Source organism: Primulina eburnea, chromosome 15 (assembly GCF_022965805.1).
Source record: "Primulina eburnea isolate SZY01 chromosome 15, ASM2296580v1, whole genome shotgun sequence".
In the NCBI taxonomy this organism is placed as follows: Eukaryota; Viridiplantae; Streptophyta; class Magnoliopsida; order Lamiales; family Gesneriaceae; genus Primulina; species Primulina eburnea.
The window spans coordinates 34,796,149-34,858,157 of record NC_133115.1 but is presented as its reverse complement, the minus strand read 5'-3'; the positions used below and the strand labels follow the sequence as shown (position 1 = coordinate 34,858,157).

The following is a 62,009-nucleotide window of genomic DNA, read 5'->3' as shown; positions in this document are numbered from 1 at the left end:
ACAAGCTCGATTCAAACTCAAACTCAAACTCGAGCTCAATTCTATGCTTATCGAGCTCGAAAACGAGACGAGCTCAAGCCAAACTTGTTAAACATGTTAAACGAGCTATTAATGAATCAAGCTCAAGCTTGGCTGGATTAACATGCTAAACGAGCTTTTAACGAGCTGAGCTCGAGCCTGGCATCGAGCTCGAGCTCGAGCTCGAGCCTCAAACAATTTTAAACAAACCAAGCTCAAGCCTGATACTGTTTAGTTTGGTTTGGATCGTTTACATCCTTAATTTCTGGACAATGTTATATCAAACAATTTTAAACAAACCAAGCTCAAGCCTGATACTGTTTAGTTTGGTTTGGATCGTTTACATCCTTAATTTCTGGACAATGTTATAACTATGGAACCCATAGTCTATATATTTTGGTGTGCACTAAGTAAATTTCTAAGTTGATATATTATTCAAGAAACTATGTTAATAAGATAAGTCATACTGAACAAATCATATCCAACAAATTCATCTATAATAGACGTATTAATAAGATAAATAAAACTTTTAATAATTGATGAAAGATTCACCAATTTAAATAACTCGAGATATACCTTCTTTCTACCAGGAGACAACGTGTCAGATATTTAGTAGCGGAACTAGCATTTACAGCCATAAACAGTGGAATTGCACGTGGGATGAGCTGGCATGATGTTTTCACATGCAAAATTTCCAACCCTATCATTCCTTTTATTTATACTTTAAAGCTTGTAACAGTAAGGAGATATAAATTGTATGGTTTTGGGATGTTTGGAGTATCTTGAAGAATATCTGTCTAAAATATTTTATTTACGTATAAGAAAATTTTAAGGTTATAATATCAAAAACCATCAAATTAAAAAAAAAAATGGTGAATCTAAAAGTGTAATAGTGATTAAATGTCTCTCCTGTTAACCAACACGAGTAATGTAAGAGTATCCAGTAGATCTTTTGTGAGATGATCTCGTGAATCTTTATCTGTGAGACGGGTCGACCCTACCAATATTCACAATAAAAAGTAGAGTAGGTCTCATGTGAGACCGTCTCACGGATTTTAATCTGTGAGATATGTCAACTCTACTCATATTCACAATAAAAAATGATACTCTTAGCATAAAAAATAATACTTTTTCATGGACAACCCAAATAAGAGATCCGTCTCACGAATACGATCCGTGAGACCGTCTCACACAAGTTTTTGCCTAAAAAATAATACACTTATCATAAAAAAACAATATTTTTTCATAGATGACCAAAAAAGTATGTCTCCGTGAGACCGTCTCACAAATATTTTGCCGTAATGTAACTCGATGCTAATTTTAAATGTATATTGCTACTATCTGTCTACAAAATTATATTCTCAGTTAAATTCCTTTACTTTTTTTACGTCATACGTGAGAACAAAGAGAAACACTATTTATAGTATATCATTATCGACTTAGGGTAAAGAAACACATACAGAAAGAACGCCCGTCCAAGTTCTTCGAAATCAAGTTGAATTACTCTCAAAATCAAGTTGGTAGGAAAGAGTCGAAACCAACTAGATGTATTTTGATTCTTTTGAACAAATTGGGCAGAAGTTATATTAATTTATTGATGAAAACAAACAACGTTATTTCGGTCAAGAAGGCAAGAAACGGCGATGGTTGTCCACACAATTACTCCACCCTTTGCCTACAAGTTCAATTATTAGAACACCTCATAGTCTAATGTCCTCTTATAAAAAAATACAATTAATAAATGTGTATCAATGATGAACCACATGACATCCAAATCCCACATGGTTTCTTCCCAATCAGCAGCCAATTTGACAGCTTTTCGAAGATAACCATATATTTCTTTTTGTCAATTTATGTGGAAATAGATAGACACAACAAAACCATACCCAAAAAGGTTGAGAAATTTCAAGAAACGCACCTCTATTTATCTTCATCAAAAGGTATGGATCTTAAAGTTCATGAAAATCCAGAGCCCATCAAAGATTCTGATGAGAAGATAGAGCCCGAGGAGCTGTTGGATGAATTGTGGTTCTTTGGAAACTTGCTTCACTGTAATAACTCTAGGATGTTTCGAAGTTTTTCTGAACCTTGCACTTCGTCAAACCATTGCAGTAAAGAGATCTTTGGTGAAAAGTCGTACGAGGAAACCTATGAATCGATCAAGAAACTATCTGGGAACGGTGAATCCCTTGAGTTTAATCTGGTAAAGGCTCCATCTCTGCCAGCTTCCATGAAAGAAAGAATCAATGAAAGCTCTGCCGCAAAATGGGGTACAGATCCTGGAAGAAGCAAATCCAGCAGGAGAATTTTGTCGACGAATCTAAGTCGCGCCCCATCTCTGCCCACGAGTTTGAGAACCGACGAGTTTCAGGACGAAGAGGTTGAATTTTCTATGGGGAAACTGATCAGGCAAGCTTCTATGAAAAATTCGGACACTATGACACATGTAAAGGTATGTTTCATTTTTAAAGAAATTAATAATGATCGCTTATTGTGTAGTCTTTCTTTAATCAAACACTAAGGTCTTCAAAATTTACCTTGTTGCTACAATTTCGCAGGGCGTGTCACCAAGTTCTGGCATAAAAAGGCATCAACCAAGAAAGAAACCGGAGAGAGAGATCATAAAAATGGAGAGCTTAGAGGAGATTAGAACTCAACCAATAATGAAGCTGCTCAGGAAACAGAATAGTGCTAGTATTATGGGATCCAAAAAATGCAAGATTTTGGCTATGATATTAAGAAAAAAGACACATTGAATCATCACAAAATTAGCATAATTCCAGGCTTGCCAGAGAAACACCCGCTTTATCTTTCTGAGGCAAGGGGGACGCATAGTTCTGTTCCGCCGGTTCCCAAATGGGGTGGAAACAAATCAACAGAAGCCATGAAAGAACAGATCAAGTTCTGGGCCAGAGCTGTGGCATCTAATGTGCACCAGGAATGTTAGTGGAATTGATTCACAAAATAAGCGATTGATTGTCTTGGATATATGTAGAATTGATTTGGTTCTAAATTAGCATTCGATGTTTGAAAATAAAGATCATTCTCACAAAAAAGATCCATCTTTCTTGTCTACGTATATGCATTCTTTTGTGAACTTGTACAGTTATATGTCATATTCTGCATTATACTTCTGACATAAGGGATTACAGATTTGTGTGATTTCTTACATCATCGAACCGGCTGACATCCCATTTCGACCATCTCCGATCTATCTTGACGCTTCAATTTGTGTTAGATATGTCAGATCGGTCTCACGACAGAATTTAAGTGAATTCTTTGAAATTTTTTCATGTCAAATTAATAATTAGAAATTTTAGTGATATTTTAATATAAATATTTATTTATGAAATAAAATGAAAATTGTAATTATTTATAATTATTATTTATTTATGTTATTTATTTTTAATTTTGTTAGACGACCCCCTAACACGATCTTGAGTCGGGTTGAGATGGCTAGTCCTATGGAATGAGGGGCCAGCCCGCTCCATCATGGATTGGCCCGTTTGATAGCTGTGATCGTGATTCATAGCTACTTCTTCACTCATTTCTCTATCAAACTTCTCAAAGTACTCATTTATGGCAGGTGTGTTATACTGTGGCATCGGAGCTGAATTTGTATCAAGAAAGTGTAGCATCACCACCATGAATTAAAAGAGAGAGACCCAAAGAAATAGAAGAAGAGAGGAACAAACCCAAAGGATTTGATAAACAGAACAATATTTCTTGTTTTGATAGTTACAACAAGATAGTCTAGGTGTAAATGCAAAAGGCTACTCACAAACATTTAGTCTCGTCATTAAACCTGCTACCATTCAGATTGTTCTAACAAGTAGCCATATCGCAGGAATGACATGTTAAGCAAGTTGATGTTAACAATGATTTTCTAAATGATAATCTTACTGAAGTTGTTTACATGAAACAACCGTCGGGACTCGGGGTTCAAAATTATGGATCCAAACAAATTAGACCACACATGTGTTTACCAAGCCTTTATCAGCTTTTACCTTTCATCGTTTGCGCTCAGAGTGGAAAATCATCCCCTGTTAATCTTAATCTTGCGGGGGAGAGTTAAAAGAAAAAGAAAAAGTCAAAATTTTTATCAAGCCCAAAAAATTAGAAGAAGAGATGAACAAGTCCAAAGAAAAGCTCACATATAAATAAATAATTCAGATACAAATCCCATAAAAAAAAAATATCACATAGGGATTGGACGGAAAATGAGGAGAGAATGAAATTTCTGTGTTTTTCTAACTCCATGACAACAGAGCATAGAAACATCGGGATTGGACCGAAAGTCCAGAGCAGCAAATTGGTAGCAAAATTGAGTGATCTCAAACCAACAACCCAGAAATCACTTGCTTCTGTGACAGCAGTCTCCACAGCTGCAACATGAACCTGACAGTTTGGTATGGATATAAGAAAATTCGCATGTATAAAACTCCTCACTGTCTGAAAAAAAACAGGCAAAGGCCAAAATCAAGCAAGAAAGTAGAGCTGCATATTTGACGTAAATGATAGTCGGGTTCGTGTTTCCGTATATTTGATTGGTTACGAGATCGTTGCGGCTAGAGCTTCCGAACCATGTTCGTAATACAGAGCTTAAAGCAAGTGAGATTGAAGCCAAGGAAGTTGCTGCAGATACGCTTGCGCCAATTACGGCTACTGCTTGTCCTCTCTCGTTGGTGAATTTGCTGATCAAATTTGATCGCTTCCACCTTATATAATATATCTGTGAGCCGCGTTTGGTAGGCTAAACGTGGTGTTTCATTGTCCAAGAGTGATTTGTTTGGTCCTAAAACTTTTACTTTTTCTTTTGATATTTAATTATTATTTTTTTCCTCAGAGATTGATTAAGTAATTGCACTTATTCCTTTTTTCTAAACAAGTATAGAAAAATTATATATGAATTGCCTAAGAACATAGTCAGGAGTAAATCTTAAATTATATTCAAAATTAAAGTGGAATCTAAAACTTTGATATACTTTTTTTGAACCTTGGTCCCAAAAACAATTTCGAAACAATCCACAACGATAAGAACTCATGCGATGCTTCTGCTACTGCTTCCATCATGTGTTATGTGATGCAGCTAAGATGCATTAGCGACGGCGTTTTTTCCATTATCAATCTTGTTGGACAAATCATGGCTTTCTCCAACAGGAGCATACGGATGCAGAGGTGTCGTATTCCGATCAATAATAACCAACACCACCACCATAATCACCGAGCAGCAAAACATCGGTATGGGACCGAAGATCCATACCAGCAAATTGGTGGCTAAAAACAGTGATCTTATCCCAGCCAACCAATAGTTGCTCCCCTTTATCACCTCTTTTACCACGCAAGTCACCGGAATGTCGTTATTCGGCATGCTGATGAGGAAATTCGCATGAACAAAGTACTTTGCTGTTTGAACAAAACAGGCGAAGGCCACCAAGAAACAAGAAAGTAGAGATACGAACTTGATGAACACCGTGGACGAACTTGTACTTCCGTATACCAATATATTTGTGAAGATGCTTATGTTTTTCGTGGCAGAGCTCCCGATCCATGTTCCAATTAGGGAACTGAGTAATAGACAGACTGACGAAAGTGCTGTAGCTGCTGTTATGTTACTGCTGATCACTGATATTGCAGTCCCTCTGTCCTTCGCTTCCGCCTAATCAAAAGAAAAAATCGACATCATCAATCCACATTAAAAGTAAAAAAAAAAAAAAAAAAAAGCCCTTTAAAATTACAAGGAATCTCAGTCAAAACCAACAAGTCATTTATGGAGAATAAATAAAGGGTTTTTGATTTTTCTCACCAGGTACATTCTTTCAACCCAAGCTCTCTTAGTATGATTCTCGTATCCAATGTCTGTGGTGTGAGGACATTTCAGGTATCTGTAGAGAAGGGAGAGATGATAAGCAATCATGAGGAGAATCCCAAGCGGAACTAAGACAATATCCAGGTAATCCTCCTTCCAACCCTCCATTATTCCTTCAACTCCTGCAAAATTTTCCGATGGAGCAGCCAAATTCTGCGAAATCAGCTACCTTTGACTAACTATCAATCATCTTTGTTGTATTTCCTTGAACGTGCTTTTTAAAAAGAGTGTGCATTCGTACACCATATAATCGTGTGAACAGAAGAGGATTAATAATTCCTCTTGCCCCACTGGTCATTTGTTGTTTTTAGAGGGGCAAAGTAAGAAACACGTTTTCCATTTGGAATTAATTGCCCATCAAATTGAATTAAAGATAATTTTCATATTCAAAATTTTGAAACAGATATATGTTAAAACTACTAAATTTTAATGATTGACCTCAAATATCTAGTAAGTCCAGCATCTCTATGCTTATCATGTTTTGCTTGTAAGAAAAAAATACGACTTTGGTCATATAAGTTGATATAAGTTGATATGTTTTGGATTTTAATCGTGTGATTTGTCAAAGTTTGTTTTTAATATTATATCTTTTTTTTTTGTCCGAAGTCACTAAATCTAACGAATTTTTTGTTTATTTGACATGGATGTTTTCATGTGTAGTTCATATGACGATAATAAAACATAAATATATTAAAATATACATAATCAAAATGAAAAGGATTTTCTACCATTTTTTAAGTGTTGTGTGCCGTGCTAATTTATTTTTTCTCTTTATTTTTACTTAAATGAATATTATTGTATGTAACATGAGCTTTATTTACATGATATGAGTCATTTAAAAGAACTAAACATCAAATAAAAAATATTCAATGTATTAGTGGCTTGAATGCAAAAAAGATCCCAAATAAAATTTTGATAAGTTACATGATTAAAATTCAAAACAAACCAACTTACAAGATCAAAATACTAATTTTTTAAATACATCATTTATTATCATCCAAAAGATGAATTTGTTAGGGGTAATTTTTTATCTAATCCTGATCAACAATTTTTTTTTAAAAAAAAATGACCTCTTGTAGTATATTTTAAATACACTTAAGGAGGTCAAGATTATTATTAGACAGACTTGTACAAATCTTTTCACATCCCCTTCTAAGTTGAACTTTTTCTCCTCAAAGTTCAGGTTTTTTTCATCGAAGTATTAAATACATCGAAAAATAATGATGTGTTGTCATTAAAAAATTATGACATGACAGTGAAAATTGACGACGAAGAAAAAATATTAGAATTTTAAAAAAAGTGTAAGTTAATTTACCAAGATCATTGATTGACAAACAAACAATGACAAACATGCAATAAAAATGTAATTTTATTGATAATTTTTTACACGAATATTATCTTATATAAGATTTTTTTAACTTTTTCATCGAAGTGACATACGTCGGATAAGTTAATGTATCAAAATCACTTGTTAATTGATCGACAAAAAATGACAAACATGCAATAAAAATATAATTTTCTTGATAATCTTTTATATGGATATTATTCTATATAAGACTTTTCTTTAACTTTATTGCTGAATATTTGTGAATCGAAAACATTAGGACAGAGATGTGTGTAATCTTTAATCGGTGTCGAGCATATTTATTTATCCGTAAAATGCCCAAAATGGTACGACCCTATATGTAATCAAATTTTAGGAGTTGCCGTTGGGCAGTCGTTAGGCCCATTCTAGTGCTGGAAATGGAACGGCCTGAACTGATATGTGATACATGGGTTGGTCCATGAAAAGCCCGTTAAGAAACTATTGGGCCTGACCAGGACTTTACTTTTCACAACACACAGGCCTGCTCCGGGTACCAGCTTTGTCCGTTATAGTTGGCAAACCGGGGCTCCATCTAACATTTCTCAGCCACCCCCACGATGATGCTGATTTGACTGTATATATCTCTTTTTGAAAAATTAAAAATTTGAAATACCAATTGAATAATTGGTTTGTGTGTTTCCAACGTTGAACTTCACATGTTTTTACAACTTTTTCATACATTCAAACACATGTTACTGTCCATGCTATTAAAAATCATCACCAATAATTGTTATAGTTTTAAAAAGAACAGCCTGTCCTGTCAACATATACGGACACATTTGCAGTTTGCTGTTGTCTGATTTCTTCGACTTCCACTAGTCTGGATATTTTTTAATGCAATCAATGTAACCAAGAACGCACTTTATACATGCATGCATGCATGCTTGTCCTTCCAGTTTGCGAGTAGAAAATTTTAAAACAATGGTGTGGATCCTCTGTTGTGAGAGTAAACACAGCATATCATCTCAATTCATATGATAACATTTCAAATTCAGATGACTATATTATATGTTTGAGATGAGGGATAATTGAATCTCAAAATGGAGATTTTTCCATTTTAGACTATAAGCTACTGGCAAACTATATTTGAATAGTTACATCTCCAGATGAAATTGAGTTCAAGTCAACTTAAACAGCTATGTTCGAAGTCTAAAACCCATACGTAATTTACACACGACAGGGAACTAGTAAAAGCAACTAATTTGAACAAGAGCGTCACAAAAATACAGAGGTGAAATTACAATTACTGGTTCAAAGGCAGAAGAAGGGGAGTATATTGTCTAAACATAACAGTAATAAAAAACAAGCATCCTCGTGTTTTTATCATAGAACAACCTAAACATTTAACAAAATTTACAGACAAGAAAACATTGTTCTGAAGGAAAAACTACTGTGCACTATGCCTAAAAAGGTTCTTTTTGCGATTTGTTGCTAGCTCAGTTCAAAACCCGACCCGAGCAGCGCCGAGCGTGGCTCGACTGTGCGGCTCCAGCTTTCTGATTGCGTTTTTCCAGAAATGGGACTCGGGTAAGAGCTTGGCAGCTGCAGTACTCATGGGCTCTGACTTGCATCTAGTCAGCGCCAACGGCTCATAAGCAACAGCATTTACAAGTTCCTGCTCGATTATGTTGGCCCTAGACGCGGCCGCCGTGGCGGGCGGCAGGGAGCACGATGAACGCCGCGGCTGCTGGAGTTCGTGTTTCTCCTTTTGTGAATTGGGCTTAGGCTTCGAGTCAACGCTGAGCCTACTCTTAATTGGGCCTTGTTCGCCACCGCTGCCAACTTTGGCAGGTTTTGCCGGCGGTTTAAGTGGCCTTTCCGGAAGCCACCTGAGAAAATCAGTGCTGCAGACCCAGGTTTCCTTGGAAACCTCCATTGATAGCTTCGGTTCACACATCATTAACAGCAAGCAATCGGGTAGCACATGGCTTTCTTTTCCTTTCTTTGCATCTTGACTACCAACAAGAAATTCTCGATTTTCAGGGGATCCAATTCCTGTCACTGTGGGTGAAGTTGCTTCCTTTTGTTCTACGGTTCCATCTTTTCGAGAGCTTTTTTCCTCGCAATTCAGCTGGGTTTCCTCCTTATTTACATCGTAGCACTCTGTAAAACTGGGGTTCGATTCTTGTGTTTCCTCTCCATCTTTTTTCTCCATTGCAGCATCATGGTGGAGTGTTGGCATTTTGTTGCCCTCGCTTTCTTCTTCATCTGATCCATTCGACGAAGTTAAAAGGCGAAGTGAGGCATCTTCTGCTTCTTCCTCAAGTTGAACTGGATAATCTCCAAAATGTTCAGCATTTTCTTGATCTAAAAGAGCTTCAAATGAAGACATATTTGATTCAACCTCTTCCTCTTCCTCTTCTTCCTCTAATGTCATCTCCTTCGTGACCGCACTTTCTTGCTCTTGCTTTTCTTCCATTTCTTGGAGGCTAATAATTAGCAGTCCTTGACTTTTTTCCTCGACACAGACGGCTCCTATTTCCGATATCACTTCTGCTTGATTCAGGGTCTCTTGTTCATCTATATGCTCCACTGAAACATCTTCTTCCTCGCCTGTTTCAGCTTTATTTCCCCTAAAAATCTCATCTTTAACATCACATCCTCGCAAATTCTCCTGTTCTTCACTTTCTACACTAATTGTATCACCATTTTGTACCTCTTCAAATTCATCAACATCTTTACCAACTGGTTCATCATTTTTTCCCTCTTTAATATCCTCATATTCAACTTTATGAGCGGCCTTCGCATCCCAGCTGAACTTGTTGGCAAGAGAAGCCATCTTCATCGGATCGGATCTGCATCTCATCAATAAAAGAGCGTTCTTTGGGGGTATGCAAATGCTCACTCTTGCGGCCTCCTCTTCCCCCTCCAAACTCTGCCCCTTTACTTCGATCCTATCATTCTTCACCTCAATATCTTCAAAGACATGCCTTCTTGAACTCCTCATCGAATATCTCTCCGCCAAGATCTCTTCCTCATCTCCCCCGCCGACCACGAGCTCAATTTCCCTCCTCTTCCCTCCTTCACCATCATTCACAGACACCAGCCACCGAGTAAACACAGCTCCGCATCCATTTTCATTTTCACCTGGTCCACGCTCCTCTGATTTCTCCCTTTCACTTGTAGAAAAACACGAGCCTTTGCACGGGAAAAAACAACTGAATTCGGAACCGAACGACCTAAAACCTTCGCAAATCGATATTGGCAAATGAACCCATCTCTGGTTCCTGTGAGTCAAGCATTCCTGAGACTGCTGCTGCGTCTGAGCGTGAGCACTAGGATTCGAAAATCTTTGCTGACTGCTAGTTATATCCTCACCCTGGTACGCTCCAACGCCGCCTAGTTCAATTTTTCTGAAACTAAGATCGCCACCCCGCCTTTTGGAAAAACTCCGAGTTTGCTTAACTTTTTTCTTGGTCTTCACTCTCACCTGTCCAATGCAGGTAACCTTAGGTGAAGAGGGCTCTGGGTTTTCAAAGCTGCAGCCTCTTTTCTTGCCATAGAATGTAAAGAATGGAGAAGCTTGGCCACCCTTGAGGCTGCCATTGGTGCGTAGTCGGCGACTGAGGGAAGAAGTAAGGGAAACAGGACCACAGTCCCTAGTGGCGCGGCCAGGGCTGAGTATTGATTTGGAGAGTTTCATAGAAGATGAAGATGATGATAGCCGAGAAGCGAAGCAAATGAAGAGCTCGCTCGTAGAGGCAGCGGTGTTTGTGCTGCTGCTACCTATGCTTGAAGTGCGGAAATAATGGGGTATATCTAACTCCATCCCTGTTTCCTTGATTTCCGTGATTTTTACTGCTCTCTTTTACTGGTTGCTTGCCATGGATGGTGAACAAAGTTTTGATCGATGGTGGAGTAAAAATTTGGTGTAATGGGTGTCGTATAATCACTGTTGAGATGGTGAAAAAAGCTGTGATTTTTGTAGTGTGGGGGTTGCAGTGTACGCAAGCTGTTGCAGTATAGGGAAGAGAGAACGCTGTGTGTGTGTTCTTGGTTGTATCATTTGTGCTAGGGAGTTGGGGTCGCCATTTTTTTATTTATCCGCATTTAATTTGTCCTTTTTAAAAAACTATTAACAAATTTTATGGTATTTCCGCTGTAACGGTGTCGTTCAATATTCTTTCTAGAAAATAGAAGTTGTGTAATATATACTATTTAAATTATTCATTCGGTTCGGTTCAGTTCAGTTCCCGATCGAAACTGACAGCGACTGAAATATCTTATATATAATAATATAATGAAGTCGAACACAATTAGCAAATAATATAAAACAATTTATTCTAACATTATTATTTTACAAAAATAACATCGATTTTATACTAATTTTTAAAAACTTAACAACGGAATACACTTACCATTAAGGATGATAGTCGATGATGAAGTGAAACGAAGTTATAATCTGTAAATGACAAGCTGCCAAAACAACTTAATAGAAAACTCAATTTTACACAAGTTATTTTTCACAAAATCTCAGTTGGTTTGAACGTTATCTAAGTGAAATATTAGTCACAAAATTGAGCCGATGGAAATAAAAACAACAATCAGGTTGAATGAACCAGTTTTGGTATTTTGGTCATATATCTCAGTTTTGTTATTCAAATGGAACAATTCAATAAGCATTACAAATCTAATATAAAAATTTATAAATCGAATTCATAAGTCAAAGTCTAGATTGGAACAAAAGAAGCTGATAAACCATGACGACTTTGCTGGTTTTGCACAGAGTGAGAACAAGTTCTAGATTGCTAACAGCATAAGATGTCAAACATATCTTTCTCATATGAACATAGAATAGAGTGACTTTTGATTTCATGAAAAGCTAAGAAAAATAACTACAACTTTCACATTTATCACTTTATTCAAAAAGAGATAAATCAAGAGCTATAAGAAAGCAAAGCCAACAGGTCGACTTCTACTAGCTTGACAACAACTCATTTGGAACAGTTCGTGTCAAGCCAACAACTTAAGCTCATAACAAACCAGATCATATCAGATTATCAGATCAACACAGTTGCCTAATTGACACTCATAGCACACTCAACTGTAGGTCGCAACCTCGCAATCTATATAATATTTATCGTATTTTATGTCAAGACTACAAACACTATCTTTAATATCCTTACCTGAAGATTCATTTAACTGAACTTTGAAACTGAACTTTCATGTATAAGTGTAAGTGATTGTGTGTGATGATTTTTATAGTATGTATATATACGATATGTATTCTCACACTTGAGTTTGCTCTTATTCTAGCTAATTTCTTCATGTAGGATGCTCATGTTTTGAATCATCTTCCAACACGTGTATTTAATTTTCACTAGTTTGTACATATATAGCCTCCAATTGTGATGTATACGTTTGAACAAGAATATGACCGTTTAAAAAGATTTTCAACGAATTCTGACATTGCAATGATCAAATTCGTGTTTATGGCCATTTTTTAAAACTAAGTTATCAGATCGAACTAATCAAACTGTGTTGATATGATGGTCTAATTTGATTTGTCATATGCTTGAGTTGTTGGCTTTATATGAGATTATAAAAAAATATTTTAAATTTTTTATATTTTGAGAGGATCTTTTCACATAGGGGTGTGTAATCGGTCAGAACCGAACCGACCTTTTCGAAAACCGAACCGACCGATTTTTTTTTGGGAAAATCTAACCGACCGACTTTTGAAAAGAAAACCGAGGAAACCGAACCGATAAAAATTCGGTTATTTCGGTTTTCGACCGAAATAACCGATTTTTTATTAAATAAACTTTTTAAACATATTTACACAAAACTACAACTGAATTTAATACATGATTCAAATATACAGAGATAATCAATTCACCTAGCCTAAGTTTGATCAATTAAGAAAACGAAGCCAATAGTTGTGTTTATTCAATAGAATTGGGTTTCCAACTTTCCATCATGTAAAAAGCCCAGTAGAAATAAAAATGCATCCTATCTAATATATATATATATATATATATATATATATATATATATATATATATATATATATATATACCCCCTATTTTCACAAATGTAAGTAAAATAAATAGGTGCGTTGTTTTTGTGTTACAAATGTAATTTTGATTTTTTTTTAATTTATGGAAGTGTATCCATATAATTAAATAAGATGCGTCATATAATATTATAAAATGTATTATTGGCAAACTAGTCTATCTATGTGTTATTATGTCTTTGATCCATTCTCTATTGGGATCTGCAAGATGATACTCTTGAGCTATGTTCCATATGCTGATAATAATAATAAATTGGAAAATCAATTACTTTTGCCAAATTTTAATTTCAAATTTCTTTTTATTTTTCATTGTTTGGACTTTGGAGTGAAATGTAATTATGCTAATTTTCCTGTGTCACCCTCCAATTATAGGCTTGATAATATCTCTTCCATCAATGTTTTCTTGTTTAATTTTTATAAACAGTTAAAAATCATGTGCACGCACATAAATTTTTACGATTAATCGTTGTGATTTGAGATAGATCACACCAAAGATTTGTTACTATGATATATTAACTAATAAAATTAAATGATTTAAATGGAGTGTGAAATGTTTAGTATAGTCAGAATATATATTTTTAAAAATAATTTAAAAACCTTAAATTCCTAATATTTGTTGTTTTTTGGTTTTCTGAGCATAACATATATGTTGCTTGAAAACATAATAAATGGGAAATAAAGGGGGATGGATATTTAGTACGGTCCACTCCCCTTGGAATCTCAATTAAGAAGAAGTGTGATGGCATTTATGATATTAGTATCCGAAACCAGGGGCTTTGTTGAATCACGTCGCATGGAGACTAGGAAAGGTGTATTCAATCTAAATTTTTAATGATTTTTATGGAATTTTAAAATATAAAGTTATTAAATCTAAATTTTTAATGACTCTATATATGTTTAGTGGTATTCAACATGGATTTTGGTAGAGTTTTAAAAAGTCATGTGGTATTCAAACTTGACTTTTTAAAACTTTCCATAAGTCAAGAGGTATCCAAAAAAATCCATAGATTTTCAAGGATTCTTATTTTATTATTCATGTACAAACCTTGAAGCTTTATGTACAATTACAGAAAATCTAAAATATCTTTCCACCTATACCAAAGATTTTGATGGACTTTCTTTTTTGAAAAATACTCTATCTCTCTTCTATCTCAAGCCATCTCTAAGGTTTTTCACTCTCTTAAACAAATTTATTCTATTAAAAGGCATGATTGGTCACTCTTGAATTTATTATATTGCCAATATTTATGTGTAAAAATATTGTTCATTAATATGTTGAATTGACATAAAGAATTGAAATTTTGATTTCAATAAATTGGATAGTTCATTTGTCGTTTTTCACAAATTAAATTTATTTAACTTTTAAGTAAGTAAAATTCATTTACATTTTCATAAATAAATAAAAAATTTAAAATTGAATAGGTTATACAAGTCCAATAATTATTTAAAAGAAATTAATAAAAAAATAAATAACAATTATAAAAGTTTACAAAAGTTTACAAAAATCTACAAAAATCTTGAAAAAAAGTCTATAAAAGTCTCTGAAATATGTTTTACCATTCCATTAGATTCTATAAAAGTCAATCAAAATCCATCAACTCCACAAAAGTCCACCTTTTAAAAAAATCATTAAAAATTATTAAAAATTTAGATTGAATGCATCTCAAGAAGAGTCCACGATGCACGTGACCGCGTCCACTAATAGGCACGGTTAATGAGATCCTACCCATGTGGGCATTGTCTCCGTGAGAGGATGATGGCCAAGATTTTGCCAAACATACAATTTCAAAAAAAAAAAGTGGGTCCTACATATGCATGAACAAATCTTGACCATCCATCCTATCATGGGGGCAATTCCCGCATAGGTAGGATGAAATAAACCAATAGGCACGGCCAAATCATTAAAACCACCACGCGCTTTGTTATTTTATTAAGTGCTACGCGCTAGGACTGCCTACGTAAACCTAAGCCCACGGTACGCAGGTTGAGCAAAAGTCTTATATTACAGTATTTATATTTCAAATATATGTTCTCATTTTTACCGTTCAATATTGTTTTTTTTTGTTTGTTTATTACTAAGGTATTTCTATTAACTAAGTATTGAAAAATAATTAAATAAGAATGAAATAAAAAGTTTGTTCGTAAATTTTATTTTCTAATTATTTTGTATGAAATAAAAAAAAACTTATATTTACATACATTCAGTTACATTTAAATCTATTTAAAACAAATTGTCAATTATCAACATAACTTTTGTATGATTTGTTTTCATAACTTGTATAATGAATGATTATTGGCATACACTTCGCGTATGAAGATGAAATCTTAGCATAAAATATTATTTTACCTCCATTGGAGTTGCCATCCAGCCTTGAGGCCAAATCAGAATTTCTGCGCCGGTTGAGAGATTGTCGGGCCATACTTCAGGCTAATGTGAATTATTCACGCGCGGGAAGCCGATAGCTGTGTCGTAATTGAAATAGAGCCAAAGGCCAAGGTTAAGTTAAATCAGCGACACAAGGATTGTGCACTGGAAATGGACTTCCGGAGGTGTTATTTGTAAGGAGTTTTTTGTGTGACGATTTTACGGACTTTTATTAACGAGATGTTTCAATTTTACCAATATTTATAATAAAAATAATAATTTTATCGTAAAAAACAACATATTTAGATGAGCGATCCATATAGAATATATGTACCATAAAATTGACATGTGAGACCGTCTCACATGAATTTTGTGTTTGTCAACTGGTTGACACAGTTTCACCATGCTATAAATTACCCACATTGGTGTTGCTTATTGGATTAATTAATTGCCAAGGTTGAAGTAAAAAGCTATCAATTTAGCGGAAACATGGAATAAATAATAATTAAGATGCGTGGTCAAAGGTTACGTTGGAAATGGAGAATGGGAGGGTGGGTTTTGATCGATAGTTGCACTTGCACCATAAAATGAAACAACAAAAAGAACAGCCATTTGGGTTTGGACAAGAGCATATTTTCAATAATAAAAAAGCACTTTTTCCAGCAGAAGAAAAGATGAATGGGGGAAAGTTGGGTTTGTGTAGGGGTGAGCAAGATTTCGGTTAAACCGAAACCGACCGAACCGAGTCAATTTGGAAATTCGGTTCGGTTACTTCGGAAATTCGGTTTTCAAATTAAAAAAAATCGGTTATATCGGTTAATTCGGTTTGATTACGGTTTTCAAAATTTTGAAATCGGTTAACCGAATTAACCGATATAATAAATATTATTATTTAATATTTTTTTTATTTTTCAATTTTTATAAATATTTTAATTTTTAATTTTAAAATCGATATAGTATGTATTAATTGTGTTCAAATAAAACTTATACATTTGGAATGTGTGTGATTTTATGTTTTTATGCATTTGTGTAAGACAAAAACTTGTATGAGACGGTTTCACGGGTCGTAATTGTGAGACGGATCTCTTATTTGGGTCATCCATGAAAATGTATTACTTTTTATGTTAAGAGTATTACTTTTTTTTGTGAATATGAGTGAGGTTGACCCGTCTCACGGATTAAGATCCGTGAGACGGTCTCACATGAGACTCACTCTTTGTGTAAAGTGTAGTGTTAAAAAAAAATTACATATATAATTAAAGTTAAATCACAATTTTTTTTTTAAATTAATCGGTTAATTCGGTCACCGACCGAATTAACCGATTTTAATTCGGTTCTGTTTTTCATCGGTTATGAAAATTAATTCGGTCGGTTCGGTTATGACTAAATATTTCGATTCGGTTCGGTTATGGTTAATTCGGTTCGGTCGGTAACCGAATTAACCGAATACTCACCCTAGGTTTGTGATGGGATTTTGGAAAGTGATACTTGGGTTTTTTGGATTAGTTAGGTGGTGAGTCAATTGCACTCCCACATGCAAGTGATTAGGTGGTCCACATTCAGCAGTTGGGTCACTTTCATGTTTCATGTAGGATTTATGCCCATGATAAGTCCTATTAGAAGGATTGCAAATTAGAAAAAGAGCTATTACCAATCGGGCCTACGGAACCATCATTAAACTTTTTTCCAGTTTTATTTAAATAAATAATTTAAAGAATTCCACTGAGTTGTTTCTTTAAGAGGGACCTAAAAGTTTTAATTTAGCTTCGTTCATTCTCGGTTTCTTTCAGAGAATGTATAATTTGTAGGTTTCAATAGTTAGAAACAAATTTAATTCCACTCGTTTCCATAAGTTAAGATTTCCAAATCTACATCAAAGATCCGATGCTGCGATTTGGTCGCACTTCACTCGAAATGGAGTGAAGAAAAGAAACGTGTATGGATTTTGAAATTGAAGTATGCGAGACACAAAATTAGGGGGAATTCAAGTGGCAATATCAGGAAGACTCTCTGTTACATGGAGAGGCAAAAGATTTATAATATCATCCGATGTTCTAATCTAATTTTACGAGTTACGACTTCATTCGTCCGTGTGTTATCCCCAACTGAAAAAATCAATGTCCCAGAAGTGACTTTTCCCAACTACAGAACTACTTTATATAATTTCGTATCATCTCATCCATCATTCTCGAAAACCTTATAGTATTTATTAAGAAATTGGTTAAAAACCTACAACAATCAAAATTCCCAAAGAAAGCACGGATTGCCACCATAAAATGTACATCTTTTTAGTAACTATATATTACCATAAAAAATTCACGTGTCGAATACGGATGAACCCGAGCTAGTCAAATTCTAAAACTACTTTACCTGGAACGAGCCTCTTATCTTTGGCCTCGTGAGCTTCTCTCACCTGTTTCATTGAAAAGGTCTTGTCAACGGGTACTTTCAGTTTTCCCGCTTCAGATAGCCGACGAATTTCGCGCAAACCTTCAGGATCGGTCCTCATGTAATTCCACCAATATTCTGTACAAGACAATAATGATGAGTTGACATTTAAGCATCGTTACTGAATATTTAGGGGGGGCCGAACCAATTTTTGTGCTATCTGATCAAGACAAATGCATGAATAACCTTTTTGCTAATTTCAAAATACTAGAGCCTTCAGGCACGAAAAAGTTGCAAGGAAAACCAAATCAATATCCGTGGTGATAACCAAATAAAATACAATCAGTTTGCTTAACAATGCAAAAGGTCTAAGAAGTCAGCATACAAATAAGAAGAACGAGATTGAGGTAACATCTATTTGCACAATTCAAGACTAATTAATAGTTCCAGCGGAATCGCACGTTCGTGACTTCCATACAATAACAATCATCTCTTTGTAGTGTCAGCATATCCCGATCATTAGAAAAGCTTCTTATTTCATACTGATATAAAAATGCAGAGTCAAATTCATACTGTAACATCTATTTGCACAATTCAAGACAAAATTAGAAAATCGCACGTTCCGGGAGAAGACATGCAATGGTGCTTCTCTTTCAATTTTGGCATTCATGTAAATTTTAACCATGAATAGACTAGAAGGTCAATGCTCGGCTCACCGATTCCATGTGAATATCGATATTGGACTTGCTTCATCAACAATATTGCTGTTGACATAGGAAGGCCAACTGCTAGTCCATACCTATCAGTCAAGGATGCAGTCTCTCCCTGGTGAAGACAACCAAAACCATGCGTAATTGTATGTACCATGGAAATTATGGATCTAAGTTGCTTCTGGGAAAAAGCCACGTTGCCTCATCATATACCTGCAATGTCATGTAATGCCCCCCTCTCTTCAAAAGATTTATGCCAATTCTTTCTGTCTCAGTTACGCCAATGGTATCCAATACGGCATCAAAATAACCATTTATTGATGCTTCATAGTCCTGCAAATTTGACGCATGTAACAAGTTTACATATTAAAATATTTTAAAACGAGTAAAACTGAGGAATTATGACAGATTTAACCACATCATTACCTCAGTAGCATAGTCAACAGCTTGTTCGGCACCTGCTGCCAAGATACGAGCAATACATTCACCCCCACATGTGGTAGAAACATGACATCCAACAGCCACTGCAAGCTGAATTGCAGAAAATCCTACAGCTCCGCCTCCACCCACCACTAGCAATCTTTGTCTGTGACAATCCAGTTAACAGATCGAATTCAGAAAGTACAGATATACAAATGTAATTGGACACAGTTATTTTATTTCTTACAATCTAATGTCAAGGTACCCGCCCTCAATTGTGCACCCTAATTGTGCCCGCAATGGATCATTTTAAACTCCTCAAGATCATAAATTATCTCCTAGATGTCAATCGTAATAAACCTTATGATTTGTATAAGTATAATAATTGTTCTAAAAGGCGGCGTCTAGGCGCTTGGCGGTCGTCCACTGCCCTATTTTTAGAAATGCCCAACAAGAGGCGACAAAAGCAAGTCGACTGAATTTTGGTCGATGCAACTTTAGGAAAGTACTTGCAGACTGCAGCATTCTTTCAGGCTTTGAGCTAGTTTTTTGTTTGACTATACTTCACTAACAAAAATGCTATTTCCCAATTCCCATTACGCTTGAAATGTTGTACAAGCACATGAAGGAAAATTGACCCCAGCAATATAATTTAATCATCAGCTGTAAATACCCTTGCTTAATCCTTGCTGTACATCTCAGTGCACGCCAGGCAGTCAAGGCAGCAAAAGGGATGGCACTTGCTTCCTATTAAAGACAAATACATGTGTCATGCTCCAGTGTAACAGCATCTACTTGGGACGAAAAAAAAGACAGATAAATGGACTATCCGCTGCCAGAGAATTGCAAAATACAACTATAAGCAGAAACAAAAATGCAGGACATAAAAATCAGCGTTTAAAATAGCGCTCTATAGTGTATTCTGGAGTGCGAGTGCTACATACCGCTCGTTCCTTCGCGTTTTACACGAATAACACACGATATTGCACAAATAGCGTGTGCTATAGCCCTATTTGGGCCAAATATTAAAGGCCCACAAATTGGCAGATTTGAGCCAAAAATTAAATTTCAGAGCCGACTTCAGACTTCCCAAGCGAAGAACTCGGCCTCCAAGTATTCAAAGCCGAAGTTGGAACCCTAGATCCGATCCGGTTATTTAGATTGACTTATTTTGGCATGTAAAGATGAATTATTATGGTTTTATGACTGATTATCTCATTTATTTACTTAAGTATATTTCTATATTTTAAAATCAAATCATTAACATGTACGAATAGCTTACGCTGCGTAAATGTGCTTTTTAAAGCACTGATAAAAAAAATGCAATGTTTGGTCATCACTAATTAGTAAAGCTCAAAAAGGAAAGGACAACAGTGGTAGGTTGATTGTCCCACAAATCTGAAAAACAGAATTATATGCAGAAAAAGAAATGCAGGTATAACAAATTTGCATATTAGTAAAGCTCAAAAGAGAGAGACAATAGCTATAGGTTGATTGTCCCTGCATATAACTGTAGGCAACCTACCACATGTGAAATTGATTCTGGCTTCACGGTAAGTTGGTCTTCTGCAAGAATTGCATAGTCAGCATAAGTACCCCTCACTGCTGTAGGATGAAGAGCACCAAAAACTTCCTGTCCTACACTGAGTGAGTGTACAGAACTTCCCAAAGCTGCAACTTCACCACTAATATCACGTCCTAAGATTATTGGCAAAAGTGGTTCAAACAGCGAACGACCATAGCCTGATCTCATCTGTAAATAATCAAATTCTACATAATATCAATAATCAATCCTTTCAATCATTCTGATACAAAATTAGCTAGTTAGATAAACCAATTTCAAATAAGATCCAGATAGTTCACAGCTCCAAATACCCTATCTGTTGATTTTTCTCACGAGGGAGCTAAATTTATATTCCAAAACTACTGAAAAACAAATAACAACCAAATAATCACAAATACAAGCTTAGCAGTCCTTGCTATTTTCCTAAACATATAAAGTATAGAAATAGTTTAATTTTTCTACCAGATCATTGAACACATTTACATTAGCTTATATATCCTCTAGAAGAGGAAAACTTTTATTCCACGATCCTACATTTGATACTTGTCTACATAAATTACGAACGTTAATTCATTCATACCCAACCGCAAATCTAAAAATTCTATCGCAAAACAGTGAATAAAAATTCGGACTCAAAAATAAGAACGAGCCATAAATTTGGAAACTAACTCTGGTATCGAGCGGATTGACCGAGACGGCTCGAGTCCGAACGAGGACCTCATTAGGCTTGAGTTCAGGTAGATTCACATTTTCTCGGACCTCCAACACCTCTGGTCCACCGAAACGCGGCAATAGGACCGCTCTACAGCTCGCCATCACACTCCTACGTAACTCAAATGAATTGTGCGATCCATTTCGAATCGCCACTACGGTTCTACTCCGCAGCAACCACCGCATGAGTGATCATACAAATCGACTGGTATGCGGTCGCTACGAAATTAATAGCTAAATTTTGATATTTTAACCGCCAAAATCGAGATTGGAAACATTTTTTCCTTGAACAGAAGTTGGATGAAAGGATTTGCAAAATGGAGAGAGGTGCCGACGTGTATGTGATGTCATCCGCACAAGGGTTTAAGAACATCCATCTGTTGCACGATTTTTAAAAGCGTTTGCTTATTTCTGCTTCCCTTTTTTCTGATTCTGTATAATACATCATACATGGATAGAATTTAGGAGGTCTTAATTTAATTTAATTTTTACTAAATTTAGACATCAAAGTAAAATAAAAGAATATATATCGATGTATTTAAAATTATAATCGCAAAAAAACTATTTATCATTAAAATAGAAAAATTATTTATCATTAAAATAGACAGTTTGTAGGATTTCATTGATTAAATCCACATCATCAAATTTCAAGCATTTGAAACATTATAAAATAAATATAGTCAATAATAACGCTAATTCTCAATCCTTCAAATCATACACTGAACCACTAGTTTTTTTGTAGTTCTCTTTGCAAGAACAATTACAGTGAAAATTAAAACTCATCAAACAATTTCAAATTCGATTTTCATTTCGAAACTTCATCTTACCAAATAAATCTTACGTTGCCAAACTACGCTAAATATCAAACAACGATCATAAGTTTGAATCAACCAGGATTGTCAACTACTATTTAGCACCATAAAGAACAAGAACGTTGGTAGATAAACACTCGTTAAGGTATAATGTTACATTAAACAGGTACAGCAAAGGATTCGTACTAGTTTTGCAAACATATACACACACATAGTTGTTTAAAGATACAATTACTTGGACTGTTATCCATCAAACGAGCTCTGTGAGTGGAATGGCAAGTCACCCTCATAGTGCTAAAAAACATTTTCTGGAGCTGTAAACTCCTATATCCTCTATGCATCTTCGTCCTCGAGGTTATTGACACGTTCACATTCATCGATCCACTCACTATATCTGTTGTCAGAATTTTGTGCTTTAGAATGCGGAAAGAGGAAAATAAACCACGCATGAAGTTGCTAGGGAAGTATTTATATGTTACTTACATGTCTATTGGTTCTGTCAAAGCTGCAAACAATTCAAAGCATAAAGTTAATTCGAATCTTGGATAGAGAGGTTGAAGACCTGGCGTGATTGCCAAACAAACATAAAATGATAAAATAATTCGAGGGACAGGCCACGAGAGAAATTGGTAAACAAGGGTTTTCCATGGACCTTAGCCACATGTATACTCGATTTCCAAATGCATTAAAAACTAATTGGTTAAAAAGCTTAGAATTTCCGTAACTATTTGTGTGCTTAGCAAATTGATTTTCTTAGAAAGAGGTAATAAATTGCATACCTGTTACAGTGGTGCTAAAGCTCTCTTGGCAAATCTGGCATGAGGCCTCACCAATCAAGTTCTTCATATCACTGAAACATAAAACAATGATTTCATAAATCAGAGCTTACAGATTCAAATAAAATTTGAGATCGCTTTTGTGCAACTAACACATTTCTGTATTTTAAGCAGCTTGACATACAAGGTCGAACCTCAAACCTCTTACGATCCATGAATCAAACTACACACAAATTTGAGAGGCACAAATTTTCTCTAACTAATCACCAACCAAAACGAACTCAAACTCAATATAGAGACCAGAGTTTAAAATCAGAATGATGAGGCTGGAAAGTGAAAAGGGGAGAAAGTTCATAAACCACTTACATGCGGCACTCGACACTTGTGCCATGATTGCAGAAGGGACAGCTGAAAACTGTGTCAAGTTTGTCCATTCTCTTCTTTGGAGGTGGCTTTGCCTTGGACTTCCTCTTACCCATGTTTCAGTTAAACGATGCACCTTTCAAACTAGATATTGACGAAAAAGTGTTAGCATCACTTGGGGATCATCAAGTACACATGCATACAATAACAGGACATAAAGTACGGGTTTCTATATATATTTCAGAGCATTAGGTAGGTTATGAGAACTTCAAACGAAATTTTCACGATATACCAACTTTTGAGTTCAATCGGGAAAATATCGCGGTAATTCATGTTTATAATTCTTTTTGCAGACAAAAAACAATGAGTTATTCAATACTAATAGATAAAATATTGTTTCATTTGCATCCTTTTTAACGAAATTCTGGGATACCTTTGAAATTTCGGTTCAGTAGGCTGGGAAACCCCAAATTTCGAGATTTCATTAGAAATTTCTAACAATGACTTAAACATAATCTACCAATGATGGAGACAAAAATATCCCATATCAATCACTGTTAACTGGAAAAAAAATCCTCATAGTTTCACTACAAATGCTTAATAGATGGGCTTTCCAACAATTTTCATATGATGATCATCTAGCAGTAAAAAAGTGAAGTTATCCAATATAAGTCGGTCTGGCCTACCAACCAAACGATGATAAGCGCAAACATACAGCAATTATTTCCAATACGTTGACTCTTCTCTAAAAAATTCGAACCTGAATGCTTTGATTATTAGCCAATAACTTATGAACCCAGGATAACAGTTTTCATCCAACAATCTGCAGCCTAATCAACCAACCAGAAACATAATTGACCAAATTTGAAAACCCTAAATCATTAATAAAATCCAAAGGCAGAAGATTTTCGGGCGATGTTCGATGTCGTACATAGAATGGAAGCAATTAAAAGTTCTAACTAAATCGAAGACACCCTAAAACTTTAAAAAAAAATCAGAAGCTAATTAACCCTAGCGATCAATAACAATTAAGATCAACGCATAATAAACACACGCAAAATAGAAAACTAAAGTACGCAGATAGAAACCCTAACGGCAATCAACTATACAAAAACATAGAGAACGCTGAAGGAAGGATCAAGAAAATCACCTTCGAATCTCTGTCCCCGAAAGATTTCGCAAGCTACAACTGTAATAACGTTAAGAAAAAAAAATGGCGTTACGTATATATAGGCCCGTGAAGGTTGTCATTTAATTACAAAATAACCCCTCGTGGAACAGGTTGACGAAGACGGGTGTCGAGTATAGCTTTGACGGAATTACGATTTGCATTATTCACATCGGGTTTCGTTTTTAAGAATATTCAAATAACGTGAAAGAAACCTAATAAATAAATAAAGTGAAAGAAACAAATAAATGAGTTGTATTTTTCAGCTTTTTCCTACTGATAGAGATTCTATTAAAGTTTTTTTATATATAGATTTTTTATATACTAATATTTCACTCGTATTATATACATATTTTATTTTATATAATTATTTATTAAATATTATTTAATATGAAAATACGAATTGATTTTTAAAATCCAAATAAACGAAATCAAAAAAAATTAAAAAACTAACCGTTGAAAAAGTATTATCAAAGACCGAATACTTGAAGTCTCGCGGCCTTTTTCGCGCATCCGATATGCAAAAAATGATCTTGTACTCATATGGAAGTAGACTTCAGATGAAGTGATAATCTGACCTTAAAGCTATGTTTGGTGTGTAGGATATGATAACTAAAGGATTAGTAATTAGAGTGATTAAAAAATGAGAGATGATGATAAATAATATAGTGAGATAAAATATATGATATTTGGTATGATTTTAAAATTATGGATTAATTTTGTGTATTATCTTGAAATGACCAAAACATCCTCACAATGTGTATATAATCACCTTACCTAAATATAATAAACATAAACAAAAAATAAATAAATAATAGAAAATAAAATAATAATAATAATAAACAAATAAATAATTTTAAAAAATATTTGATTAATTCTTATTATTTTTAATATTATTTTATTACCTATTCATTAAATATCATTCATTATTATTTTTTTTCTTGTTAATATTTATTATATAATTATTTCTTATTGCTTATAATGATTTGTTGATTTTATGTTGATTATTTCTTATTATTTTGTTACTAATTTATTTTTATTGTACTAACTATTCTTCTTCCGACTCGTAACTGTTATTATTTATCAAAAATTTATTTATTATTATTTATTAATAATTTTTTTTATTATACAAATCCTGATATTAATAATAAAAATTCATTTTCTTTATTTTTTAAAATTCTTTTTTTATACAATAATTATTCTCGTTATAATTAATAATATATATTATTTTAATCAATAATTTAATTTTAGTTTCATCGTTAATTATAATTATAATTATAATTAATCAGTAATTTTATTATTCAATAATTTCTTATTAATTTAATTAATTTTTTATCATTATTTATTTTTTATTATTGATATTAATTTGTATCTTCTCGTTTATTATTTTTATTATTATTATTTTGCATCTTATTATTTATTTATTTTTTTTATTATTATTAAACATATAAATAACGGGTTATTTAAACCTCGATATAGAAATAAAATTAATAACCGAATATATTAATGAATTTAACATGAATAAAAGTTAAAATTTAATGAAATATTCATTTTAAAAAATTAATTAAATCAATTTTTCGATGATTGAAAATTTATAAATAAAATTGAGGTAATATTAACGAATTCTTATCATATATATTATTAAATCATATGTATAAATTTAGTTCATACTTGTTGTTAAAGGGTAAAATAAGAATTATATATTATTGTCCTCGGGTTCTATAAAGAATCACTTGGACAAGATGTGATAGTTAATCTCCCATGTAATATGTACAGTGCGGGCCATACACGAGTCATGTGATAGCCCACAAGATAATTAAGAGTACTAATACTTATACCAAACATGTGATGAGGAGTGATTACTCATCAATAACTCTTTTATCAATGACCGACGAATTCGATTGAGATTAATTCTAGCAAGCGGACTAGGTCAAGTTATAGTAGATGGACGAACAATCCAATTATCGATCCCACAGAGACTATTATTTAATTACTAAGATTCGATTATTTTATTTAATTTAGGCAAACAATAACGAGCGATTTGATTATTATTTCAATTACGTAAAATTTAAACTAATTTATGCTCATTAAATGACTAAATCAAATATCCGAGATGCTTGGAACTTGGGGATTTTCAAATTTAAATAAAATGACCGGGAACACACGATGGTAACAAACTCTGATTAAAATCATGCACTAGAATTAAATGATCACAGATTATTCAATATCACGATGCAATTCTCCAAGTTAATTATAGATCTATTTCTAGAATTTATAATCTTATTTTCATTTACAGTCCAATTATTTCTAATTGAATTTAATTAAATAAAAACGCATTTATCAACAATAGAATTACAGCTGTCGCCTAAAAATCGCACACTGAAACCGAATACTATTTCTAGTCGGTTTAACCGTGTGTTGATTAATATTTCTGAAGCTAAATTTGATCTATTCCCTTTCGAGTCAAGATCAACCAACAAACATGCAAATAATTGGCCAGATTAAAAGCACACAAATTACGCAAATATTAATCAATAACATAGAATAATTTTATAAATCAAATACTCCAACGAATAAACAACAATCAATCGTTTGTCCCAATCGCGGTCCCGATCACAAAAGAAACTACTCCATAAATTCAAAACTAGAAACAAATCTATCAATTGAATTCATGTCTAAAAATAGTGAAAATGAAAGGGAAGAGAAAATTTCAATGATGGTGTGCGGTTCTTGCGTGTTAAGCGCCTCTCTTTCTCTCGATTTTCTCCCAAGCCGTTGACGTCTTTCAGATTCGGAAATTTCTCCCCTTTTTCTCTAGAAGTCGGCCGCCTCTTCAGAATTCAACAACCCCCAATTGTTTGGTCTGTTTTTCCTTTTATTCCTTCCCCAAAATCACGAGCAAATCTTCGCAAATCTGATCTCAAAATCATGTACACGGACCCCGTGTATGAATCCGGATTGGGGTACGTGTGAGTTCGATTAATTTATTTTCCCGGGAGTCATCGGACACGGACCCCGTGTAGGGGTTCGGATTCAGGTCCGTGTCTTTGCGCAACTTTTCATTCTTGGATGCTGTTGGGTACGGACCCCGTGTAGGCCTCCGGGTTGGGGTCCGTGTCTTCTCGTGAATATTCTTCCATGGGATTTTAGGACACGGACCCTTACCCGGGGTCCGTGTATAGGTCCGAGTGTTCTCATTGTGATCTTCTCCTATTATTCCGGGTTTTTCTGACATGTCATTGCGATGTTTGACTCTTCTTTCTTTTCTTTGGCTTTTTAACATCTTTTGGTCAAACCTGCAAATGGTAATAATAACACAAATTTAGCGCAAAACTCGGAATAACAATGCCAGATAAGCACGAATACGACAAAATAAAATCCCTAAAATGCTATATAATTCGTGCTTATCAATCACCCACACCAAACATACCCTAAGTATACAAATTTGAGGAGAGTAACCGTGATTTAAACTTGAATCTATTCTCCCTCTCATCGACGTGAAACAAAACATTTATTATATTATATAATCATATGATTTCACAAAAGTGTGCAATACTCTATCAGTTGTTCTTCGCATGTGTTTTATAGATAAGAAAGATGATCGATCGAGTAGGTACTAATATCTAACACTAAAACACATATTGGACCAATGTTTTTTTATCGGATTAGGTTATGCTTGAATCGTTTGCAGAGAATCCGAAAAATTATAAACATTCGAAAAACATTGGTCGATACAAAAATTCATCCTAACCGTATAGATACAAGCTCCGTTGCATACACCAAATAGATTACTTTGGATTTTAAGATTTATAATTTCGACATAACCTCAAATCATATCAGCACATTGCACCACAAAATCACATATGTAAGTTGGTTCATCTATATCCTAATATTCTACAAGTGAAAAAAGCACATAAATTATAACAATACCAATTGATGGCATTGATTATTCCACTATTCCGAAAATTCATTGTGACAACTGACATGATGAATTTTATAAAAATGACAAAAAAAAATATTCTAAAAAATTACACATTATGTTTAATAATTAATTACAATTCATAGTAAAAATCTAGAATGATAAAATATACATACATACAATTACAACAACTAAAAATGAAGAACCAAAAACTATACCTAAAATTTGATCGACGACCAAACCATCATCATCACAAACGAAAAGAAAACTCAGCTGTGTCGAGAATGTGTCACTTATAACGGATTTGATCCGACTCGATTCGACTCATAAAATTTAAAAATTTTATAGACAAAATGAAAAAGAAAACCAAGAAAAACCCCTGGTCCAAGATGGAGGTGGCATATTGGGAATATTTCATCCTACTTTATGGGATACTGTTTCCATGAGAAGATCAAAAGCCCAAATTTAACCACACACCAAGATCCACCGATTTCTTTAAAATCAACTGTCTAGATCCTCGAACTTACCGGCATATTGACCCGCCTTCAGGCCTTTGAATGCAAAAAAAAAAAGCTTATTAAATAACATCCCAACCCCTCAACTCCCAATTAAAAGTGGAAGCATAATTTTCGATTTACTCACCGCTCCAATTTCAAGGAAACACAAGGCTGTAAAAAGATCACCACCTCCTGGCTTCACACCACTTTAATTCTCTTTACGATTCCCACCTTCTTTTTCAACTATGGCCTTTGCCTTTAAAACCTTTTCAATTCCATTTTACTGTACTACGCTTAGTCCATACACTTTGTGACATTTCTTCATGGGTTACCTTTCATGCAACGCGGAGTCCGCCATCGCCACCTGCGATTCGTATAACTGGGAATTGTTAACCAAAAGGCCCATCAAAGATCATGGTACAAGGCCTTTCAAGATTCTTGAATTTGATTTTTCTGTTCTTCACTCCGCCACCGATGGCTTCTCACCTGGGAATTTACTAGGGAAAGGCAGCCATGGAGCCGTGTATAAAGCGCGAATCCATCAGATAAAAGCTGTCGCTGCCGTCAAAAGGACCAAACAAACGCACAACTCCGCCTTTGGAAATAGTAATAGTACCACTGATACAGAGCTGGAGATTCTGTCTAGAATATATCACCCCCGGCTGGTGAACTTGCTCGGATTTTCTAGTGATCCGAATCAACGTAAAATGATCGTAGTAGAGTACATGCCGAATGGGTCCTTGTACGATTTGCTCCACCGCTCGGGTAAACCACCGGGGTGGGTTAAGAGAACCCGCTTCGCTTTGCAGGTTGCAAGGGCGGTTCAGTTTCTACACGCATCAAATCCGCCGATCATTCACAGGGATATCAAATCGTCCAACATTTTGATCGACGCGAACTTCAGTTCCCGGCTCAGCGACTTCGGTCTGTCTCTGAGAGGACACGAGGAGGACGTTAAGGTGAAGTGCGCTCCCCCCGCGGGGACGTTGGGATACCTAGACCCGGAGTATCTCGCCCCTGGCGATCTCAGCACCAAGTCGGATGTATTCAGCTTCGGAATCTTAATGCTCGAGATCATCACCGGTCGGAATGCAATCGACGTGAATTACAGCCCTCCGTCGGTTGAAAACTGGGCTGTTCCGGCGATAAAAGTAGGTGACTTCACCGGAATTTGTGACCTAAGAATCGGGCCTCCGCGAGACTGGGAAGCTCTCAGACGGATGGCGGTGTTGGCGGCGAGATGCGTGAGGTCCACGGCGGGGAAGCGGCCAGGAATGGCGGAGGTGGTGGAGTGTTTGAAGATCGTACACCAGAAAATGAAGGCACGTTCTCCAATCTGTGTTAAGCTGGGGTATCTCGTGGGGGAGGATACTCCCGCGGGTAAATATGAGCCGTTGGATGAGAGCATGGAGATGGCCAGTAACTGTAGAACAGGGAGCAGGAGAAACTGGAAAAAATCCAGTGTTTCGGGTGCACAACTCAGGCATTATGCGATTGGTGATCGAGTCGAGAGGTCAAAGTCAATTGGAACAGCAAGTGAGGTTAAATATCTACCGCCCGATGAGAGCGATGATCACATAATTGGGAGGAGGGTGCGATTGAGTGTGAAGATCCTCACGGTGAGGTTGAGTAAGTCGACATCAGTGGGGATTTTGCAGGGCAAGAAGTTGGTCAGAAACAACAATGGAACCACCGGACAGAGCAGAAACTTGTTGGTCGATTCAGAAGAATAGATATATTCATTTATATAATTTTATGGTTCAAGAATAATTCCATATTCATCATTCACAAATCTTGTTGAAATGGAAATCTAAATTTTTATATATTGTAAATTGATCAAGTTTCAACACCACCACAATTCCAATGCTATTATGTTTTTTAGTAGACTTTTGCTTCGTCGAAAATCTCATCTTTGAATAAAAGCTGATATGTGTGCCTAACTTTGAAAAGTAACATTACTATGCAAATAAAGTTTCGTACTAATTTATTTAGTATGATGAAAGCAAAATTTGAAAACGAAAAAAACAATAAGGATGGGCATGAGGGCGACCAAAGTTTTATCACATCGGGCGTTGGATACAGCTTGCCAAAACGATTGTCATCCCATAAATTGATTGGAATGTCCTTGAACTTAGTTCCCAATTTAACCATATTGCGCCCGAACTCGAATTTATATTATTATGTTATATCAGAAGAGTGCCTAACCCGAGATATAAAGTCTTTAGGCAAGATGTGAAGTTATTTGTTATCTTGCAATCAAGGCATCATAAAAAGACAAGCGCGCATGAAATATTCAAGCATCGAAGGTTTTAACCAAGACAAGCCACCGAATCGTGAAAGAAAAATTATCTAAAATTGACTACAAAGAAAAGGATTGACGCGCATGAAAATTTTCTAAAACTGACCAGCCCCAATGGAAGGTAAAACCAAACCAAAAGCAATACAAAGTTTTCTTGACTAATCTCAGTTGTTGGTGTGAATGAATAATTCAAAGCATACAGCATGATGAATTATCAAAAAAAATTACCGATATAAATTGCCTAAAGAAGTCGGGAAAACCCGTCCAGTCAGTTTAGGCATCTTGTTTGTGCACTTCAGCAGCATACGGTTGCAGCCAATGGTCCAAAGCCTTACCATTTCCACACTCGCCATAAAACTTGCATTGCACACCTGGAAACACAATACTAGATTACAACATAAAGCTTTTGAAGAAGCTAGGGAGTCCACTTTCTACAGTTTTCTGTTTCTTTTTATATTTCCGTTTTTTCTGTTTTTCCTTGAGCCGAGAGAAATTCTTGATACTCCTTTCCCTTTGTTTACGGCAATTTTTTGATGAAATAACATAGCAGCCCTTTCATCTTCTACCTGCAGAGTGGGTCCGTGGATATAAGCCAAAACGATTAGATGTATGGATTAACACTACATCCATCCAGAAGATATAATGCTTGTTTGTTTTTAATATCATTTCGGGAAAAAAAAAAGTTCTAATGGTATTAAAAAAATTGTTGAACGTAGCTAATGTATATAATGATAAGAGATACATTAAAAATGAAAGAAGAAATAATACAAAATATAGACAATTCACGGTATGTTAGGGAACGGGTAAAGTATTTATTTTGAAGCATATCCAACAAGCGGATCAATTGATTTTCTGACTTGTTTCGATAATTTTTCAAATTCAACACGAAACCAGCAAGGTGCACTTGGGCTCGCCGCCAAGATATTTTCCACGGCCAAGCTGCCAAGAAAAGGTGGACCGTAATATCAAACTCCAGAATGATACAACTTGATTGATCGATACACTAAACTTGCATTCGAGTCAATTAGCTTAAAGGTGAGTATAAACAATTCAATAAATTGTTTTCTAGTACGCCATAAGGTGGCACAGAAAATATTAATAGGAAAAAACTCACAGGGCAGTGCGCGCCATTTTGAATGTCAGCAACGAGAAACTGCATCGCTAGATTCTTCAGGGAGCGACTCCGTCCTTCCCTGATTCATCAAGCAAAATCTAATATGGGCGATACCAGAAAAGATACTCCGCTGTAGTTAAGTTAACAGGTCAGCAAAGATGTACTTTAGAAAGGGTGCAGATTCTGATATGTCTCTTGTATCCTTCTTTGGATGACTGAACAGCAATGCCTACACACAAAATTCCATCCACACTTAAAACATCAATTTTCAAAACAAAAAAATGTATTCTGCAACTTTCATATTATGAACAACTTTGAGATCACTGCTCAATGCATGCCCAACAAGGATCCTCCCCTTCGATCAACTCTGCGACCTTCCTCTGAACCATGATGAAATTTTTTGCTGGAAGTTGAAATAAAAGATGATAAAATAATACACAATGAAGCAAAAAAAATTACAAGGTAGCAGAACAAGAAAGTAAAAGAAAAACAGAAAGAGGGCCAAAAAACAAGCTAAAAATCAATAAGCTCTAAAAAAAACCATAACTTGTTAAGCATTGTTAGGGAGAATAAAAGATGAAATTTTTGTATCTTCAGCATGGCCTCCAAATTCCCATCAATCGCTGACATACTACTCATGAAAACTCAAAAGGAAACGTGAAATAGCTAAAAATTACAAAACTTTATGATTTAACTTCATGCTTTTACTAAATATCTTATACGAACGACGATGCATGATCGCAAAAATAACCACCTATGTTGAGAAGGGTGTGCAAAAACATCAGGATTAACAGTCCCAACCTTTCCTCAAGTCATGTGGTCGAATTCCACTAATTTGTGTGCGGAAATCAACTACATAATCCACTGGGTGAACATACTTCCCCATTGTTTACCTGCAATACACTGACGTAGGATTTAAAAATGAATAAATATATGTATGAACTACTACTGCCATTCTATGGTGCCAGGTTTTAGATTTCATGATGGGGGTTGACTCTGGAGGCTCGTTTGAGAGAACCTCACAATCTCGTAATACTAGTTATTATTAATTTTCGGAATCAAAGCTGCCCTTTTATTCCAGATATTCTCATATTTATACAGAGTTTATTCCTATCCTTTCCTTCAGCTAATTCTGGAAAGGGTCATCAATTATTTCTTAATTATTCTAATTTTTTTATTGAAAGGAAAACTGACTAATAATTAGGAGCAACCGTATCATCTATCTATTCTTTTGATTCAGCATCATTCTTGAATTTCCCATGAGTATATTTCGGCTTGGTAGACGCTAATCATATGGGTAGTGTCATCGTCCACTCAATGCATGACACATGTGTTGAGTGATTAATTATGACCACTGATCCATACATCATGGTTGAATGAGTGTTATGATTTATCCACTCAGCACACATGTCATATGTTGAGTGAATAAAGGCACTACCTATGTGGGTAGCATGAACAAAACCGTATAGTTCTTGCATGATATTTCCTTATTTTTTTACTGGATCGCCTTCATTTTAGGGTTGCTTCTCAGCTGCTGATTGTGTTGGTTTTGGGTTGAGTGACCTGTGACATCCATCCATGCAACTTGGAAGGGAACACTAAATCCCTAAACAATGATAAACCACAACAATTCTTTTTCTGTTTTTTTTTTGCCACCTAGAAGCTAGTCCTTCGGATCGGACTATCTTCTCGAGCTCATCAAATAATTGCCGGCTATGCGACATGTTCACATCAACATATTTTCAATCAAGTTCGACACAGATTAACTAATTGGTTTCCCATGGAAATGCCATGGGTTGGTGCAACATGAACGTTTGAGTGCTAAAATGAATTCGATCGTGTCAAAACAATGCAATTGGCATCATAAAGGGAACCTGTCTTGTTTCAAAAAAGGTTTTTTGGAATTTTAGACAAGCAAATCTCATGTCGCATCAAATTCATCCACCAACAAGAAAAAGCATACAATTCCCTTCTTTTTTAAAACCAAGATTTAATCAAGGAAGGAACTAACATGCAAACAGATTATGCAGGAATCAAAGGATTGGGGTTTGTAGCATCAGAATCCTCATTCAACCTCTCCTTCCTTTTGCCTATAACCCTGAAAGTTAGAGAATTAAGTAGTTTCCAAAGGTCATAATTAATTCACTGTAAGCCTACAAATACCTACCTAATGTGCTCGCTCCCACATGTATATTTTTCGTATGTCTGGTTAACTGAGTATTGGCGCCAGTGTTTTTCAACTTCTGCAAATCAACATACACGGAAAAAAAAACTAAAACGGAGCAAGAAAATAAATACACAAATATACCAGTATACAGGTGAAGAAAACATTGGAGACAATACCTCAAGTAACTGAGCCCAATTAGGGTTGAGATTTTTGTTAGGGTTTTTATGTTCGCCAACCATTTTCAATTCATCCAGTACTCTACTTTCATCTGGAGACTGGAAGGGGAAAACAAGCGACGAGAAGTATGACAGAACTAGAAACGCACTTTACATTGAACCACAGAAATGCGCTTTTGTAAGAATTGGATCAATTTAAATTTTAGTTCTTTAAATTGAACGAGACGGAGGAGAGAAAGTTGGCCTCCACTCAAACCCAACCCACATTTTCACAAATTTCATTATTTATGATTTATAATATAACATCGTTCTCTAATAAAATTAAAATTTAAAGATACTATAAGATTACATATTATATTATTTGGTTGGACAAAAAAAAAATTGGGAATTTCTGTAAAATATCTTTAAGAGAAAATTGGATTTTCGGTCACATATATTTGTCTATATGCGATTTAATCTTCTATATTGTCAGTTTTTTATATTAGTATATTATATTTGTTTTGTTGGCAATTTTAATCATTTTTTAAACATGACGCTGACGTAAATATTTGCGGCTAGCGAAAATGTGACCACATAAATGGGTCGCTAAAGCTATTTTTCCACTGATTCTTTATTCTTAATCTGTGGTTTTTAGTTTGTAACATTTACAGAAAATCATGGACATGTATCTGTACTATATTATTAAGAAGATAAAAGCTTGATGTCAAAGTACGTATATTTTTTTATAATTTTTTTAAAAAAATTCAAGTTGGACTTTCAATAATTTTTATAATTATAATAATATATTTATTAATTCAATATAAATCAAATTAATTATAAAAAAATTATTAGATAAACACGTAACTTTTGCGTAAATGCAGCAGTGAATATAGAGTATCGGTGTCTGTGTACTTATCATGAACGTAATATAATATGGAGTGGATCTCATGTGAGACCGTGAGATGATACGGGTCAACCTTAATCATATTCACAATAAAAAGTAATACTCTTAATATAAAAAGTAATATATTTTCATGGGTGAGCTAAATAAGATATCTGTCTCACAAATACGACCCGTGAGACCGTCTCACACAAATTTTTCCCTATAATATGATGCTCAGAAAATTCCCAAATTGCTGATCTAATTTCATATTTATTTATTTATTTAATGTCAATTGTCATGTGCAAATTATTTGAACCATATCTACTAATTTTGATGCCACCTCGCTGGATACGTGCATGATTTTGCGAGCCCCGGAAAGAAAAAAAAATCGATATATATAAAACAATTTCAGCATATCTTCTTCACAAAACCCTCGATCAAAAATGCATCCTCGCACATCCCTCTTGTTCTCTATCTTCCTTTCGGTTTCCCTGTTTTCTGCGAGACCAGAAGATGTTGCTAATTACGGTGGAGACGGTGGCGTAATACCGTCTCCACCCTCAAATTCTTGTAACAACTGTACCATCTGTCAGTACCCGTGCCACTCTGAGCCACCTGGTGACCTGCAGCCATCCGCTGCACCTCCACCACCACCTCCACTCACAGAAGCGAACTGCCGTCCGGCCGCTCCTGTCCAGTGCTGCGGCGGCCAGTATTTGTATCCACCGCCAATGCCGTACTACAACCAACCGCCAGTACCTTACTACACTTACCCTTACAACAATTACTCGGGGTTGCCTGGACCTTCGACGAAGCCCTGTGATTCCGCCACGTGGCGCTATGCTGTATTATCGTACTTGATCGTGTTGTTTATTTGTAAAGTTTGAAGGAAAGAACAAGAGGAAGGCGAGGACTTATAGCTAGCTATGCATGCATGATTTTCTTATAATTGTAAATTTTAATTAGTTCCAATTATAAATAAAATATATTAATTTGCTAGGTTAACCTGTAAGTTGATCTACTTCTTTGTTAAATTGATCGTTTTTCAATTTCTGATTATGATATGTTATAGTTCTCCACCGAATAAACTATATATACATACTTTTAGACCTCTCCAGTAATTTATTTTTTTCTGTCATGTGATAGATTTTGGTTATGAAAAAAAAGGCAAAACTTATGTGAGATGTTATTACGGGTCGTATTTTGTGAGATATATATCTTATTCGAGTCATCTATGAAAAAATATTACTTTATATTTTAAAGTATTACTTTTTAATTTAAATATCGATAGATTGATTCGTCTTATAGATAAATATTCGTGAGAACTGAGACATACTCTAACAAAAATAACTTGAAATTGGAACTGATTTGGTTGCCAAAAAAAGTGGAAAAAATATGGATGGATACTGTAGGAATCATATGATGACATAAACAAAGGATTTGGGGCACAACACTGGAGGGCCGGGGATTGGTTTCAAAACCCGGTCCCTTAGATTTATTAGATATTTTATTTTATTTTCTGATGGATATTATTATTTTTTATTATTGAAATAAAATTCTAATAATACCGATAATAAAAATAATAATTATATTCATCAAAACATAAATAATAATAATAATAATAATAATAATAAGCTGGGATTTTTAATTAGAGAGCCCGATAGAGACAGAATCTGAATTCCAACAAGTCAAATCTCTTTTGAATTCCAGTTCTTATACCATTTCCAACGCATCTCTATTTTAGAGAAAATCTCCAAAATAGAGTATGTGTTGGTGCTCCAACCCAACTCCAAATGCAATCTCTCTTTTGGAGATTGCAATAGTGATCCTTCATTTTTTGAGGATCACTATTCATTTGAAGATCAATATGGAGATTCCACAAAATAACTGAAAGGCAAAAACTTGTGTGAGACGGTCTCACGAGTCATATTTTGTGAGACGGATCTTTATTTGGATAATTCATGAAAAAGTATTACTTTTTATGCTAAGAGTATTACATTTAATGTGAATATGGGCAGGGTTGACCCGTCTCACAGATTGAGATCCGTGAGACGGTCTCACATGAGACCTACTCTTACTGAAATGCCATCATAACAATTACAAAATAGTCCTTTTGTATTTTTATGTATTTGTTTTGATCCATTTTATATTATTATATTTCAAATTATTTAATTAATTAATTTAATGTTAAATAATTTTTATACTTAGTTAATTTATTTTAATTGTTTTATTATTTTCATGAATTAAATATAAGTCTACTGTTTATAATAATCATGAAATGGAAATAATAAACAAGATAATGATCATAAAAATTAATAATATATTATTTTAAATAAATTGAGTTTAATACATGTTTTATTGTATTATGTTTATCGAATTAATTAAGTTTGGTTATATAATACATTATGTAATTATATAATTATATTTGTGTTTTTGAAAACGAAAAAAAAAGAAATGGAATATTTTATAATATTTTAGAGGACAGAGGATGAAAAATAAAGGATATGAATTGAAGATGACCTTAGGTGAACCCCTCCCTCCATGCTATCGACCCCATGTTCATAATAATTGACAGATGTTCTCGTTTGATTTCTATTAATATTTACATGAATTCTTGAGGCAATTTTCCTATCAAGGTTCAAATTATTAATGATGAGTAGGTATCTTGTAAGACGGATCGATCCGATCAATACATAACATGAAAAGTAATACTTTATACGTAAAAAATAATATTTTTTCATGAGTTGAGTCGAGTTAGAGATTCATCTCACGAAATTAACTTGTGAGACAATCTCACGAGAGTTTTTAGATTCATAAATTCTGTGAATGATCGACGTGTAATAAAGTTTTTTTTTACTAAAAGAAAGGCAATTTTCTATCAATGTTCAAACTATTAATTCTGTGGATAATCATCATGTAATAAAGTTTTTGAATACTAAAAGAAAATGGTGTCGGCAAGAAAAGTCTTTGTATTAAATGCATGTCGGGTCAAAGAAATTGGGCAGAAGAAATGAGCAGACAAACGCAATGCAAAGTTGGAAACGGAAGCTTTTGTTCAGATGAGGAATTGCATCTATAAATAGATGCATTCCTTCATCAATTGGAGTATCCCATTCTCAATCAACATATTGAGTTTTCTCTCTTTCTCCTATTAGTTCTATAATATTTGTGAGGTGTTTTGTTCTCCTGTATTAAGAGAGTGTGTTTTCTTTGGAAACACAGTGAGTGAGTTGTACACAACAAAATATTATAGTGGAAATTCTTTTCATCTTGCCCGTGGTTTTTACCCTAATAATTTTTAGGGGTTTTCCACGTAAATCTCGGTGTCCAATTTATTCTTTATTTTCGGGTTTTATTATCTCAAATTCCGCACGTGGGACCAACAAGTGGTATCAGAGCCTTGGTTTAAAATTTCTTAAAATTCTGAGTATGCTCTGTGGTTGCAGCCTAGACTGATCTTCCACATCAGAAAAGATTTTTTGAGATTTTTTTTTAAGGCGGGATTATTTTGTCCAGTCTATAAAATTGTTGTAGACATAATGGCGGGAAGGTACGAGATAACAAAGTTCAATGGAAGTAATTTTCTGTTGTGGAAAATAAAGATGCAAGCAATTTTAAGAAAAGAAAATTGTTTGGCGGCTATTGGAGATAGACCGGAGGAAATGACGGACGATGTAAAGTGGAATGAGATGAGTGATAATGCTGTTGCCAATTTACACTTGGCCATAGCAGACGAAGTATTGTCAAGTATCTCCGAGATAAAAACGGCAAAAGATATCTGGGATACTCTGACAAAGATGTACGAGGTCAAGTCGCTACACAACATGATTTTCCTAAAGAGAAGGCTTTATACTCTTCGGATGGCGGAATCTTCATCGATGACCGACCATATCAATACACTAAATACTCTATTTGCCCAACTCACTTCCATGGGGCATAAAATAGGGGAAAATGAACGTGCGGAGCTTCTACTTCAAAGTCTACCAGATTCATATGATCAACTTATCATCAACCTAACCAACAACATCCTTATGGGCTCGCTAAAATTCGATGATGTCTTAACGGCGGTTCTCGGAGAAGAAAGCAGGCGGAAGAATAAGGAAGATAGGTTGGTGACTTCGAAGCAGGCGGAGGCTTTACCGATGATAAGAGGGAGGTTTATAGAACGTGACTCCAGTGGGAGCCACAGGCACGGTAGATCAAAGTCGAGAAGTAAGAAGAAAAATATTTACTGCTTTAAATGTGGCGGTAAATGGCACTTCAAGAGAGAGTGTACGAGTATCGATAAAAGTTCTCAAGGAAATGTGGCCAGTACTTCAGACAGTGGTGAAATATTATTCAGCGAAGCAGCAAATGTTGCAGAAGGCAGACACAAATTTTGTGACACATGGATTATGGATTCAGGAGCGACGTGGCATATGACGTCTCGGAGAGAATGGTTTGATCATTATGAACCAGTCTCAGGAGGATCTGTATTCATGGGAAATGATCATGCCTTGGAAATCGCTGGGGTCGGTACTATCAAAATTAAAATGTTTGATGGCACCATTCGCACCATTCAGGAGGTACGACATGTGAAAGGACTGACGAAAAATCTTTTGTCCTTGGGGCAATTGGATGACATCGGGTGCAAAACTCGTATCGAGAATGGGATCATGAAAATTGTGAAAGGCGCACTTGTGGTTATGAAGGCGGAAAAGGTTGCTGCAAATCTGTATGTACTTTTGGGAGAAACACACAAAGAGGCGGAGCTAGCTGTTGCATCAAATGGTTCAGGAGAAGAATTAACAGTGTTATGGCATAGAAAGCTCGGGCATATGTCAGAACGGGGTTTGAAAATTCTCTCAGAACGGAAGCTGCTGCCGGGACTTACAAAAGTGTCACTACCCTTTTGTGAGCATTGTGTTACCAGTAAACAACACAGATTAAAGTTTGGCACTTCTACTGCCAGGAGCAAAAGCATATTGGAGCTGATTCATTCAGATGTTTGGCAAGCACCGGTTGTATCCCTAGGAGGAGCGAGATACTTTGTCTCGTTCATTGATGATTTCTCTAGGAGATGTTGGGTGTATCCGATCAAGAAGAAATCAGATGTTTTCCAGATCTTCAAAGATTTCAAAGCGCGAGTTGAACTTGATTCTGAAAAGAAAATCAAGTGTCTGAGGACTGACAATGGAGGAGAATATACCAGTGACGAGTTTGATGCATTTTGTCAACATGAGGGCATCAAGAGACAGTTCACGACGGCTTACACACCTCAACAGAACGGAGTGGCGGAGAGGATGAACAGGACCTTGTTGGACAGAACAAGAGCTATGTTGAGGACTGCGGGTCTAGAAAAGTCATTTTGGGCGGAAGCAGTCAAAACCGCTTGTTATATTATCAATCGTTCTCCTTCAGTGGCGATTGATCTGAAGACTCCGATGGAGATGTGGACCGGGAAGCCGACAGATTATTTCCATTTGCATACATTTGGAAGTCCGGTGTACGTTCTGTACAATGAGCAAGAAAGATCAAAGTTGGATTCAAAATCCAGAAAATGTATCTTCTTGGGATATGCTGATGGAGTAAAGGGGTTTCGCTTGTGGGATCCTACTGTTCACAAGCTTGTCATCAGCAGGGATGTTATCTTCGAGGAAGATAAAGTAAAGGGAGACAAAGGCACACATAATTCAGAAACTACTACATTTCAGGTGGAAAATAAGACAGACGAAGGTCAAGTTTCTTGTGAAGCAGTACCAGAGCACGAAGAACAAGTACAAGTTGAGTCTGAGGTTTCCAATGTGAGGCAGTCAACTCGAGACAGAAGACCTCCAGGTTGGCTTTCAGATTATGTCACTGAAAGCAACATTGCATATTGTCTATTATCAGAGGATGGTGAGCCATCGAGTTTCCACGAGGCTACTCAAAGCTCGGATGTATCCTTGTGGATGACAGCAATGCAAGAAGAGTTGGAGGCATTAGACAGGAATAAAACATGGGATCTTGTTACACTACCACGAGGGAGGAAAGCCATTGGAAACAAGTGGGTCTATAAGATCAAGCGTGATGGCAATAACCAAGTGGAGCGGTATCGTGCTAGATTGGTGGTAAAAGGGTATGCTCAGAAAGAAGGCATCGACTTCAATGAGATATTTTCTCCTGTGGTTCGGCTTACAACAGTCAGAGTAGTGTTGGCATTGTGTGCGGTGTTTGACCTACATCTAGAACAGCTAGATGTGAAAACGGCGTTTCTTCATGGAGATCTTGAAGAAGAAATCTATATGCTCCAGCCAGAAGGTTTTGCGGAAAAAGGCAAAGAGAACTTGGTTTGCAGGTTGAAGAAATCTCTGTACGGTCTCAAACAGGCGCCGAGGTGTTGGTACAAGAGATTTGATTCCTATATCATGAGCCTTGGATACAACAGACTGAGTGCAGACCCTTGTACGTATTTCAAGAGGTCTGGTGATGATTATATCATTTTGCTGTTGTATGTGGACGACATGTTGGTAGCAGGCCCCAACAAAGATCAGGTCCAAGGATTGAAGGCAGAGTTGGCTAGGGAATTTGATATGAAGGACTTGGGACCAGCAAACAAGATTCTAGGGATGCAAGTTCACCGAGACAGAAGTAACAGAAAGATTTGGCTTTCCCAGAAAAATTATTTGAAGAAAATCTTGCAACGCTTCAACATGCAAGATAGTAAGCCAATTTCAACCCCTCTTCCTGTTAACTTCAAGTTATCCTCCGAGATGTGTCCTAGCAGTGAAGCAGAGAGGATGGAGATGTCTCGAGTACCGTATGCATCAGCAGTGGGAAGTTTGATGTTCGCTATGATCTGTACAAGACCGGACATTGCTCAAGCAGTGGGAGCAGTTAGTCGGTATATGGCGAATCCTGGACGAGAGCATTGGAGTACTGTTAAGAGGATCCTTAGATACATCAAGGGTACCTCGAATGCTGCATTATGTTATGGAGGATCGGATTTTACACTCAGGGGCTATGTCGATTCAGATTATGCAGGTGATCCTGATAAGAGGAAATCTACTACTGGTTATGTGTTTACAATTGCAGGGGGAGCAGTAAGCTGGGTTTCAAAACTGCAGACAGTTGTGGCGTTATATACAACAGAGGCAGAATACATGGCAGCTACTCAAGGTTGCAAGGAAATAATATGGATTAAAAGGTTACTGGAGGAGATCGGACACAAACAAGAGAATGTTTCTTTGTTTTGTGACAGTCAGAGTGCCTTGCACATCGCAAGGAATCCAGCCTTTCATTCCAGGACGAAACATATTGGAGTACAATTTCACTTTGTGCGGGAAGTAGTAGAGGAAGGAAGTGTGGATATGCAGAAGATCCATACGAAGGACAACATAGCTGATTTTATGACCAAGCCAGTGAACATTGAAAAGTTTGAGTGGTGCAGATTCTCAAGTGGTCTAGCGGAAACGTAAGCAGCAGGGAATGGCAAGATTGAAAGGATGTGTGGAGATGTGTTTGATTCTCAATCAAATCTCCAAGTGGGAGAAATGTCGGCAAGAAAAGTCTTTGTATTAAATGCATGTCGGGTCAAAGAAATTGGGCAGAAGAAATGAGCAGACAAACGCAATGCAAAGTTGGAAACGGAAGCTTTTGTTCAGATGAGGAATTGCATCTATAAATAGATGCATTCCTTCATCAATTGGAGTATCCCATTCTCAATCAACATATTGAGTTTTCTCTCTTTCTCCTATTAGTTCTATAATATTTGTGAGGTGTTTTGTTCTCCTGTATTAAGAGAGTGTGTTCTCTTTGGAAACACAGTGAGTGAGTTGTACACAACAAAATATTATAGTGGAAATTCTTTTCATCTTGCCCGTGGTTTTTACCCTAATAATTTTTAGGGGTTTTCCACGTAAATCTCGGTGTCCAATTTATTCTTTATTTTCGGGTTTTATTATCTCAAATTCCGCACGTGGGACCAACAAATGGAATCCATTCAACATACCGATCGAACATCTTCCATAAAGTTGCGTTTGGATGACAGGATTCGAATTTGTTGGAGAAGATTCGAAATAACTCTATGGTGAGATGAATTTAAAACCAACCACAATAATTAAAAACATTTTTTTGTATCCTTGCATTAAATATCAAGAAACTGGATAAAATATGACCCACAATTTCGATGCAATCAAATTTATTAGTAATAACAATCTTATCAAAAGGCGTGACGGCAGGCAAACGTGTGGGTGTCTTTTAAAACAAATAACAATTCGCTTAAACAAGCAATTACGTGTTTCTTACAAGAAAAACACTCGAAAGTTATGAACAAAGTCTTCTTCATGGTTGCAAGAGGGACTACCCCAATCCTATCATTTAATACGTCAAGTCTATTTTTAATTTGCTCGTGGTATTTCGAAAATGTTTTTAGTCAAGATTTTGAAACGTCTGAAATTAAATTTGACATGTGTTTGAAAAGTATCAATAACATTAATTGCATAATTTTACATGCATTTGAAAAGTATATACCATAAACAATGTGCATGGTGCGATAGTGACAAATTAGCCCGCAAGTTATCCAATAAGGGAAGATTTTTTTTTAATTTTTTTTATTAAAATAAGCTCGTGTCAACTTCATATGAAAAAATCAGACTTAAAGCTTGTACCACACGCCTAGGAAAGCTGAACGAAGCCGCCGATGAATAATTTATGAGTACGATTCCTTGGTCAACGATTAAGAACATACAAAAACAACGAATAGAACTTCAATCTTTTGATCTCTACCAAACTTGTATAAGAAAGAACTCCAAATCCAGAGCAGCTCATGGTAATCAACCACAGCTGCCTAATCCATTTCACAATGAAAACTTCGAATATTGCTTCTATTTTTTTATTTGTCACCATCCTCGTATCGTTAGTATCGATCCCCACCGGAGTATCCAGGCCATTGCCCGACAACGTTTGTGGACGGATTTGGCGATGAAAGCCAGTCTTCTGTGATAAAGATTAAAGGGACATCGTTAGATAGTTCTTCTCCGGTGGACAAGGAAGGGAAGTGCGAGCAAATGTACGGGTTCTTGCCATGTTCTTACAGCGTAACGGGACATCTGTTCTTGATTCTGGTGTACGAATACCTGTTGTTTCATGGTGAATCCTACGTTGCTTCGGGAGGGGAGAGAATCTTCAAGATCCTTGGTCCTGGTATTTTTGGTGCCAGTGCTTTTCAGATCATAGGATCTCTGCCAGAAGCCTTGATTCTTCTTGGTAAGACAATACTAACTAATCCATCCATCAATATTTTATCATTTCTTTAGAACCTAACTGGTTTCTGGCGTATTTTGTTTTACTTGAAACATAGGCATTTACAAATATTTACTACAATATTGCAAGCAATCGCCTCAGTTCTAACTTCTCATGTGAGACCATCTCACGGATCTTAATCTGTGAGATGGGTCAACCATACCCATATTCACAATAAAAAATAATAAAAAATAATATAAAGCATTTTTAATAGTTGTCTTCCAAATTGATGGAACAAGTGTGTGGATAAAATTTACAATCCTCTGAACAATACTAGTGCCAATTTTATGCAATGATCAACTTCAAAAGTCCATTCCTCGTGGCCCATGTGAGTTTACTTATATAAATATCAAAACAAAATTTGTAAGACTTTTCGATTTAATTATAAAAAAATATATTTTTTTCATGATAATGGTCGAACGTAGACCGCGATTTGTTTAGAAATTTTATTTTAAAAAAGAAGTTCAGGGAAAAAACGGTTAACTTCTTCGTTGCCGCTTTTGTTTTCAGCATCTGGGCTATTGAGCAGTGAAGAGCTAGCTGAAGAATACGTGTTCACGGGTGTTGGATTGCTCGCCGGATCCACCATTTTACTTCTCACTGTGATCTGGGGGACTTGCATTATACTTGGCAGCCAAAATTTTCACGACCCATCATATTTCAATCCTTCGGATAAAAGAAGTCACAGCAGTTTGGAGAGGTTTTTGTTGTCAAAATGGCCGGGTTTGTCGAAAAAACTGGGGTTTATTGGCTTGATTATTTGTGCTTTCTTGTTTGAACTTGTTTGGTCTTCGTTCGGTTGCAGGTTACGGTGTGGTTACCGATATGGGCACCAGTGTCACTGCCAGGATTTTGCTTATCTCTGTGATACCATCTATGATCATCCTGATTCCCGAAATTTTTGGTTTGTCTTTGGCTGGAGAACGAGTGGTCGTGATAATTACTCTTTTTGTTTCCATCACTTTCCTCCTTTCTTACTTCTTCTACCAGGTATTCTTCTTTTTTCAGATATGGTTTTTCTCTTGATATCGATATCTTTCATTCAACTTTCCAGTTTCCTGAAGGTTAATTTCAGTCGGGGAAAAAAAAAGAAAAGTTATACATGCTCGAATATATGAGAAATTTTGATATTAGCCGCGAAGTGCTTGCCATTGGTTGGGGATTGATCTTGAATTTTGATTACGTGAGAGTTGCAATTTATAAAATTTTACATATGAAATTCTATGCAACTTCCGCCCATGTTTCTAAATCTTCATGTTTGAGAAAAATTGGAAAGTGGCTAGAGCCAGTGCTGATTGTGGGGGCAAACATTAGCAAATAAGCATGTTTTTTTCAATGCGTTTGCTTGTTTTGCAAAATAAGCTCTTCTACACTATTTGCTCCATCTTACTTACTGTAGTAGCATTGAAATCATATTGATTAGCTACCTCAACCAGCCATGCAACTTAAACACCATCTGCAAAATGATACAATCACCGACTAGTGGATCCTTTCCTTCCAGTTATAATACTTTTTTCATAAACCGTGCAGTTCTTTCAGCCATGGATTCAAAGGAGACGCCTGCTATATGTAAAGCATGAATATTTAGTGATTGACATTCTAAAACGTGTACAAAGCCAGACGATGGGAAATCTCTTAACTGAGAATGGATCACCAAATATATCGACTATAAGAAGGTGCTTCCTACTCACAAACTCAGCATTTTTTTCCTTTAGTTTGAAATTCTTGATAGCCTGTACAAAATTCTCTTGCAGTATATTCAAAGAAAGAGATCGAGATGGAGACAGTCTTATCTCATTCTCTGAGTTAAAAGAATTTCTAAAAGATATCAAGTTCAGAAATTTCCAGTCGGACCAAGATATTATAGTTGCAGATATAATGAAGGACTTCGATGCTGACAGTGACCAGAAAATTACCATGGATGAATTTGTCCACGGAATGATGAAATGGCTTGATGATACCAAAGAAACAATGAATAAAAGATACCACTCGGTAAAATCACTAAAGGACTTGTACAAGGTAATTTACTTTTTAAATTTCTGGAACTTTAAGGTTCCGGTTATAAAAATTATGTAGCTGATTTGTGACTTGAGTCCCAACAGGTTCTTAAACCTTGGATTGCAAAGAAAAGGGAGGAACGTGATATGATGAATCGTCTGATCCCAGATATTTTAGAAAATCTTCAAAGCTCAATTTATGGTAACCTTTTGGCAGAGGATGGGACTCCGGATGTTGCTGCTATAAAAAGGTATCACTCTTTAAAAAATAAAGTTATATCAGAAAGATAAGCAGGCTGCGTGAAAGGTCTCATTTCCTGAAAAACTTTTATCCATTCTCATGCACAGTTTCTTGCAGCATTTGGTTTGATTAAACTTCTTTAATTCTCTTGAGCAAAGAGTTTGTTCACACTTATTATCACTGCGAAAATCTAGGTTGTTCAGGAAGATCGACCTTGACAAAGACGATTGCATATCATACGATGAATTGAAGCAGTTAATGACGAATATGAAGTTCGGCATGATTACTTATGATGCTGACATTGCAGCATCCAAAATAATGGAAGAACTTGATGCAAGTGGAGATCATTTAATTGACGAGGAGGAATTTGTCATGGGTTTATCAAGATGGCTGAACACGACTTACAATCGAAAACTGGAGTCAGAAAAGACTGAAGAAGACTATTATCAAGTGAGTAAAACCTCTATATATTATACTTCAAATTCTGGTTTCGGTTGTTATTGAGCAGATCAATATATGTATAATCTGAAAATTTTATGCAGAAAACATGGGAACAGACTGATAAACTCATAGAGGACAAGTTCGTCGATAAATCTCCATTAGCATGGATGAAAGCTATAGGTCTTTTGGTACTCGGGATTGTTGTGCTTGGGCTCCTAGCCGAACCTCTTGTACACAGCGTTCGTGCTTTCTCTAAAGCAGCAAATTTGCCTTCATTTTTTATTGCTTTTACTTTTATCCCATTGGCTAGCAATGCAAGATTAGCTGTATCAGCTATCAAAGAAGCCCGTAGGAAGAAGCTACACACTACTTCTCTGGCATTGTCCGAGGTTTGTTTTCTCACCATTAACGAGGACAAATTAATGCTCTTTACAAGACAAGAATTTGTTGTTTCCTGGACTGACGTTTTTGTCGAATAACCCAGATATATGGAACCGTGTTCATGAACAATATTCTGGGATTAGCCGTTCTTCTTGCCCTGATCTATTATCGTGGCATGTCATGGAATTTCTCGGCTGAGGTTTTCATGGTTCTAGTAGTATCTGCCATAATCGGATGCTTGTCGAGTTTCAGCACTGTTTTCCCTGTCTGGGTGGCACTTTTAGCTTATCTGCTGTACCCATTGTCGTCGGTCCTGGTCTATGTTCTTGGAGATTCTAGTTGGTTTTCCTAAGATCCCCCAGAGCAGCAGGTCTTACCAAATCTTCAGAACTTGTAAATCTTTACATAAATTTTGTTTTGCCGGTTTTACAACTGATTGTATTTCATTTATTCTTGATTCCTTGTTGATTTAGCGGTCCGCCATTTGTTGATAAAATCTTCAAGTATTACTCCTTGTCTGAATATTACATTGGTTAAATATCGTTAGAAGGATGAAAATTTGTTTGTCAAAGATCGTAGCTACACATGTTATTGATTTTGTTTTTCTCCATTTTTCAAATTTATTATTTCGACAGTTTGGTTCATCATTAATTTTCATAATTATCGTATGTCTCTCCTATGATTATAATCAAATCAAATTGTAATATGTAATAATTTCAAAATGAGTATAACATGTCGTTAATTTTATAATTATGATATTAGTTTTATTTGAATATAAAGTAAATTAATTTAAAAAATTGTACGAGTGCAAAAAGACACTGGTTTTTATAAAATATCTCATTCATCATCTCTTTTTTGTAGCGTCTAATTTTACTCGTTAGAATTTCAAAAATTACATAAAAAAGGTGTTTGAATTACATAAGCAATCTGTAGATCAAAACGTAAATAAGAGTAATTAGTACGACATAATAATTACTAGGACATATTTGAAACATTGAAATTTTATAAAACTTGTTTATTATTGGATTAGAGTTCTTCCAAGTACGGATAATTCGATAAATATTTTTATAACTTATAAACTCTAAAAATAATTTGGGTAAAAATTTAAACACGGATTTTAGAGAATTTCTATTTCTGGGATTCACTGATATGGTTGAGTTCTACTTGGAATGGACCCATTTCCAACCCCGTCGAGAATTGATGTTCTCCTGTGTATTTCAACTTTTTGTAAAAAGTCTAAAAGTTATAAATCGCCCTAAAAAATCTAATATATCCTTCAAAAATCAATCACATTTCACCACTATGTTATAAAACTCGGGCATATTTACTCTCCTCTGGTATAGTGTTTGAGTAAGTTTCTTGTTAGACGATCATACGAATTTTTATCTGTGAGACGGATCAACTATACTGATATTTACAATAAAAAGTAATTTTTTTTCATGGATGACCCAAATAAGTGATCTGTTTCACAAAATACGACATATGAGACCGTCTCACATATAAAGATTCGTGAGACCGTCTCACAAAAGACCTACTGTTTTTTCTGTTGTGAATTCTTGTGAGGATTTTGTAAATACTTGCTTGCTTTTTACATAGGCCTTAATTTAGTTTATAATATATTCACAATTTTATTACTTGCAACTTTGTCCCGTGACCCAAAAATCATGTATTTTAAAATTTCAATATATTATAAATATCCTTTATAACTGACAATCATGAATTCCTTGGGGAAAAGTCCAAACCCTTGAGAATTGAATTTATATTGTAATTATGCATAAATACAATAGTTTTCTGGGCCTAATCGACTAGGACAAACGATCTTTATTTCCTCAAATAAAATAAAATTCTAAAAATTATAAAATCTATAAATCATTATTCTCATCTTATCCATCCATATTTTTTTTTATCAATCTTCTTTTTGATATTTGTGTTAAAAGTGTCGCTCTTTGTTACATTACGCGTGTTACACTTAATATGATTTTAAATAAAAACAAAAATTAATGTTCTCGTGACTTCGAAATTTTTTTATTTGATTTCAAAATATCAGTTATATTCTCGTATAAAATTATAACGCAGATTTCCGTGTTAATGGTGGAGACTTTTTACTACATCATTCTTTTTTTTTTTGGTTTATATAAGGAGATGACAAAAATTTGTGTGAGACGATCTTACAGGTCGTATTTTGTGAGACAGATCTTTTATTTGGGTCATCTATGAAAAAATATTATTTTTTATGCTAAGAGTATTATTTTTTATTGTGAATATCGATGGGGTTGGCCCGTCTCACAGATAAAGATTCATGAGTCCGTCTCAAAAGAGACCTACTACAAGAGAATTAAGGTTTCCTCATTATTATAGGCAAGTTACTTTCAAAAAATTTAAATATTTTTAAACGTGAAAAAACCAACAATTTGAAATAATAAATTTACCAACTTGATAAACAAACATTTATTTTTATTATTTTGTAAATTTTAAAATAAATAATATCATTACTAATATATTGGTAATAATAAATTAACAAAAAAAAAATAGTAATAGTCAAAAGGATGATAAGGATTTAAATTATGAAATATAGTAGTAATAACAATAATTTTAAAAATAATTAATAAATGATCATATTAATGAATTACCATAGAAATAAGATTGTATTAATATTAACTAAATCATAGAACAATTTGATTATTTTAAAATTATTTACATATAAAATAAAATAAATTCATTGATTAGAAATATAACTCACAATAAATTGAAAGATGTGTATTCTAATTATTATAAAATTCGAATAAAAACTCAGAATGAACTAAAAATGTAAAAATAGCTAGAGATCTGTACCATACACGTAATTATGGTAGATTTTATAGATATTTTGTTTCTCGGTAAAAATTTGTGTGAGACGATCTCACGGGTCGTATTTTATTAGACGGATCTTTTATTTGAGCCATCAATGAAAAAATATTATTTTTTATGCTAAGAGTATTACGTTTTATTGTGAATATCGATAGGGTTGACTTGTCTCACAAATAAAGATTTCTGATATCGTCTCACAAGTAACGTACTCTTATTTCTCGAAAACGAAACTAAGCTTGTGATGTGAGATTGATGGATAGGAGAAGATATGTGGGGCTCTTAACTCCTAATCGTTATTACAATGCAATCTGATTAGGGTTTAATTAATCACAGCGAAAAACGGGTTTAAAATTTCTTTACAATGAGCCCAAAATATCTCTTCTGATATTTAAATACTAAAAATAGTATCTAAATTCAAATCATAAACACGCCCACACGTAATCAATCACATACAAACATCTCATATCCTCGGGACATGCCCCGGTATATAGATACATATACATATATACTGGGAATCAGACATAAACATAAAACCTCAGCCCAAGCTGTGGCTCCCACCAGAAGTACCCTCTCCGGTCTCCTGATATCCTGGAGTACCTGCCATTGTCCACACACAAAGACAACAACAGCCCCCCTTGGGGGTGATCAAAGCTCCGTATGGAACAACCAATCATATATACCACAGATATCTAAACAATGATATATGGTATGCAATGCATGTATGTCGTAGAGGTATCAGGTCAAATGCCCATCCACTGAGCACGATATATATTGTGGTTGTTCCATACGGAGCTTTGGTCACCCCCAAGGGGGCTGTTGTTGTCTTTGTGTGTGGACAATGACAGGTACTCCAGGATATCAGGAGGCCAGAGAGGGCACTTCTGGAGGAAGCCACAGCTTGGGCTGAGGTTTTTGTTTATGTCTTGTTCCCAGTATATATGTATATGTATCTATATACCGGGGCATGTCCCGAGGATATGAGTTGTTTGTATATGATTGGTTTTGATTTCGTGTGGGCATGTTTTATGATTTGAGATTAAATATTATTTTTAGTATTATAAATCTAGAAGAGATGTTTTGGGTTCGTCGTAAAAGAAATTTTAAACCCGTTTTCCGCTGTGATTAATTAAATCCTAATCTGATTGCATTGTAATAACGATTAGGAGCTAAGGGCCCCACACAGAGTGGTATCTATAATAACGATTAAGAGTTAAAAGCCCCACAAGATATCTTCTATTTGTCAAAGATAAATAAAATTGAAGTGAATTTTAATTAGTTTTTTTGTTAATAATTCACGCGATTTCGATAATTATTTTTATAAATTTTAATTTTAAAAAAAAATGAGCGATGAGCTTATTTGAAGTACGGATACAGCGTAGTAAGTGACAAGTAATATCCAAGTCATAGGTTTACGGGGCCCACTTGTGCTGTGCCTCTCTTTTCCGCCACACACACATTATCATTCATCTTTTTCTCTATTGTGGATAACATTTTTTTGGATTTAAATAAATAATTTTTAAATTATTTTTTTGATAATTTATGCCTCTTTTATTATCTTTGTGTTATATGTTTTTATATAAAAAATAATAATATTTAGGGAAAGGGAAAAATGCAATTATACCACTAAATCTCTCTTTAAAAAAAATGTATATATAATTCCATTTAAAATCGGGAAATATGAAAACGACGCCGTCTCAGGACAACGCGCCTTTCCCACGGCCGACACCAGCGAGCTTCACACCTAATCCACACACACATGTAATCAGTGGAAACACGTATTAGAGACGAAGGCATGTATCTATAGATATATCCTTTTTTTTCACGCACGCCGATACACAATACACTGATCGCCACTTCCGCCATGCGCCGCCACAATAATCCCAGGCCTTTCCTTACTGGTCTACTCTTTCTGATACTCTGCGGCCTAGCATGCGGCCGCCTGATTTCCGATGGATCGGATATCACCTCGGATGGGGTGAATAGCAACAAGGTCCCGCGATTCATTCGCCTCTACGCGGCGGCGGAGACCTGCGAGCAGACCTACGGATTCATGCCTTGCACCTCTACTGCTCTGGGAAATCTGTTCCTCATTTTAGTTTACGGATACCTTATGTTCCTTGCCGCAACATATCTTTCGTCTGGGAGTGAGCTTTTGCTTGAGATCCTCGGCCCTGGATTAATAGGCGGTCTACTCCTCCCCATTCTCGGAGCTCTTCCGGATGCCCTGCTTATTCTTGGTAGGTGTTAGAAGTATTTACGATTATTTTGGCTACTTTTCTTCGATTTCTTTTTGTTTTATCTTGTCACGTTTAAAGTTCGCTGTAGATCTTATTTACTTAATGGTTTTCTTTTCTCTTTTTTTTTTTTTGAGTGGGTGGGCGCCGCCACAGTTTTCCACTCTCTAGAGAGGAGACATTGAGAATGAAGTAGAAAGGACGCAAAAGAACCAAATCGTTCATTAGTTATTCGGAGTTTGGTTATATAAAAAGCTCATTTCAGTTAGTTTGTTAATCATATAAAACCAAAGTTTGAGGTCGATTTCGAATTCGATAATTTAATCAAACCAAGATCAAGTTTAAGGATATCCGGTTCGTGAGTTTGCAAATATGTTCGTTAATAGGCTCGAGAGCGAGGTTTCGGTTTGTTTAGGTGGCTCGTAAGCTCGAGCTCTGGCTCGGCTCGTATTGATTATTTATAAATGTATTTAAACTTGTATATCTGATTTAAATTTAATTCATAGATATATTTAATTTTTAACAATCTCAAAATCAAACTCAATTGTATGTTTTACGGGCTCGAAAACAGGTCGAGGTCAAGTCAGGTTTGTTAATCAAGTTAGGTTTGTTAAACAGATAAACGAGGTATTAACGAATCAAGTTCGAGCCCGGCTTGATTAACATGATAAATGAGCTTTTAACGAGTTGAGCTCGAGCTTTTCACAGGCTTAGTAATTTCAAGACAAATCGAGCTCGATCTTGATGATGTCTCTGTCAATCTTAAACGAACCAAGCTCAAGCTTGAAACTGTTTAGCTTGATTTAGATAATTACATCTCTAGAAGTAGACATGAGATTACTGACCTTTCAGAAGCAGTAGAGGAATAATTTTACCATAGTTTTGTCAATTATTATCTCATTATACGAAATGGATGTTCATTTTGGCTCTTGACTTCTGTCCTCCATTTTTACTGTTTCTTTTCTCGTTAGTTAATTTTTTTTAACCAGGTGATTTTGTTTAGATATGGTTGAATAGTAGAAATAAAAGCCATAATGGATAACACATGCTCCAGTAGCGCATTAAAGGTGTACATATCTTCAAAGATTTTGAAAAATTTACGAACTAACATACTATAAATTTTGTGTTTACCATAAAGTAGTGAAAAATTATTTGTTTTTTTCCTTCATTTTTTTTGGTTGGGTCACAATTTACTGGATAACCAATCCGCTTGTTGAAATATGTTGAGCGTGTGAAATTTCTTTTGGTCTGTATAATAATGGAATTTTTTTTGTTTAACAAGTAAAACTATGTAAAGTTTTCAAGGGAATTTGATGTTTGGTAATACAACTATACAAGTGAATAATCTATTATATAGGCAAAGAATGTGAAATAAATCATAGCAAGTGACTATCTTATCAGCTTGGATTTGGAGATATGAGATCTATGTTTACAATTTTTGGTGATTACTTCCATACTGCCATATTGGTCTTATGTTCTCCTTTTGCTTCAACCTGGCTGCGACTACCTTTTTATAAGGACGAATTCATCACGAAACAATTAATGTTGCTGCATATGCTTATTTCTTGTTTATTATTTTGGTTTCAGTATCTGGGCTGTCTGGAAGCACAGAAACTGCACAAAGCCAGGTCTCGATTGGGATGGGGCTGCTTGCTGGATCGACAGTCATGCTTCTTACCTTAATTTGGGGTGCCTGCGTTGTCTTTGGAAAATCTGATATAGAAAATTCTGTTGCCGTTGACTCAAAAGATACAAAGGGCTTCAGTTTAACTGGTTCGTTTTCAGCTTTGCCTCTGAGGCTTCAATTTTTTTTTATCTGCGTATGAGATGGCGACAGTAACCAATCTGAATGTGTTTGATGGAAAAACACCACTTTTTGTACGGTTGATCGACTTGTAACCTTCATGAGTAAATTATCGTTCGAGCCAAATTCTTTACTTCGAATTTTCTGGTAAAAAAGAAGATGAAATTGCCGTTTATTTGGTTTACTTGAGGCATTTCAGTCCTCCTCCTACATGATTATCATCCTCATGTCTTTAGTTGCTTCTATTTTTCTTCTCTTTTTATCTTTCATCTTTTATCTTCAGCCGTTTATCCTTTAGATAGGACATTTAATTGAAAGGTAGGTTTTATTGCATGCACCTGATTCCCTAAAATTTGTTCTCGCTGTGACGCCTCTGTGTTCTTGTATAATGGGATGTCATGATTATTGATCCACTATGTATTGATATTTTGATCAGGTATCCTCTTCATTTACCTTGAACTATTTGTTTGTGACATAAAAAGTACATGCTTAAACTTATGACGTGGTAAATTATTTTTCCCTTACATGATGCAGGCTCTGGCATTAGTACGGATATCTGGACAAGCTATGCCGGGATTGTCATGGCTTTATCTGTGGTCCCATTCGTAATTGTCCAATTTCCACGAATATTCCATTCAAATTCCGGAAAGCACTTGGCTGTCTTGATTGGTTTGATCGTATCTGTTTCATTTCTGATTTCCTATTGCCTTTACCAGGTATTTGCTTTTATCTGCTTTTATATTGTATATTTACCTTTATATGCTCGCATGCTTGTTTGCCTGCAAATGTTATAACCTTTTTTTCCTCTGCTTGTCAATGCATTTTGCCAATATGCGTGATCCGTGATCATAATCGAAACCACGTGTTTAATATCGGCTCGGGGTGGGTGTCAGTGGTGCGGGGGACGGACCACCCTCAGATTTAATTTTTCCATATCTACTTTATAAGTTTTGAAAAAATAATGAAAATGGGGGCTGAATCAATATTGAACCCACTCTGAGGTAATGATAGTTTGCCTGAAAGGGTTCAATTTCCCAATAATCAGGATAGATTTATGTCATGCATATAATATTTTTGATAAATCATGTCAATTGCTAATCATTTACACCCAAATTCGAACAAGAATTTACTTAATATTATTGGAGTGCCTTTACTTTATTGGCAATGCTTTGATTTCCTAAACATGTCTAATTTTGTTCATATGAAATTGATGTGATGATTCCTTGCACTTTAGCTGTGATTTTGCAAATTTGAAAGGAAGCAGAAGTTAACGAATCAGTCGAGAAGAAGTATATTCATTGCACCTCAAACAATGCAGGAAGTTTTCAATATTTTACGAGCACAAACCTTGTCAAAAATTGTAGTGAATTTTAACAAAATATATTTTTGTTCAACATAATATGACTTGAAAAAAATTGATTCCCCAAACATAGGGCCCTGCTCCGCTCTTGCATGTTATGGTGCACAGCGTGGCAGATGGAGGGTAGTAATGCAACCGTGATCACTGACATATCAAGAAATAATATGGCTACCTGTATTAGCGTGAAGTTTTAGATGTAATTTTAGACTAGTTAATTGACTGATGAGCTATGTTCTCCTTTTAAAAAAAGAAAAGAAAACTCTTGATTATTTATTTATTTATTTTGTAAACAGTCAACATTCTGATAGAACTTCTCATGCAGGTATTCCAACCAACGGTTCAGAGGAGGCGACTTGCTTATGCAAAGCATAAACATGTCATATCAGGAATCTTGCAGCATTTGAAAATGCATTCCTTGGGGAAGCTTTGCACAGAAGACGGGAGACCTGATGAAGACATATTGGAAAAGTAAGCTTTATGATGTGTGCTTACTCTGATGTTATTTCTATTCTGCCTTTCCCATTGATGTATCGGAACCTCGTTTATTGTGGCAGGTTGTTTAAGTCGATTGATGATAATGATGATGGAATTCTTCAAAGGTCCGAATTAAAAGCTCTAATTCTTGGAATCCAGTTTAATGATATTAATTTGGACGAGGAAGATGCTGTGGAGAAAGTAATGAATGATTTCAACATCACGAATGACTCTGTAATTGATTACACGGAGTTTAAGTCTGGTGTTGCGAGATGGCTAGAAGAAGCCAGGGGTGGCGGCAGTGTCAATCATAGCAGTTCAATGAAGTACATTGATAACTTCCACCAGGTATGTTGCCATGTATTGAACTTGGATTGTGTTGCTAATATGTAGATTTGTAATTCCATGGAAACTGGTGCAGATGACAAGGAGAGAATATGATCTCCTGGGGGACCAAAGTGATGAAGTTGTTGAAGGCGTTGAGAATGCTCGATCAAATACTATAAAAGCTGTACTTTTATTGCTTTTGGGAACTGCTATTGCAGCTGTATTTGCCGATCCTCTGGTCGATGTTGTCGATAACTTCTCCAGTGCCACCAGCATTCCTACTTTTTTCATCTCGTTTATTGCGCTCCCATTTGCTACCAATTCCAGTGAGGCAGTGTCAGCTATAATATTTTCCAGCCGGAAAAGGTTCAGATCTACCTCGTTGTCATTTTCCGAGGTATGCTTCCCAAATAAAGTATAATTCGGTAGAGTAATAAAGTAAACATACTATCTGGAAAAAAAGTGTTATTTCGCTTACCTTATATATAACAAGAGCCCATCAACTTAGTTTTGCCCCAACATGTAATTGACGTCCTCACCTTTTTTTGATCAGATATATGGAGCTGTTACAATGAACAATGTCCTTTGCCTCTCTGTCTTCTTGGCCATCGTTTATGTTCGGGGATTGGAATGGGACTTCTCGTCTGAAGTACTTGTTATTTTGATAGTATGCTTAGTGATGGGGTTTTTTGCCAGCATTCGTACAACTTTTCCGCTCTGGACATCTATTTTAGCTTTCTTGCTGTATCCATTTTCTCTGGCACTTGTATATGTACTCGACTATGTATTTGGTTGGTACATAGATCCATCATTGATGGCTGCCGACCAGGGTATGTGTGGTTGCTGCTTTTCTGTTTTGTTATGAATATCGAATAATACATCAACAGAGGCCCTGGCTGTTGGTGTAAAGACAGAATTTTAATTTATGTAATGTATGTGAAACTGCCATTAAGTCTTCGGTTCCATTATGGTTTGTCCATAATGGTTTGTTAGATTGGCCAGTTTCTCGAGGTTTTTGATATTATACTTTGTTTAAATAATGATCTTTTTGGTTTTCCTTGTGTGTAACCAGTAATCTGTCAATTGCTGATTTAATACCAAGTGAGATACCATTAATTTGTCTTTTATTTCAAATAGCTACATTTCTCAATTCTATTAGAATCTCGGAAAAAGGAATCTAAACCTGAAAAACTAGGCCATTTCTGTTGAAGGCCTAAACCATGAGAGAAGAGTTGAAACACAACAGCCTGGCCTATCACGAGAAAGAGCCTCCAAAAATGAATTCGACTCAAAAAAACAAATTATAAATACTATCTAAGATACAAATGTTAAGAGTTTCATAGTTAAAAGAATTGATGCTAGCAGACATCCATTAAAACGCTGCGAGATTACGGATTGACGAATTTTTCCAGCTAAACACAAGTAACAAAACGGTTGAAATGTTTAGTACATCTTCCTTTTCCTAATCTTAAAAGTGGAGGATCGGATAACATTATCATCTGCTAAAAGAGTAACACCAAGAGTGGACAAGGAATCAGGTTTGGTGAAATAGGTGAAGAGAAGATAGATACCATCTAAGTAAGTGTTGCTTTCTCCGGCTTTGTTTTTCTTCTTGATGGCGTAGGCCAGTGGAATAACCCCTCTGTTGAACACTTCCACGTACATTCCACCACCAGCAACCAGCAACTGCAGAGTTAAGATGAATTATCAAGACTCAAGAAAAATCCATTCCAGCCATGACAAAAAGACGTCTGAAATTTGAAAATTCTTTCATCAACGGCAGCCATTTTTGTCTCTGGCGGGTGGAGTTGCTTGCACGAATCAAGAGGTAGATGCAAAATCTGATTGTGTTGTCGAACATACGACGGTCCTAACATCTTTCATGGGTTAAAATAACTCATAAGATGTGATGGCAACTTGTCGTAGCCTTATAAATCCACATTTCATTCGTGTTTTTTTCTCTTAAAAATAACAAGTTTTGACCTACATTAGCATGAAGAATTGAAGATCTTATGTTTCATCTTTTTCAAGTTCACATCTCATTCAATCATGCTTGTTCATTCCTCAAGTGCATACAAGAATAGAGCCGTGAGAGTTATCAATTTTTTGAACACAAAACAAATTATCAATTCTAATGCTAAACTCCCCAAAATTCATTATCCTGAAATTGGCCAAAAAACTGCAAAACAAATCAAACCCACAAAAATAAATAAATATTTTACCTCTTCATACTTCTGGGTGAATGCCAGACGTTCATCCTCAGACATATCGGGCCTCAGCACGACCATCGACTCGTATTTGCGGAGACCAGGCGGCGTCTGAGGCTCCTCCTTATCCTCCACGTCGGGAAATCCCTGACCTGGTATAGCTGACTGCGGTGGCACATCACTGTCTTGTAAATCTCTTTCGAAGAACGTCAGGTCGAATTCTGATTTCACGGCGAATGTCCTCCTCCAGGGACTTGGGCTTCTCCTGATTTGAGAAATTCTGATGTGATTTTTCGAATTGAGAAAAGTTCGAGGAGTGTGGGAAGAAGAATTAGAAGGAGCCAACGGTTTAGAGAGTGTAAGAGCGGAGGAAGAAAGCCAAGCCGACGCCATCCTTGTTTGGTTTCCAAGGGTTGTGTTTTCGTAGATAAAATGACAGGCTCATCTCCGATAAAGTGCGATTTTGTCTTGCAGACACGAAAGCGCAATGCGACGTTCCTTAAAAAGGGAAAAAAAAACAATGTGTATTTCCCCATTTACCCTTCACTATTTAAATATTTGACTTGAGCATTTCCATTCATGCTCAAACATAAGCAAAAAATGGCCAAAGATGTCTTATCCTAGTGGGCAAAGGTGATGTCCAAGTCTCTAATAATCTTGACTTCAAATCTAATAAGCTGCATGGGGATGTTTAGTTAGTTCAAATTTAGGTATATCTAGTTGGTTTAGGTATCTTCACCCCATTGCAAAATATAAGCAAAATACAGTCAATTACAATATCTCATTGTTAGTGTACTCGGAAATTATATGCCACCAATGATTGGATTATTTTTGAAAAATCATTGATTCACACAATGTTGCATTGCCCAAACAGGGATTCACTAAAGTGGCACTATCAAATTTGAGTTCTCATTAAAAAGCAGACAAGGCAAAAGCTCAGTCACACACCCCAACAATCTCACAAAATCCAACATCCTTGGCAAATGAAACTGGAAAACAACCAAAACATAAGAGCTGCAACGGCCTGAGCATATACAAACATTTGGCGCAGGTCTTGTATTCATAGACTATACTTTCTCGAAACAATCGAAGTTTCGAAAGGAACAAAGCCTTACAAGAAGATGGTCGAAAGGCATGACCAAATGGTTTGTTACACGAACAATGTTACACTTAAACCAGTCTTTGTAAGACAATGTTAAGGTTTACAGCTTTAGATTGAGATCAATTGTTTCATCCTTGGTGGTAGGTTGGTTGTTAGGCAACTTGACGGGGAAGAAGTTGAAAGAAGACTGTTCACTCGATCCATTCCCCTGGATTTTACTCTTGGAATGTTCCTGTTCAGTATAAAATAAGCATAATTTTGAGTTAAGTCGCATGCATGAATAAACTAAACGAAAAAGGACAATGAAATGTGTCTTTCTAACAATCACTGGCTGTACACCTGACTTGAATAACTTGGAGCACGCTTGAAATTTGAATTAACAGGCTGAGGAACGGCCATTGGAGGAGCCAGTGATAGAAAATCTCCATTCAGCATTCCGGTATCTGTGGTTACTTCACTTTGGTTTCTTTCATGCAGGGGACTCGAGTTTGAAGGGCCTTCTCTAGAAAACTCAGCAAACACGGTCAACATATTCAAGAAAGAGTGCAGAATTTTCCGGAAATCGAGAAACTACTATTTAATTAGTTAAGCACCTGATGTATTTGTTTCTTGGTTCCAGATGAACTGTATATCTGTTGCTACATGAAATTAATTCTTCCGATTTAGATATGGAAGCAGAATAGGTAGAATGAAAATTTCGATTGAAGGAAGGGGCCGGTGGAGTTTCTAGAGAAAAGGGGTAGGCCCTCTTCATGCCAACCATCTGCGTTTCATAGTCACAACCAACTTAGACAATCCGTGACAGAACTGAAAACATCTGATCAATCCTATGATAAAAGAAACGTGACATCCAGAAAACACGGCATTTTGATACACTTATCCATTGGAAATGCGTTCTCAAAGAATAAATATAACATAGACGGTATAGCACAAATTAGAAACAAGTCCGCGAAACAAAACATTCACCAGTAAATATTCCAATTTCCATAGTCCCCAACATAAATCACACAGAGAAAGAGTAAGTATACAAACAAAATCAAAAGGGCGACAAATGTATACCTTATCTTCTTCTGGATACAAGGGAATATAATTGTTACTTCGAAAAATTTGGTTTGAAGGGAGCTCCATCCGGTAACTTAACACAGATGATGGCGATGGATTGGCCTGCATTTGTCATAAATCAATTGATTTCTCAATATAAAGATAAATCAAATGACTAAAATGCACCAAGGTATATACTGCATTATGTTTTGCATAGTTCAACTTACAGTCAAAGAAGATGAAGGAAGTTGATGTGATTGGTGTGATCTCTGAGGAACGCCAGGAAGAGGTAAAACTGAGGCATTTGTATTATATGATAAATTCACTCGAGGCTGAAATGCCAATCCATGACTATCTAACATTCGACTTTCTCCTTCAAGATTGAACTCACCGTTCGAAAAACCTGACCAATCACCATATCGAGGACTCAAAATCGCCTTGGATACTGAACTTTGATGAGTGGTTTCACTATTGGAGACTAATGGTGTATGCCTAAACAATGCATTTGGTGAAGCGAGATTAGTTTGCGATGGTGGTGGCAAAGGAATTGAATTTGGAGAAGGGGGAAAAGGTGGCCTGAAATTGGAGATTTCAACGCTATCCTTCTTCTCTTGCTCCTCCAATCTCATCTTCTCAAGCTGGGCAACACCTAATCCTCTCTGGGGAACTTTCTTTAGCTTGTCTTTTTTTGATCTACTATTACTACCCCTTG

General features: G+C 35.6%; 11 protein-coding genes across 15 annotated transcripts in view; 4 read left to right on the top strand and 7 right to left on the bottom strand.

The window, feature by feature from the left end:
* The first annotated feature begins 1,717 nt into the window (after positions 1 to 1,717).
* Positions 1,718 to 3,818, top strand: LOC140813856 (uncharacterized). Of its 2 annotated transcripts, XR_012114020.1 has the most exons (3): positions 1,718 to 2,470; positions 2,577 to 2,947; positions 3,605 to 3,818. XR_012114020.1 is itself a non-coding variant. In XM_073172636.1 (2 exons), exons 1-2 carry the CDS (start codon positions 1,760 to 1,762, stop codon positions 2,772 to 2,774), a joined length of 909 nt encoding a protein of 302 aa, XP_073028737.1. In that variant the 5' UTR covers positions 1,718 to 1,759; the 3' UTR covers positions 2,775 to 3,187. The 2 variants fall into 2 exon arrangements, 1 of the variants encoding a protein (XP_073028737.1); XM_073172636.1 differs by lacking the exon at positions 3,605 to 3,818 and having other exon boundaries at positions 2,577 to 3,187.
* Positions 3,819 to 4,947: 1,129 nt separating this feature from the next.
* LOC140813857 (uncharacterized) lies at positions 4,948 to 6,133 on the bottom strand. The gene is made up of 2 exons (XM_073172637.1): positions 5,825 to 6,133; positions 4,948 to 5,677 (listed from the first exon to the last, which is right to left on the bottom strand). The coding sequence occupies exons 1-2, from the start codon at positions 5,993 to 5,995 to the stop codon at positions 5,108 to 5,110; spliced, it is 741 nt and encodes a 246-aa protein (XP_073028738.1). The 5' UTR covers positions 5,996 to 6,133; the 3' UTR covers positions 4,948 to 5,107.
* A 2,302-nt stretch (positions 6,134 to 8,435) lies between these two features.
* LOC140814210 (uncharacterized) lies at positions 8,436 to 11,285 on the bottom strand. Its single transcript, XM_073173128.1, has one exon. It carries the CDS (start codon positions 11,020 to 11,022, stop codon positions 8,695 to 8,697), a length of 2,328 nt encoding a protein of 775 aa, XP_073029229.1. The 5' UTR covers positions 11,023 to 11,285; the 3' UTR covers positions 8,436 to 8,694.
* Positions 11,286 to 17,752: 6,467 nt separating this feature from the next.
* Positions 17,753 to 21,820, bottom strand: LOC140815215 (uncharacterized). The gene is made up of 7 exons (XM_073174335.1): positions 21,386 to 21,820; positions 20,678 to 20,905; positions 19,826 to 19,899; positions 19,159 to 19,318; positions 18,946 to 19,065; positions 18,739 to 18,847; positions 17,753 to 18,160 (listed from the first exon to the last, which is right to left on the bottom strand). Exons 1-7 carry the CDS (start codon positions 21,611 to 21,613, stop codon positions 17,979 to 17,981), a joined length of 1,101 nt encoding a protein of 366 aa, XP_073030436.1. The 5' UTR covers positions 21,614 to 21,820; the 3' UTR covers positions 17,753 to 17,978.
* A 530-nt stretch (positions 21,821 to 22,350) lies between these two features.
* On the bottom strand, positions 22,351 to 24,688 carry LOC140815084 (transcription elongation factor 1 homolog). Of its 3 annotated transcripts, XM_073174192.1 has the most exons (6): positions 24,529 to 24,543; positions 24,139 to 24,208; positions 23,382 to 23,522; positions 23,019 to 23,089; positions 22,723 to 22,801; positions 22,351 to 22,633 (listed from the first exon to the last, which is right to left on the bottom strand). In XM_073174192.1, exons 3-6 carry the CDS (start codon positions 23,492 to 23,494, stop codon positions 22,573 to 22,575), a joined length of 324 nt encoding a protein of 107 aa, XP_073030293.1. In that variant the 5' UTR covers positions 23,495 to 23,522; positions 24,139 to 24,208; positions 24,529 to 24,543; the 3' UTR covers positions 22,351 to 22,572. The 3 variants fall into 3 exon arrangements, with proteins under 3 accessions (XP_073030293.1, XP_073030292.1, XP_073030294.1); XM_073174191.1 differs by lacking the exon at positions 24,139 to 24,208 and having other exon boundaries at positions 24,529 to 24,688; XM_073174193.1 differs by lacking the exon at positions 24,139 to 24,208 and having other exon boundaries at positions 22,723 to 22,744; positions 24,529 to 24,688.
* Positions 24,689 to 28,978: 4,290 nt separating this feature from the next.
* On the top strand, positions 28,979 to 30,844 carry LOC140815271 (serine/threonine-protein kinase-like protein At3g51990). The gene has a single exon (XM_073174397.1). It carries the CDS (start codon positions 29,286 to 29,288, stop codon positions 30,693 to 30,695), a length of 1,410 nt encoding a protein of 469 aa, XP_073030498.1. The 5' UTR covers positions 28,979 to 29,285; the 3' UTR covers positions 30,696 to 30,844.
* Positions 30,845 to 31,636: 792 nt separating this feature from the next.
* LOC140815141 (RNA exonuclease 4-like) lies at positions 31,637 to 34,956 on the bottom strand. The gene is given in 10 exon segments (XM_073174252.1): positions 31,637 to 31,786; positions 31,789 to 31,827; positions 32,376 to 32,454; positions 32,540 to 32,604; positions 32,689 to 32,730; positions 32,732 to 32,778; positions 33,177 to 33,268; positions 34,387 to 34,473; positions 34,543 to 34,618; positions 34,719 to 34,956. Coding segments are annotated over 7 exon segments (492 nt in total). The 5' UTR covers positions 33,262 to 33,268; positions 34,387 to 34,473; positions 34,543 to 34,618; positions 34,719 to 34,956; the 3' UTR covers positions 31,637 to 31,651.
* A 9,293-nt stretch (positions 34,957 to 44,249) lies between these two features.
* LOC140814522 (sodium/calcium exchanger NCL2-like) lies at positions 44,250 to 48,358 on the top strand. Its single transcript, XM_073173540.1, has 9 exons — positions 44,250 to 44,805; positions 45,352 to 45,564; positions 45,647 to 45,831; positions 46,372 to 46,517; positions 46,596 to 46,860; positions 46,944 to 47,089; positions 47,274 to 47,529; positions 47,622 to 47,909; positions 48,005 to 48,358. Exons 1-9 carry the CDS (start codon positions 44,607 to 44,609, stop codon positions 48,251 to 48,253), a joined length of 1,947 nt encoding a protein of 648 aa, XP_073029641.1. The 5' UTR covers positions 44,250 to 44,606; the 3' UTR covers positions 48,254 to 48,358.
* Positions 48,359 to 52,463: 4,105 nt separating this feature from the next.
* On the top strand, positions 52,464 to 58,003 carry LOC140814165 (sodium/calcium exchanger NCL-like). Its single transcript, XM_073173049.1, has 7 exons — positions 52,464 to 52,985; positions 54,570 to 54,755; positions 55,321 to 55,502; positions 56,469 to 56,614; positions 56,701 to 56,968; positions 57,042 to 57,344; positions 57,501 to 58,003. Exons 1-7 carry the CDS (start codon positions 52,610 to 52,612, stop codon positions 57,810 to 57,812), a joined length of 1,773 nt encoding a protein of 590 aa, XP_073029150.1. The 5' UTR covers positions 52,464 to 52,609; the 3' UTR covers positions 57,813 to 58,003.
* Positions 58,004 to 58,229: 226 nt separating this feature from the next.
* Positions 58,230 to 59,613, bottom strand: LOC140814166 (small ribosomal subunit protein bS6c-like). 2 transcript variants are annotated; one of them, XM_073173050.1, is made up of 2 exons: positions 59,170 to 59,598; positions 58,230 to 58,633 (listed from the first exon to the last, which is right to left on the bottom strand). In XM_073173050.1, the coding sequence occupies exons 1-2, from the start codon at positions 59,545 to 59,547 to the stop codon at positions 58,391 to 58,393; spliced, it is 621 nt and encodes a 206-aa protein (XP_073029151.1). In that variant the 5' UTR covers positions 59,548 to 59,598; the 3' UTR covers positions 58,230 to 58,390. The 2 variants fall into 2 exon arrangements, with proteins under 2 accessions (XP_073029151.1, XP_073029152.1); XM_073173051.1 differs by lacking the exon at positions 58,230 to 58,633 and adding an exon at positions 58,640 to 58,817 and having other exon boundaries at positions 59,170 to 59,613.
* Positions 59,614 to 60,201: 588 nt separating this feature from the next.
* LOC140815390 (uncharacterized) overlaps positions 60,202 to 62,009 on the bottom strand; it is a 2,666-nt gene continuing 858 nt past the window's right edge. Inside the window, exons 1-5 of the mRNA XM_073174516.1 lie at positions 61,525 to 62,009; positions 61,316 to 61,420; positions 60,850 to 61,019; positions 60,596 to 60,758; positions 60,202 to 60,488 (exon numbers count right to left, since the gene is read on the bottom strand). The exon at positions 61,525 to 62,009 is cut by the window's right edge and continues 858 nt beyond it. Coding sequence (XP_073030617.1) covers positions 60,357 to 60,488; positions 60,596 to 60,758; positions 60,850 to 61,019; positions 61,316 to 61,420; positions 61,525 to 62,009 — 1,055 coding nt within the window. The 3' untranslated portion in view covers positions 60,202 to 60,356. The remainder of the gene's footprint in view (positions 60,489 to 60,595; positions 60,759 to 60,849; positions 61,020 to 61,315; positions 61,421 to 61,524) is intronic.

Bases quoted from the DNA above. Each gene is read 5' to 3' on its own strand.
- LOC140814165 (XM_073173049.1), top strand. From the start codon at position 52,610: ATGCGCCGCCACAATAATCCCAGGCCTTTCCTTACTGGTCTACTCTTT. The intron at 52,986-54,569 runs GTAGGTGTTAGA...TTTTGGTTTCAG, and splicing joins GGATGCCCTGCTTATTCTTG to TATCTGGGCTGTCTGGAAGC. The intron at 57,345-57,500 runs GTATGCTTCCCA...TTTTTTGATCAG, and splicing joins CCTCGTTGTCATTTTCCGAG to ATATATGGAGCTGTTACAAT.
- LOC140814522 (XM_073173540.1), top strand. From the start codon at position 44,607: ATGTACGGGTTCTTGCCATGTTCTTACAGCGTAACGGGACATCTGTTC. The intron at 45,565-45,646 runs GTTTGTCGAAAA...GTTCGGTTGCAG, and splicing joins TTTGTTGTCAAAATGGCCGG to GTTACGGTGTGGTTACCGAT. The intron at 47,090-47,273 runs GTATCACTCTTT...GCGAAAATCTAG, and splicing joins GATGTTGCTGCTATAAAAAG to GTTGTTCAGGAAGATCGACC.
- LOC140815084 (XM_073174191.1), bottom strand. From the start codon at position 23,494: ATGGGTAAGAGGAAGTCCAAGGCAAAGCCACCTCCAAAGAAGAGAATG. The intron at 22,802-23,018 runs GTATGCAATTTA...CAATCACGCCAG, and splicing joins CTTTAGCACCACTGTAACAG to GTCTTCAACCTCTCTATCCA. The intron at 22,634-22,722 runs GTAAGTAACATA...TTCTGACAACAG, and splicing joins TTGACAGAACCAATAGACAT to ATATAGTGAGTGGATCGATG.
- LOC140814210 (XM_073173128.1), bottom strand. From the start codon at position 11,022: ATGGAGTTAGATATACCCCATTATTTCCGCACTTCAAGCATAGGTAGC.
- LOC140815271 (XM_073174397.1), top strand. From the start codon at position 29,286: ATGGGTTACCTTTCATGCAACGCGGAGTCCGCCATCGCCACCTGCGAT.
- LOC140813857 (XM_073172637.1), bottom strand. From the start codon at position 5,995: ATGGAGGGTTGGAAGGAGGATTACCTGGATATTGTCTTAGTTCCGCTT. The intron at 5,678-5,824 runs GTGAGAAAAATC...TCTTTTGATTAG, and splicing joins GGGTTGAAAGAATGTACCTG to GCGGAAGCGAAGGACAGAGG.
- LOC140815215 (XM_073174335.1), bottom strand. From the start codon at position 21,613: ATGCGGTGGTTGCTGCGGAGTAGAACCGTAGTGGCGATTCGAAATGGA. The intron at 19,319-19,825 runs GTATTTACAGCT...GGATTGTCACAG, and splicing joins ACAGCAAGGATTAAGCAAGG to ACAAAGATTGCTAGTGGTGG. The intron at 18,848-18,945 runs GTATATGATGAG...TGTCTTCACCAG, and splicing joins GGCATTACATGACATTGCAG to GGAGAGACTGCATCCTTGAC.
- LOC140814166 (XM_073173050.1), bottom strand. From the start codon at position 59,547: ATGGCGTCGGCTTGGCTTTCTTCCTCCGCTCTTACACTCTCTAAACCG. The intron at 58,634-59,169 runs GTAAAATATTTA...TTAACTCTGCAG, and splicing joins TCACCCAGAAGTATGAAGAG to TTGCTGGTTGCTGGTGGTGG.
- LOC140813856 (XM_073172636.1), top strand. From the start codon at position 1,760: ATGTGTATCAATGATGAACCACATGACATCCAAATCCCACATGGTTTC. The intron at 2,471-2,576 runs GTATGTTTCATT...ACAATTTCGCAG, and splicing joins ACACTATGACACATGTAAAG to GGCGTGTCACCAAGTTCTGG.